Here is a 55,660-nt window from a genome sequence, read left to right on the forward strand (position 1 = left end):
TTTTTCTTTCTTTCTTTCTTTAAAGATTTATTTATTTATTTCATGTATGCGAGTACACTGTCGCTGTCTTCAGACACACCAGAAGAGGGCATCAGATCCCATTACAAATGGGTGTGAGCCACCATGTGGTTGCTGGGAATTGAACTCAGGACCTCTGGAAGAGCAGCCAGTGCTCTTAACCACTGAGCCATCTCTCCAGCCCCCAGACTGTCCTTGAACTCTCTATGTAGCCAAGAATAGCATTGAACCCCTAGCCCTCCTGCCTGTCTCCAAGTGCTGAGATTACAGGAGTGTGCCACCATTTCCAGTCTGTCATGCGGGGCAGAGTATCAGACAGAGGCCGGGCTTTGTGCAGTAGACAAGCACTCTTCCAACTGCGCTGCATCCCGCAGCCCAGCCTGTGCTGTCCTTGAAGGGACAGCTTTGATTCCTTTGCTTTTTCTTTTCTGACACAAAGTCTCACCATGTTGTCTAGATATATCTAGCCCAGGATCCTCCTGCCCCAGCCTTCTAATGCTGGGATCATGGTGTACCAGTATGCCTTGCCCTTAAAATTAGCATATATTATTTATACATAGTAATTTATTTCATTTTGATATTTTTATACATGTCTATAATGTATTTTGTTCAACACCCCCCTTGTCACCTTTTCTTGGTCTCCCCATTAATCCCCTTCCTCTTCTGAGCTGGCCCGCACCTCTACTTCCTGTAGTGGGAGTTTGTCTACTGGAGCATGACACATCCTGATCGAAGGCAGATTTTGCCAGCCATGTTTTCACATCATGGTTGCTCTCTCTGTGTAGGTCCCCAAGGGGCTGGGGCCTGGCCGGCCATGTTCTGCAGGCAGAGAGGTGGACCCCTGCCGGGCAGCAGGCTACCGTGCCAGACGTGAGGCCAATGCCCGGTGCGGGATCCTGAAGTCTTCACCATTCAGTCGCTGCCATGCTGTGGTGCCACCAGAACCCTTCTTTGCCGCCTGTGTGTATGACCTGTGTGCTTGTGGGCCAGGCTCCTCAGCTGACGCCTGTCTCTGTGATGCCCTTGAAGCCTACGCTAGCCACTGTCGCCAGGCTGGGGTGACTCCTGTCTGGAGGGGCCCTACACTCTGTGGTAAGGGGGTGATACCACATTGATGGAGGGCATTGTGGGGAAAGGAGGGGCAGCCCAATAGACTCAAGTCTGGACAGAGAGGGCACAGGGAAGCTGTAAAGTATGGAGTAACAGCTAGAAGGGTGTGGGGGACCTCTGTGACATTGCATTCCTCTCTGCCTACAGTGGTGGGCTGCCCTGTGGAACGTGGCTTTGTGTTTGATGAGTGTGGACCGCCTTGTCCCCGTACCTGTTTCAACCAGCACATACCCCTAGGGGAGCTGGCAGCCCACTGCGTGAGGCCCTGTGTTCCAGGCTGCCAGTGTCCTGCAGGCCTGGTGGAGCATGAAGGCCATTGCATCTCACCTGAGGCCTGCCCACCAGTCCTGCTTACTGGAGGCTAGCCAGCTCACACGCTGTCCACTCCCAGTCAGGAGCAGCCTCTGGGTCCACCCTGAGTTAAGAACACCCTCATCGGTTGGGGATTTAGCTCAGTGGTAGACCGCTTGCCAAGCAAGAACAAGGCCCTGGGTTCAGCCCCCAGCCCCAAAAAAAAAAAAAAAAAAAAAAAAGAACACCCTCATCCAGGACTTATCTGGCCAGAAGTTATCCCTTGGTAAGCAGCAACCTCCAGGCCACAGCTGCTGAGTCTGCTGGGCTCAGGCAATGGGGTCCTAGGTCTGCTCTCCAACCGTCCACAGTGTCAAAACACAAGAATAAACTACACTTGCCCATGACTTCCTCGTGTGTGTACTTCTTCCTGGCACTCATGTCGGTGGCTGGGCTGCTGAGAATTTGGGGCTCAGTGGTCAGAGACTCCTTAATCCATCCTTATGTCTGTATCCCTGGGCTGCCCCAACTGGCCACTTCCTGGTGCTGCCTCAGACTTTGAAATGGAGAGGATAACCCAGGTGCCTTGGTCTCTGCCCTGTGCTCAGTCTGTGTGGTAGGCGTGGCCTGCGACTCTTACCTGAGACCCTTTGTGGATCTGTATGGGACCTTGCAGAGGCTGAAGAGTCACTGAGAAGAAGTATAAATCATGCCCAGCCTTCTTCTTTCTTTCTTCTGGGTTTGTTGACCTGAATGCTTCCATATCTTCTTGGTTACTCTAAGAACTGGTGATGGCACAGGACTGCACGCCTAAACAGAGGCAAGAGAAGTCCAGCTCATGTGCGGCATTTGTACATATGCACCAGTACCCTTAGAGACACATGTGCATACACATCTGTGTACGTTCACAGCCATAGCAGCAGACAGTCATACAGACGACATACCAAGATGTCATTGTGGGGAAAGATTTTTGGAATAGAAAAGGCCCAGATTTTGAGTTTTCTTTGCCATACATGAGCTATGTGGCCTCAAGAGTTTTAGGAATCTTGTTGGGCAGTGGTGGCACACGCCTTTAATCCCAGTACTCCGGAAGCAGAGGCAGGAGGATCTTTGTGTTCAAGGCCAGTCTGGTCTACAGATTGAGTTCCAGGACAGCCCAGAGAAACCCTGTCTTGAAAAACAAACAAACAAACAAACAAACAAACAAACAAACAAACGAAAAAAGTTTTAGAAATCTTGGTTCTAAGATCAGGGGACTCTGTTGTCAATAATGATCCTAATGTAAGGTAAATGAGGGCCTAATTGCCCCAGGAGAGACGCCCCTAAGCCCTTCATGATTTACTTAGGCAACAGAGTATTGAATTGAATTGGAGGCCACCCCCCCTCCCTTTCCAGCTCAGCCTTCTTTCAAAGAGAGAGGCCATTTTCATTTGGGGGCCAGAGAAGAAGGTCTGCACCGCCCTCTCCTGCTGGGGTGCCAGGTACAAGCAGGCAGGCCAAGCTGCTCAGGACCAGAGGGAATGGGCCGTGAAGAGTCCAGGGTGTCTTAGCTAGCTCTCCATTGCCTTGATTTATAAATGAAAAGGTTTGAAATGAATTGACTCTCAGTCCTGGAGGCTTCCACCCGAGATTGGCTTGCCGTGTTGCTTCAGGCCTTTGGTGAGGCAATGGATGGCACCGGTGGGGATTTCTGGCTGGAGCAAACTTCTTACATTATGAGCCAGGAGACAGAGTCAGGACCACACAGTCTACTTTGACTGTGACCTAGGGGTCTGTCTGTCTCTGTCTCTATCTCTGTCTCTCTCTCTTTCTTGTTTTTGTTTTTGTTTTTTTTTTTTAAGATTTATTTTTTTTTTATTATATGTCAGTACACTGTAACTGTCTTCAGACACACCAGAAGAGGGCATCAGATCCCATTACAGATGGTTGTGAGCCACCATGTGGTTGCTGGGAATTGAACTCAGGACCTCTGGAAGAGCAGCCAGTGCTCTTAACCACTGAGCCATCTCTCCACCCCTCTTTCTTGTTTTTGTTTTAGGGTGTTTGTTTTGTGTATTTTCTGTGTAACTCTGGCTTTCCTGGAATTCTGTAGACCAGACTGGCCTCAAAAACACAGAGATCCACCTGCTTCCCAAATGCTGGGGTTAAAGGCATGGGCCACCATCACCCGGAGAACTAAGGATTACTGGAATACTTCATTCCTTAAAAGATTATGGCATTTCCCAATAGTGTCAGCCTGGGGACCAGGCCTGGGTTTGGGGGGAATAGTTGACATTTCAGCTGTAGAGACTTCCATCTGTTTTGGTTCTTTTCCTTACTACGGTCTGCATATGTACACGAGCAGCAACAGCATACATGCATGTGTACATGAGTGCAGGAACAGCGGGCATCCTGCATAGAAGGGGAACAGGTAGGACGACCCTGAACGATGTTCAGCAGGTGGGCAGAGACTGTACCACTGCTGGACTCCCACTATTTGCTCCCTCTCGCTGCTTACACCCACCTCATACCGATTGTCCCTGGACCATGACTTTCCAGAGTGTGTTTGCCATGTCCCTCCAAGTGAGGGGAACATTGCCGTGAATCAGAAACTCCCTCACGTGCAAATGAGGACGGTCCCAGCGCCTACCACGTGGAGCTGTGAGGAGGAATCCCATGCAGAGAGAGGGTGTGCAGGGGGCAGACACATGTCATGCTGCCAGGAGCTGCCGCTGTCACCACGACCCATGCAAAGCATACTTGCATGGTGACCATTTAACACAGCTGGAAAACTCTCGTAAGCCTGGATGTATTCATGTGATGGTCAGTTCTAATGCTCAACTTGACACATCTGGGAATCATCTGGGAAGAGCATCTCAGTGAGGCTTGATCAGGGTGCCCTGTGCCATGTCTGTGAGGTACTATCTTGATTGCTTTAATCGGTGTGGGAAGACACAGCAGACCATAGACTGCACTGCTCCCTCAGACTCTATGAAGGTAGAGAAAACTGGGTACTAAGAGCATGTATTTCTTTTCTTTGCTCTTGGCTTCAGAGGTGATAATGACTGTTGTCTTAAGCTCCTGCCACCATGACCTCCCCACACTGATTGCTGTAACCTGGAATTGGGAGCTAAACCAAACATTTTCCCCCCTAAATTGGTCTTTTACAAAAAAGATGTGTGTTTGTGTGTGTGTGTGTGTGTGTGTCTGTTTCTGTATCTGTGTCTGTGTGTCTCTCTGTGTGTGTGTCTGTATCTGTGTGTCTGTATCTGTGTCTGTATCTGTGTCTGTGTCTCTGTGTGTGTGTGTGTGTCTGTGTCTGTATCTGTGTCTGTGTGTCTGTGTTTGTCTCTGTCTCTGTCTCTCTCTCTGTCTCTCTGTCTGTCTGTCTGTCTGTCTGTCTGTCTCTCTCTCTCTCTGTGTGTGTGTGTGTCTGTGTCTGTATCTGTGTGTGTGTCTCTGTGTGTGTGTGTCTCTGTGTGTGTGTGTGTGTGTCTGTGTCTATGTCTGTGTCTGTGTGTGTGTCTCTGTGTGTGTATATGTGTGTGTGTGTGTCTGCCTGCATACATGTAAGGGCCTGATGAGTGTGTCTGATGCCCACAGAGATTGGAGAGGATGCAGGATCCCTTGAGATTGGTTTTACAGATGGATGTGAGCTTCCATGTGGATGCTGGGGACCTGACCTGTTTCCTCTGAAAAGACAGCAATGGTAGCTGTTGAGTCACCTCCACAGGACCCACTACATTGCTTTTGTCAGGCCATTCTACCACAGCGACATTAATAAAACCATGACGATGCCCATGCAAGACAAATACTCATTAGGGTCATAAACAGGAACATACACCGAGATCGCTGGTATCCGGCTCTGCCTTCCTCCTCTAGTCCACGAAACCTGTCTCAGAGCAACCCTAGTGTCTCGGGAGGCTCATGCACAGCCCTGCTCAGGTGTCAGGGCCCTGCATTATTGAGATCAGAGCCTTTGTCCCCCTGTCCCCTGTCCTCTACCTCCCTTGAGGCCTCTGTAGCAGATGCAGATATTGAGGAAGGAGGGGACATCTGACCTGTTCTCTTCTCCATGGCACAGCCAAGCACTCCTGGGCACCCAAGACTCCCCTGCAGCCACAAGCAAGCCTTGACCCTGTACCAACTTCTCTTCCAGCGCCCTGCAGATCTAGACCAGCTCCAAGATGCCTTACAGCAGGTAAGGAAATCCAAGTGCTGCTTCCAGGGCAGCGGACAGGGCCTGACTCCACTCTTGATCCCCACTCCAGGTTCATGAGGGCTGGGACTGTCCCCCAGGGCTGGAGCTACCTATGATCCTGCTGGAGATGGAGGGGAGCCAGCGGGCCCAGGAGAAGGTAGGGGCTGGCACAGAGGGAAGCAGATGCAGAAGGTAGAGTGGATCTCTCATGTTCTCATTTCCCATCCTCCTGCAGCTTCTCTGGGACTTGGAGCTGCTGGCTGGGGTAGGGCTAGGCCTCTTCTGGCCCCCCTTGGCCAGGTTCTGCAGCCAGAGGGACCAGACTCAGTATGCATGGAGCCAGTGCAGCCAGTCCTTGGGCAGGAGTGTGGATGGAGACTTTGAGCAGCTGGTGAGTGGGCCAAGTAGAGAGAGGTTCGAGGTGACACTGAGGGAGTCCTAGAGTGAGAAGTGGAAGGTGCATGGGCCTTAAGGACTTACCGGTTCAAATTTCTGTTTCCTGTGAACTCTATACTTCTGATTGCCCAGATATAAATGTGGGTGATGATAGATCCTTCTAGATTTTTTTTCAAAGGCTTTTGAGAGAACCACTGTACTCACTGGAACAAAAGGGCTTCTACTATACCCAGCAAACACCATGTTTTCCTAACTTAAAGACTGAACAGTTGACAACTAGCTGGTGAAATGAAATGGGGGTCATATGCAAGTCTTCCCATGTGGCTACCCAGAGGGAAGAATGCCACCTGGCAGATTCAGGAGGGCAAAGGCACTGGTGCCCAGCATAGCCCTGAGCCAGAGATTCAGAGAGGCCTTCGCCATGGACTCCCCTCAAGCTGGACTATCCTTTGGAGAGGTTACTGAAAAAAGCAGAGCTGAGGGCACCTCTGTCCTGTCACTGAGATCAGGACATGTGCTTCTCAGGCTGAGGTATCCTTGGTAGAAACAAAGGTAGGATAGTAGTTAGTACTGTCAGCCTTGAGGAAGAGGTGCCACAGAGGGCATGAATGCCGGGAGGCAGGAAACATGGGGGTCGGCTGGGAGTTTCCTTCCTCACTGGGGCAATGTTACCATGTGGGTCTGAGCTCACTTGATCCTTGCAGAGTTCCAAGCTGTGCCCTTCACCCCAGGCTGGGGAAGCCCACAGTGAGAGCCATCAGCTCCTAAAAGGGTGAGTCTTGTTCCCCAGGGATTCTACATTCTCAATACTGCCTCACAGTGACAGAGAACATACTTCCCATCATAGTCCCCCAGTGTCCCTCCTCCTGCCTCCAATTCCCGGATCTGCTGGGTACCAAGTTAGGGGTGGCTTCCTGGATTCAGAGTTAGGCAGTCTGGGGGGACTGGGGAGACTAGTGGAACTGGCTAGGCTAACTCCCCACTGCGGCTGCTAAACTCCTGCAGGAGGCTGGCTACAGATTCTTCATCCACCTCAGATCTGGATGAAGCCGGGAGTGATGGAGCTCCAAGGCTGGAGGGCCCCATTATACCTGTCAAAGGTGCACCTACTACACCAACAGGAGAGGGGCAAGAAGCCAGTGGAGCAGGGGGTCCTGGAGTCGGTAAGCCAGACGAGACCGGGAGGCAGGGACACCTTCATCCCAGGTCATTCTTCATCTCATAGCTTTTCATTGGGCATCAGAGTCAGCCGGCAGCAAATAGGCTTTTAAATACATCCGTGTTTATTTATTTTTATTTTTTGAGACAGGGTCTTTCTGTATAGGTCATCTTTTTTTTTTTTCTTCTTCTTTTTTTCGGAGCTAGGACCTGAACCCAGGACCTTGCGCTTGCCAGGAAAGCGCTCTACCACTGAGCTAAATCCCCAACCCCTGTATAGGTCATCTTAACCTTGCTGTATAGACCAGCCTGGTCTTGAACTCACAATCCTCCTGCCTCAGCCTCATGAGTACTAGGATTACAGGTGTACCACTATGCTCAACGGAAGTAGGTTTTGTTGCTAATTTCCCTATTGGCATCAGTATGTCCAGTGGGATTCTGGACTGAATTTGATAGGAGCAGCAGGAAGAACCAGCAGGGATATCTGTCCCAGAGAAGCTGCAAGATACCCAAGGATGAAGAACAGAATAGCAATCATAGACTATCCGTTTGCCACCCTTAGGTTAAGCACAGGGGCTATCCAGGCACACTGGAGGGCTGGATCTAGTCTCTAAGATCACAACCTTGTGAGAGGATTAAGACTTGAAGTAAGCTTTGGTGGGAAGGATGCTCTGGCCTTCCCTCCCCCCACCTCCTGCCTGCTGTGAAGGGAATTGATTCTCAAATTGTGTTAAACAATGCACTTATCAAAGCTATATACTTCCAATTGTTTTATCACTTGAATGAAAGAGTGCTAATTGTCCCTTTTTTGATTGGCAGAATTTTTACAAGTATATTGGGTACAAATTACACTTAATTACCTGGCTTGGAGTAGGGGTATTACTCACTAATAAAGACCACAGTTCAGCAGGAAGAAGGAAGAGATTGTTTTCCCACTTTTTGATAATGATTTCGAAAGTCTGAGAATTTTATACAACTCCTTTGTTCAAAAAGCCCCTTGGAAGATGCATGTATTTCCGTAGAAAACAAACCCCTGTGGTTACCGGTGAGAGTATTCCGCCTCTTTTCCCTGCAAGAGAAAGACGTGACACTCTGCAAAGGAGCTCGATTTAGGAGCTATGAAACACCGCAGGCCCTTCAGCCAGCTCTGACTGAAGGATGTGTGTACGTACGACGGAGCAGAGCGGCTCTCCCTTACACAGCTGCAGGGAGCAGCGGCAGCGATCCCGCTTTTAGATTTCTTTTGTTAATTGTGAAGACTTGGCAGTTTTCAAGCCAGGCTCTGGCTTAAATTTTCATCATGAACTTCTTTGGAGTTTGTCGTCAGAAACAAACAGCTTGGTAGGACTTTCTTTCATAACAGAGAGAAAGTAGGGCCCATGCAGGGGGATTCTTCTGTGGTCCTGAACCACCGTACCAGATAAAGTGTGGGGGTGGGGTGGAGTGGGGGGTGTCGATATGCCATAGGATCTCAGCAAATGGGCCCTTCCTGTGCTGTGCTTGGGGGAGGAAGTGTGCGGGTTCCTTAGAGAGGTCTCTTCGGGCTAAGAAGTCGGGGTTGGCCATTGCAGACACAAGTGACACACAGCATGCAGCACATGGTACGCAGCGCATGCTAAGGTGGTGGGAACGAAGGTGCAGGAATTGGGATAACTTGAAACACAAGCACCTCAGGCCTCCTCCTTTAGGGCCCACCAGGCATCCTCATTTTTATTGTTTTGTTTTGTTGGTTTTTTTGGGTTTTTGTTTTGTTTTGTTTTGTTTTGTTTTGTTTTTTGAGACAGGGCTTCTCTGTGTAGCCCTGGCAAGCCTGGAACTCACTCTGTAGACCAGGCTGTCCGAAAACTCACAGAGATCTGCCCGCCTCTGTGCTGGAAGTAAAGGTGTGCGCCACCACTGCTCCGTTTCAAGCATCTTTCCCCTAATTTGGGTGTAACGTGTGTACGATGCCGATGTGTAGACATCGGTCATTGTCTTTTCACCCCCAGGTTGCTTACAGCCCACCAGCAACAGTAGCTTCAAGGAGCCGGGAAACTCAGAACTTAAGGTGAAAGGGTCAAAGGATCATGGGCAAGGTCCCTTCAAAGGGGCATCAGGGGTGGCGTCTGCCTGGGAGAGGCAGTGATATGATATGGAACCCACTCGGGAAGAGCGGTCCCATCACAGGGCTCCCTCACAAAGTTTTTGGGCCCAAAATGTTTTTCCTTCCTAGGACCCAGGCAAGATGGAAGAGAGGAGTCAAGAAGAACCAAACATTCAGAGTTCCTGTGGACAGACACTTGGAAGCACAGTGGAGGGAAAGCTGGGCCAGGAAGCTGGCCTGGCTTCCCTGAAGTTGTCAGCTCTCCAAGACGCCTCCAAGGAGCTAGGCTCTGGCCTGAGCCAGGAGAGAGCACAACCTCAGACACCGCTCACTCCTCAGGATCACCCAGAGAAGACAACACAGGGTCAATGTGGGCAGTCACCTCAGGGTTATAAAGGAGAGTCAGTTCAGGGACAAGACAAAGGGGTTCCTCAGAGTCAATGTGAAAGGAAGCAAGCTCAACAGGGCCAGGAATTAAAAATCCCTCGGTTTGGGGAAGGCACTAATTCAGTAGTATGGGGGGAAGTTCAGGGAAAAACCACAGTATGGCGCCAGGAAGAGGGCAACCCTCAGGGCCGTTCCAGCGACTTCTGCAAGTTCCCAGAAAAGCAGATCCCTCAGCCCGTGGAAAAGAGGATAGCAGGTCCCCAGGGTAGTAGCACCCAGCTGACAGAGGCAGCAGCCACCCAGGAAGAGGAGTGGGCTCCTCTCCCTGCGGTGCCTTCCAACCCGCCACAGCTCCAAAGCCCAGAAGGCAGGATACTTGCCACCCAGGCTGAGGAGCGCCAGCCAAGGCTTCCCAGTGCTCACAGGGAGCAGAGAGGCCTTAGGAACCCCAAACCCTCCAAGGTCGCGTGGTCCGCGCCCCGGAGCAGAGAGGAGGTGCTGGCCAGCCCAGGGCAGGAGGTTCTGCAGCGACTGCTGGAGCTGAACGGCGCGGCCAGGCTGCGGCGGCGCAGGGACCGGGAGCAGCAGCGGCTCCGGGTGCGTCCCAGGGCCCCGCCTGCCAGAAGTGGTGGTGGAGGGGCGGGAGGGTTGCCCAGGCGGGGCCCGGCTGAGTTCTGCCTCCCCAGGTCTTGGAACGACTCCGCATCTTTGCCAACCACCATCGCCGGGTTCACCCGCTGGGGCTCCCTCCCAGAGTGACTCAGATGTCACCACAGGTAAAGCGAGATGGGGTGGGAAGGGGGGAGGCGGCATGGCCACCACGGCTGTGTCCCCTGAGGGGATGAGGAGGACCGCAGACAGCTGCTTCTAGAAGAGCTCAGCGGGAGAGGGGCGGGTGCGGGGCGGGTGCCGGGCGGCCCCTTCTTGGCCACACCTGCCCGCTCAGAGCTCACGCCACCTAGGAGGATGTAGCAGGACGGCAGCGCGTCTTGCGGGAACTGCTAGAACAAGTGCATCGAGGCAGGACTTTGCAGCTGCGGGCACTCGGGGTCAGGTAAGGGGCAGACAGGGAATGGTAGTTGCCCCTTTACCCTGACATTTGACTGACAAGCCACTGTCTTCCTAGGAACACCCAGAACTTCCAGGAACTACTGTCTCCTGGCACGAAGGAGCCTTCTCCTGGAGAATAGCTTCCATCCTACCCAGCCTGCCCCCTCCCTTGCTGGTCTCCATGGAGATATGAAGCTGATGGTTAAGGAAAAGGCTAAAGGGTGACCTTAAGGAAGGCTCACAGGCTGGAGAGATGGCTCAGCGGTTAAGAGCCCCGACTGCTCTTCCAGAGGTCCTGAGTTCAATTCCCAGCAACCACAGTGGTGGCTCACAACCATCTGTAATGGGATCCGATGTCCTCTTCTGGTGTACTTATATATAATAAATGAATAAATCTTAAAAAAAAAAAAAAGGCTCAGAGGGAAGAATTAGGGCCAGGGAGAACAGAAATAGACAAGCATATGCGCACGCACACACACACACACACACACACACACAGAGTAATGAAGCTCCACCAGGAATCCTCTTATTTCTTCTTTTGGTTCCTAAGTCACTGCCAGGCCCAAGCTCAGAGGGCCAGATCTCGGGGATCCAGGAATGCAAAGGCACCATTCTTACGGAAGAATGACTCAATTCGGCACATCTTGCAGGAAACCATTTCTTGCTTTGCTGGAGGACCTGGGAAAAGATGTCAGATACTAGGAATGGGTTTCTGAGGAGGAGGTCTCAGAGCACAGGACTCTCCCACATAGCCCTAGGACTCTGCCTGTGTCATATCTACCTTGCATAAATAAATTAAAAGGACTTTTTTGAGAAGTGGGGACTACAGGATAATACGTTTGGGTGCTGGGTCACTGGACTCAGCTGTCTGCCATGATCATTCGGTTCTAAGATGTTCCACCAGGCCCTTTGGCATTTAGAAGATGGACCACTGCACTCTCTCTTCAGGGCCACCATGTTTGTCACAGGGACAAACTCTGAAGATAGGAGACTCTCCTCCTTCCTCTACCTCACTTCCTCTTGCTTCCGTTGGGAAGCCGGCTCCGCTTACTTTCATCTCAGAGGAAAATGAGGGCACTGTGTTGCTCCCAACCACCCACCTTTTCTGCACATGCTCAGGCAGTGGGACACACTCCCTAGAACTTCTGACTCGTAGGTAGTGAGTAAATGGATACTTTGAGCCCAGATTGACCCAATGACACATTCAGCCTTGTTATTTTTCCCCACACTTTCGAAAAAACACTGGGCTTCTCTGGCTTGGGTCCTAGCTGATGACCTAACCTTCAGCCTCAAAGAGAAAAACAGGTACTCGCCTTCCTGCTGGTGCCACCCCTACCCTCTGGCCCACCTTCCCACTTTCAGGGAAAATTCCATTCTTAGCTCCGACCTAACTCCTGAAGGCCATGCTTCTACACACACAGTGGCCTCAGTGACATCGTGAACCTACTATGGCCATCACAGACCTGTTGTCTTCTAATCTTTTTTTTTTTTTTTTTTTGGTTTTTTTTTTTTGAGCTGGTGATCGGACCCAGGGCCTTGCCCTTCCTTGGCAAGCGCCCTACCACTGAGCTAAATCCCAACCCCTGTTGTCTTCTAATCTTACAAGCAAATCCGTGGGTTGTCATTGCTTGTCCTCCCTGTCACGTTTAAACCAAGAAGTTCCTCCGAGTCTTGTCCAAAACATCCTTGATTTCAGTTCCAATCCTAATCACGTCTTGCCAGATAACACAAATGCCTAATTCGCCAGCCTCAAAGCTTCAGTCTCTAATCCATTCTCACTCGCCTGCTTGAATCTTCACTAGCTTCCTCTCAAATTAGGGTAGAACCCTTCCCATACCATTTAGCCCTCAGCCTTAAAAGCCTGAGACAGGCCTTTGCTGACAATGCCCCTGCCTCCCTGACCACCACCACTCCTTCATTTCACAGAGCTTGTCTCTACCAGGTCTATCTCCTTCCCCACAACCTGGCCTTCCCCTAGAATGTCTCCCCTCCAGCACAGGGCAGGAGGAGCTCCATGTTTGTGAGAGGACTCATGTATGGGAGGTTGGGGCTCACCCAGCTGCCAGCCATATGTGAAGTTGGTGGTGATGGGGAACAGGTAACGCGTCTCTGGCAGGTCCAGTTTTCGGGTGTTGAGATACTGGTAGCGCCCCTGCAAGTCATGGGAGATGCCTTCATACAGCAGGGCTTTGGTGTCAGGTGGAACTGGGTACATTTCTGACAGAAAAAGAGGTTCTGGAGTAGGGCTGGGGGCTTTAGACGGGGCTGTTTTGGAGACAGGTGGTAGTGAGACTGGGACCTTAGGCAGCATGGTAGGCAGTTTGAAGGGCAGACGGGATGCAGCCTTAGCCTTCTGCTTGGCCTTCACCAGAGTCCCGTACTTGCGCTGCCATTCATAACGCAACATCATCTCTTTGAGATACTCTTCCTTCCAGAAGTTTTGGCGCACCGTGTCCATGTTAAGCTGCCTCGACATGGTGGCAAAGGAATGAGCAGTATCAGGGTTTAGCTAGTACTGAGTGGGCATAGCAAGTGGACAGTGGGCAGCTGCCCTGGGATGGTCACCAGGCAACCAAGCCTAACCTCACACAGGGCCAGTGTGGTGGTTTGAATATGCTTGGCCCAGGGAGTGGCACTATTAGGAGGTATGGCCTTGTTTGAGTGGGAGATGTGTCACTGTGGGTAGGCTTTGTGACTTTCCTCCTAGCTACATAAGAGACAGTCTGCCCCTGGCTTCCTTTGGACAAAGAGGTAGAACTTGCACTTCCTCCTGTGCCATGCCTGCCCAGACGCTGCCATGCTCCTGCCTGGATGATAATGGACTGAACCTCTGAACCTGTAAGCCAGGTCCAATTAAATGTCCTTATAAGAGTTGCCTTGGTCACGGTGTCTGTTCACAGCAATGGAACCCTAAGTAAGACAGTCAGGATTCTGCCTGCCATTGCCTTCAGCAGAGTCCCATGTCACCCTTTCTGAGGAAGCCTAGAAGGGCTCATTAACTAAACATCTTGATTCCCCAGGTACCATCATGATACCCTGTAGGCCCCAGGCTCTATCTAGATCAGTGGTTCTCAACCTTTCCAACACTGAGACCCTTTAATGTAGTTCCTCATGTTGTGGTGAACCCCAACCATAAAATTATTGCTGTTGCTACTTTATGACTGTACTTTTCCTCCTCATCAACTAAATATCTGAGTTCTCTGATGGTCTTAGGGGACCCCCACAGGTTGAGAATGCTGATCTAGAATGACATCCAATGCAACTGCTTCTGTCCCTTAGATGGGGCCCCTCCCAGCACCATGAAGACTGAGGAGAAGCAGCAAAGGTAGAGAGACTGGGATCGAACTTTGTCCTCCATCCCGGAAGCCAGTCTCTGACCCAGGTGGCCCGTTCTTGAATTACACCCCGCCCCCCAATTCTCCTTTACCTTGCTCTTGGTAGCATCTCCATATCTGCAAGTCTAATGTCCCCCAACACTGCAAGCCTCACGTACCCATACCAGCACCCACTCGGAGAGAATATTCCTTTAATGTTAACAATGATACTGCTCAACGGCATAGGTAGTGGAGAGATGGTTGGCCTTTCTTTCCCTACCCAGCCTGGACCTGAACATCAGAACCCCAACAGCTTACGAACCACTCAGTGAAGAGGAAGGGAGGGGCTGGAAACCAAGGCTTGAAACTTAAATAGGGGGTGGCAAACTGGGAGAGGCCTGGAAGCGAGAGGAGGGTTAAGGGCTGAGCAGCCCTAGCGCAGGTCTTCAGCAGTGAACATGCCCTTGGCCCTGCGCAGGATGGAGTCTTTGGCTGCGTCGTAGGGATGCTCCTTGGACGGGATCTCCAGGACGGCTGGAATGGACCTCTGGTGGGCATCGAGGGCGTGCCGAACCATCTCTGCGATGTACTGGTTGATGAGAATGATGCCAATGTCATCCCTGTTTAGAAACTGCCTGTTGGGGGAGAAGAGCAGGGAATGACAGTGACTGCATGCATAAGGCCTTCAACCTTATCTCTCCTTGGATGAACCAATTGCACTCAGGAGCTCAGAACCACATTGATCAGGGTTGGAGTCCACACATTTGCTCATGGAGGGAACTGGTAATGAAGACCAGGATCCATGTCAGTATGTTCTATATGCTGCCTCCGTGGAAGAGAGGCAGAGGCGAGGAAAATGGGTATGAGCACCTTTGTATCTGTGTAAGAGTCTAGAAACACAAAAAAACCTTAACAAAACGAAACCAAGAGAAAGAAATAAAGGAGGAAGAAAAGGAAGGAAGGAAGGAAGGAAGGAAGGAAGGAAGGAAGGAAGGACAAAAAAGAAAAAAGACCAAGACCAGCCTAGTCCGCAGAGGTAATTCCAGGAGAGCTGGGACTACACAAACCTTGTCTCATAAAACAAAACAACAACAAAACCTTTTTCTTATTATTGATAGTGGTTGAAAGCAAGAAAAATGCAAGGATGGAGTAGTAGAGTGATTCCTTAATGTATACCTTTTGATTTTTACTGAATGTTTAGGAGCTAGGGTCGAGGAGACCACTGAAGGCCTAAAGTTCTATGCTGATTAAGGGGATGGACCAGGAGGACATCTGCTATGAGCCAAAGGCAAGATGGAAAGAGGAAACTCAGCAATGAACGAATCACTATTTCCAGACAGTCATTCTGGCCTTCCTCTCATGTGATCACCTCCACACACAGACATGCATGCCCCTTCAACCATGTATTTACTCATTAAAAATAATTTACTGGGCACCAACTTTGTGCCAAGCATGGAACAGATTTGGTTTTAGGATTCCTTCCTGTTGGAAACATGGTAAATTCTTAGAAGTAAGATTTGTCCTCCAGTGACAACGGAGGTCACGTTACTGGTTCCTTAGAGATCAGTCTCCCAGGTCACAGCCTGCCACATTCCAGGCTGTGGGAACTAGTCTCAGCCGGCATCCCTGGACTCTGCTATTGAGGGAAAACAGGTGAGGGCAGTTTATTCCTGAGATTTGCATAGTAGTTCTAGAAGAGGAGTGAGAGAAAAAAATAGGGAGTTGGCACCCACAATTCTAGTCAACAGGGCACTTTTTGGCTTAAAAGCAATGCCTGCACCCACTTTTTGAAACTATGACCCAGGGCATGAAGTGAGGAGTTGAAGTAAAAGGTCTTTGTGGAAGGTCATACTTCCCAGAGGTTTTGCCCATTGTCAAAAGACAAATGGAAACCCCAAGGCAGACTGCAAGGAACTGTATACACAGAGTAGGTAATAGCTTAAGAAAGGCACAGGTAAAGGTGTGAGCTATGCAAGCCTGGTTATTTGAGTTCTATCCTCAAAGCCCATGGAAAGAAAACCGACTCCACAAAGTTGTCTTCTGACCTCCATGTGTGCACGCCTACCCACGGACACAAACACAAACTCCATAATTAAAGAGTTGACCTGGGTTCTGCCTCTTATGGCTGGTGTGTCTTCGGGTCTAACCTTCGCCCTTTATTTTTTCACTAGTAAGTGGGAATGACCACTACCTTACAGGACAATTGTGAGCCTCTAAAATAAATGAAGCGTGCACACACACACACACACACACACACACACACACACACACACACACACACACGCCCACTGCCCGGACCTACATTGGAGGTGGTTTGTTTAGGACACAGTCGAAAAGACTGTAAGGTCCAGAGAATGCGCTACAGGTGAGCGTCAGCGACCCCGGAAGTGGGCTGAGCGTGCCGGTCAGCACTGGTCAGAGGCTCCAGGAGTCCAATTACAGCCGGGGCAGATAACAAGCTCCACTCTCTTCTAAACTGACACACAGTCATGTGATGGGGAGCTCATGGACCTGCCGTAGGCCGGGCCCCACTGGACCCCAGAAGGGAACTTAGACGGCGGAGGCACCTGCTCCTGGAGAGACGACTTCCGGGACCATCCCGATCCTCATCGACCCCTGACACCCAGGTGAACAGGCCACCAATTCTCCCCGTGCAAGCGGAAGAGCCCATTTAGGCCTCACAGGCTACCGTACCTGAAAGTGTCTTCGATTTCATTGATGGTGGTATCCTTCTCCACTACCAGGAAATTAGGGTGGCGGTTCTTGTTAAGCTCCCCTATGCCGCCCAACAGGAAACCAGTCACCGTGTCCTCGTCTCCAATCACTGCGATTAGTTTACCCCTGCCCGCCATCCTGTCTGCCCCGCAGAGCGCTCCCCAAACAGCAGTGATGCCCCGCCCCCGCAGCGGCCCCTCCCTTCAGACATGCGCAGTCCCCCGCCTCCCGGGCACGCGCATTAGCAGGAACTCGGATCAATCCGCTTACTCCTGCGCCACAGAGACCGGAACCACAGAACTACATCTCCCAGAAGGCTGAGCGTCAAAGGCCACTTGCCACTTGCTAGCATTCTGTCCTATACATACATACATACATACATACATACATACATACATACATACATACATACATACATACATACATACATACATACATACATACATACATACATATATATACATATATACATATATACATACACACACATATATATATATATATGGTTATATTTGTGGTTTTGGAGGCGAGTGCAGGATGGCGGTGGAGCGAGCCCAAATTTGTGAGGTCATAGTATACCCTATGGGAGTCTCCTTGGGGTTTATCTGGTCAACCCAGTGCTTTTTTTTTTAATTTATTTTATTATTACTTTTTAAAGAGAGGTCTCACTATTTGCCTCCCAAGTATTAGGATATAAGGCCTGTGCCTGCCACCAAGACAAACTCCCTCCCCCCTTTTCTTGGTTTTATTTTGTAGTTTGTTTTTTTTTGAAATCTTCTATATGTTGCCTTTGCTGGCCTGGAACTCAGAATATAGACCAGGTTGGCCTTGAACTTGCAGCAAGTGATCCTACTGCCTCATCCTCCCGAATGCTGCACCAGTATTTCCTGCCCCTTCATTCGTTTGTTCAAACTCTTGCCTCCATCCAGGTTTACAGACATGAGCTACCGCAAGAAAGGATATTTCCTAGCTGGAAGGTCAAGTTCTGAATCTGAATGATGTACACATGCACGTTAACTATGATGTGGCTAACGATTACTGAATCTATATTTAATTACTAAGGAAATGGGGAGATTAATGACACTGTGCAGTGCTGTAGAGAGCCAAGCAAGGCCTCATGTTAGTTGCTAAATTTGAGAACACATAAAAACAACCCCAGCATTTAGGGGATTTGAAGCAAGAGGATGGCCACAAGCTCAAGGCCAGCTTAGAATATCGTCTTAGTTACAGGTAAGAGGGGCACCAGCACGTTTGAAGAGATGCCATGACCAGGGTAACTCTTACAAAGGTTACCTTTAATTGGGACTGGCTTACAGTTCAGAGGTTTAATCTATAATGGCAGGAAGCATGGCAGCATGCAGGCAGACATGGTCCTGGAGGAGCCGAGAGGTCTATGTCTTGATTTGAAGGCAGCCAGAAGGAGGCTGTCTTCTGCAGGCAGTCAGGACAAGGGTCTGGATCACACTGGCCAGACTTGAGCATATAATGAGACCTCAAAACCCCACCTTCACAGTGACATACTTCCTCTAACAAGACTACACCTCTTCCAATAAGGCCACACTTTCGAATAGTGCCCCTTCCCATGGGCCAAACATATTCAGACCACCACAACTATATATTAAGATTATTCTTGAGCTAACATGGTGGCTCAGAGAGTAATGGCACTTCCCACACAGCTAATGTCCTGAGTTAAATCTCTAGAACCTACATGGTGGAAGGAGAGAAGCAAGTTCTGTAAGCTGTCCTCTGATCTCTTTGCATTTGTTTTATGAAACACACACACACACACACACACACACACACACACACACACACGAGAGAGAGAGAGAGAGAGAGAGAGAGAGAGAGAGAGAGAGAGAGAGAGAGAGACTAAATAACTAAATGCAAACAATTGTTTGTTTTTTTTTTCTTTTTTTTTTTCGGAGCTGGGGACCAACCTAGGGCCTTGCGTTTGCTAGGCAAGCCTACCACTGAGCCAAATCCCCAACCACAAACAATTGTTTTTAAAAACTCATCTCTAAAAGATAAAAAAAAAAAACAGGCTGCAGTGGTTCAATCTTTTAATCCAAGCACTCAGCAGACAGAGGCAGAGGCAGGCAGAGTTTAAAGCCAGCCTGGTCCACAGAGCTAGTTTCAGTATAGCCAGGATACATAGAGACCCTTTCTCAAAACACACACACACACACACACACACACACACACACACACACACACACACACACACACACACACACACACACACACACACACACACACACACACACACACCACCACCCACACCACCACACCACCACTACCACCACCACCAAAAGCAACAACCAAGCAAACAATCAAAATGAAAGAATCTAGAAGTTTTCCTGAGGACTATAGGGTGCTATCACCAGGTTCATCCATTAGAGCTATCCGGGAGCTACATTGTGTGCAGAGGCACAGCTGGAGGAGAGAAGCAAACAGAGTGGTGGCTACAATGCAGGTCTGACAATAGGGAACGTGGCTAGATGGAGGTGAGAGAGTCTTAGAGCCACAGAACACAAAACTGGTTTTGAGGTTGGATGTGTTTGGGCAGCAAGCAAAGAGACCTGTCATCTAGCCGGTGTATTGGTTGGAAGAAGAGTAACATTTCTGACGGTGGTGGTGGTGGTGGTGGTGGAGGTGGTGGAGGTGGTGGTGGTGGTGGTGGTGGTGGTGGTGGTGGTGGTGGTGGTGGTGGTGGTGGTGGTGGTGGTGGTGGTGGTGGTGGTGCAGACTTGAATCCCAGTGCTCTGGAGGCATAGACAAGGGGATCTCTGGTTCAAGGCCAGCCTGCTCTACAGAGCTAATTCCAGAACAGCCAAGGCTACACAGAGAGATCCTGTCTTGAAAAAGACAAAACAAAAAAGTAACATTCCTTAGGGTGTAAACTCTGAAATGACTAGGTTGGAGGGGAAAGGGTCATTGTTTTTCCAACACAGACAGACAGACAGACAGAGTGGGGGAGGGGGCCCATGGGTGAGGAGTGCTTGACGTATCCACACGGTCTAGTATAGTGGTTGTGTGTACGTCTGGCAGTGCATTTGGATTGTCAACTTGACTGAATTGAGAACACTGGTCCTAGGGGGCTGATGAGACATACCTTTGGTCTCCTAACAAACACAGCGAATGTGGTTGGTCCCATCACATAGGATGGGGCCCAAGACTGAGTAAAAAGGCTAAAAATGTCAAATGTGATCTCAGTGTCCTCTGAACTGCCCAGATGTGTTTTCTGTGCCCTGATCCTCCCAACTCCGTGTAAGCAGCCTTGAACTCCTACCAACCTAGTCAAGAGCTTCTTGTTGCTGTGTCTTTCCACCATGATAGACAGACACCCTCCATCCCTTCAGGTGTGTTTCCTGTCAGGTATTTTGTCACCTATGTGGCCTGATCGGCCTGAGATTTGGGGTACACTTCAGTCTCACTTTCTGCTTTGCTGTTCCAAGGTTTCATTTTAGACTTAGCACTAAGTTCTCAGGGCTGGGTCACAGAACTCTTAAAGGATTGAGAGGAGGCCCACGGTTGCTCCACCATGGCTGGGTGAGAGTAGCTGAGCCCACTGTGAGTACGTCAAGCCTCAGGGAGGGCGGCAGACCAGCTCGGTTAAGGAGGGATAGGTAGAGTAAGGCAGGTGGAAGGCCGTGGGTGGGAGCATTGGCTCCACACCTGGCACAAAGCCCTGGACGAGCACAAATGGTCAGATGCTTAAGAGGACAAGTCCACCTTTAATGGGCTGGACGAGCGTTTGGAACTGAAGCACGCCCAACGCGTTTCCGCTCCTTGGTTCAACCACCATTCGTCAAATGGGACCAAGATGAGGAACTAGGGATGAAGGATTAATAGAACATGAGTTCTGCTCTCAGGAACGCCCTGCAGGGATAAGGGGAAAGTGAGACACACCCGTGGGAAGAGCAGAGATGCAAGAAAGAAAGGTTCCAGAGGTGCCTTGGGGGAGTGAGGAGAGGAGAGTACTTCTTGTCACCTACAGTGTGACAGGGGCAGGAGACACAGTTCTACACTGTCATCTGCAGCAGTCTGAAAGATTCTTTTCTGAGACTCTCTTAAGGAAAGCTGAGACTTTTTTCTTTTTCTTTTTCTTTTTTTTTTTTTTTTTGGGAGCCGGGGGTCGAACCCAGGGCTTTGCGTTTGTTTGGCAAGCGCTTTACCACTGAGCTAAACCCCCAACCCTGAGACTTTTTTTTTATTTCATTGCAGAAAAGAATTTTGGGAGGGGCCAGTACAAAGCTGGGTTCAGATATATTAGAGACTCGTATAGGTTTAGCAGGGTGGTTACCCGAGAGGTGCTTGGGGAAAGGATTGGATGCATTCAAGCATGGGCGTGGCTTCTCAAGAGAGAATGAAGTGTCTCGAGCATAGCCATAAGTATTATTTTGGTGACTTCTGTAGCCACATCTCAGAGGGTTACTAAGGAGATTAAATGAGATCATAGGGTGGTTCCCCATGTGCCCTGGATACACTTCACAGCTGATAAGTAAAACCCTAAATCTCAAGGGGAGCTTGAGGCCACCACAATGTTTTTATGGTCAACACGGCTTAGTCTTTGTTACTATTTTAACATTTTTGGTTGAAATATCTCTGCATAAAAGGAGTATTGTCTCTATGTTGGCAATCCTCACAGAAAATGTTAGCTGTGCTGGAATCCTTGAGCCTCAGACGTCAGGCAGACTCTAAGATAAGGAGGCTTCCCTCTTCTCCTCCCTGTGTCCCGTGAGTCTTTCTATTCTGTCCCATTCTTAGGACAGGAAGGGAAAGAGGAAGCCTAAGGAGAGCATGAGGAAGCAGACAGGGCACTGAATGAAGTTCGAGGGCTGGGGTCACATTGTCTTGGGTCTCGGTGGCATCACTATGGAGTGCCAAGGGATGGGTCTATAGTGATGGGACCCACCTAATGAAGGGAGCTTTTGCCCTGCTTCTTGACTTGTTCACATATCACCCATGCCTGTATTAGAGCTTCGGGGTTGGGGGGCTTAGGCTGGTCGTGGAGGCCATGCATACCTAGCCACAGATCTGGGCAATTACCACAGGCAGAAGTGTGCCCCAGGGAAGTGTGGAAGTTGGTGGTCGTGACTCAGGAAAGGTCAGAGAGGTTCAGGAAAGAGAGAGGGGAACATGGGAAGGCAAGAGTGTTCTAAGGAGAGGCCAGAACTGCAGCCTAGGCACCCAGAAAACCATGGAGGGTGTTGAGGCAGACAGTAAACGAGGACTGGGTGCACTGGCCAATCACATGTGGGGAGATAGGTATCTGAGTTCAGGGTTGCATGGAGAAAACCATCTCCTGCAATAGGACTGGAGCCACAAGGGTCCTGGCTCGAAACCAGAGGGGCATGAGGCCATTAATGGGACCCTTCTTAGCTGCATGGGACATGGAGGGAAGAGATTAGATTAGAAGTTGCTATGACATCCAGGAGACCTTGGTCAAGACTTGAAATGAGGGGGTAGTTGGCCCAGGTCTGAGAGAGAGTTTGGAGTGAGGTTCAGGATTCTCATTTGGTTTCTGGTAAAGAACATTACTGCCTAAGTCAGAGGTCACTGTGTGTGTGTGTGTGTGTGTGTGTGTGTGTGTGTGTGTGTGTGTGTGTGTGTGTTTTGAAAGGGGTCTCTCTACATAGCTCTGGCTGTCCTGGAACTCACTATGTAGACAAGGTTGGCATCAAACTCCTGAATGCTGGGATTAAAGGTATGCATGCGGCCTTGTAGTCACAGTTCCAAGAACCTAATTTGAAGAATATCCTTCAGGTTGGGCTAAATGTAAGTGGCTTTCTGGCCACCCTTAAGGGTGTCTGCTCCCATTGGCCATCTACCAAGCTTCTAGCTCATGGAAGACTACTACTTCACTAGGTCTACTTTTAGCCAATGTTTCAGAACTCCTGTCTCCCCTAGGCCCTTGCCCTCAGCCAAGGATCACGTCATCTCACCCGTGTGGCCCTGTACTCTGGATCAGGAGGTAACAATGGACAAACACACACACCATGCACTCTCCCTCTCCTTACATATATATATCACATAAAGAACAGTCAGCCTTCGCAACAGCTATGCTTTATTTGGTGTTTTCCACATGTGCAAAAGTTTCCCAGAGAGCTGGGCCCCACAATGTGTAAAAAAGACCCCCAATGGGGCAGAGCTGTGTAACCATAAAAAAAAAATAGTAAGAGAAATCAGTTTCCCAGGAGGCCTGGCTTAGGCAGAGCATGTCACTCAGGGCCAGTCCGAATGCGGTGTGCTGTTTGTTCTGGAACTGCTTTCTTCTGATTGTTCTTTCTTTTCCAAGCCCCTTACTCTAGGGCTGTGGCCACCAGACGGCCTGACAGAGTCCTCAGGCATGGTGGTTTGTGAGGATGACTTCTTTCACACACAGATACCCCAACTCAGTGCTTGCCCACTGGCATCAGCCCCACTATGATCCCCAGGGCTTCCCCCCAACCCGTTTAACCCCTTATATCACAGTCTCGGCCCCCAGCTTCACCAAGTCTTCCCTTCGACACCTTTGAGGGACACTGAAACAAAACAGATAAAGGCCCGGCCCCCCACCCACCAAGTGGCACAGTGGGGTGCGGGGGATTGTATCACCCCGTCACACCTAAGGCAGGTGTTTTAGTGTCTGATTCTGTGAGTGTGGATAGGGATGTGGCACATCTGTGTGGGTATGACTTTGGCAGGAAGTGGGGGCCTGGGCTGAGGGAGGCGCTTCTGAGATTCAGGGCACATTGACCTTGAAGGGGCTTCCAGGGACACTTTCATCACCCCACTTGACAATGAGGATGTAGTCTCCTTTCTCCTTGACAGTGTAGGTGACGTTGTAGACCCGGTTCCCCATGTGCTTCACATATACCTCTTCGCAGGGGGTCTTGGGCCCGTGCACACCCACCATCATCATGTTGGTACCTGGAGAGGGAGGCAGAGAGGAGTGCCTCACACCAGGGCCACAAGCAGCCCACACCCCCGGCCCTGGACACCTTCCTGCTTCTTCCCCTCCTCCCCCAGACGAGCCTCTCGGATGGAACATGCCTGCTTTGCTGCAGTCCACGGTGAAGGAGTTCTTCTGACCCACAAAGGCCTGGGACAGGCCGGGGCCCCTTGTCACCACCTTGCTGGCATCTGAGGAGAACTTGGGGATGGAACTGTAGCTGGCGCCGCGGCTCGAGGAGGACTTTGTCACAGTCTCCACCAGAACTGTGGATGTTTCGTGAAGGCTGTGGCCTCCAGACAACCGGGGACCTGAAGGGTAGAGTAGGTGGCCATGGGCCTAGTCAGAGGACTTCCTGCTCTTTTCTAGGACACTGACAGTCCTCTGAGATGGGCACTGGGCAACACTGTGTGCGCTAGGCTCCCTGCTGTCCTCAGCTGCAGTTTTTGAAGAACACTACCTGTCCCCTACAGGCAGCATCTGACCAGCTCCAATCCCTGCTTACGCCTGGGTCATAGCCACTTCTGGTTCTGCCTCTCACCCTTCCAGGCTTCCTCTTGGAAGTCAAGTTAACTGACAGGGTGAGAGTATGACTTTAAAACGGAAGAAAATGGGGATATAGCTCAGTGGTAGAGCACCTCCCTAGCATGAATAAGGCTCTGGGTTCAAACCCCAGCACTGAAAAAAAAAAGATTTTCTTTTCTTTTTTGGTTTTCAAGACAGGGTTTCTCTGTGTAGTCCAGGCTGTCCTGGAACTCACTCTGTAGGGCAGGCTGGTCTCAAACTCACAGATCCACCTGCCTTTGCTTCTCCAGTGCTGGGATAAAAGGCAAGCACTTGGCAATGTATTTTTAAAGATTCATAGAATCTTTACAGAATGGGCCACGGCCTAGCCACGCCCACATCCATCATGGCAGCCAACCACGCCCATGTCCATCATGGCAATCAGCCACGCCCACATCCATCATGGCAGCCGGCCACGCCCACACCCATCATGGCAGCCGGTCACGCCCACCTCTGCCTGTAGTAGTAACTAGACCATAACTGAAAGCAGACTACAATCAAATGGGAATGGCCACCGGAGCCAGCCATGCTGGGCTGGGCTATGTGGACCTTCTCCAGCCAGGGCACTCACCTGTGACCTTTGCTTTGAAGGGACTGCCCACAATGTGCTGAGGGCCGCCATACTTGATGGCAATGAGGTAGTTGCCAGGAGCCATGGGCGTGTAAGTGACTACATGGCCCTCAGGACACTCCCGACAGTCCAGCTGCACCTTGGAAGGCCCATCGATGGTGACAGACAAGGCCCCCGAGCCTGCATTCTGGGTGTTAACAATGAACTCTGACGATACACCTGGAGGACAGAGGGAGCGAGCTGAAGATAAGGAAGAACGCGGCCCAGGGTAGGGCCCTGGGTTCCTTGGGAAACACCAGGTTAGTACCAACAAGCTCCCAACCTACCAAGGCGTGCCTGATCCCCCCAAATCCAACCCTGCTCCCCTCAGTTCAGATGCTTACCCGTAGTGCCTCCTTCAAGCCCAGGCCCATAAGCTGACACCAAGCCTGGGTCCCCAGCTTGGCTCTGCTCCCCAACGCGGATCTTGAAGGGGCTTCCAGGGATGTGGGCACCGTTGAACTTGACATCAATTGAGTGGACACCGTTCTCATGGGGGATGAAGCGGATGGTATGCTTATCTGTGAAGCAGAAGGTTGGTGAGTGAGCCTCCATGTTTCTTCACCCCTTTGCCAGAGATCCAGGTCTGACAGGAGATGGCAGGGACAGGGCCAGCTCACCACTGTCCAGTTCAGAGACATAGCACTCCTCCACAGCTCCTGAGGGTGTGTGTACCCGGGCATCGATCACGCCACGTGCTCCATTAAGCTGCACCGCGAAAGATGCTGGCTGGTTCACCTTAAGCCCTGTCTCCTGCAAAGACCACAGAGCACAGTCAGAGTCCTGGGAAGCTGAGGCTAGACCAGTCCTCTCTGCAGCTCAATGCTGCTCTTACTGTACAGCCAGTCCAATGCTCCCACCTCTCCAGCCCGGTCGCTGCCTGCCAGCCCAGATTGCAGGGAAGAGCCGAGATGGCAACGGCTGCTCTGCCATTCTCTGCATCCGCCTGTAGGCACCCTCCTAGCCATGCTGGGTACCACAGTGGGTGAGCAGTGGTGTACCCCTGCCTCAGCTGAGGAAGCAGAAGCCAGACATCGAGGAGTGCAGGCCTAGTAGAGCTTAACAGCGCTGTGTGGGCTGCAGGCCCAGACGAGCTTGGATGTGGCAGGCTGAGTGTAGATTGCCCCAAGAAGGGAGTGACCAAGGGGGAGCACTGGAGAGAGCAGCAGAAGGGCTCGGGGATATGAGGATGGAAGCCTGGGCTAGAGTGGAGGGCTCGCTGTTGGCTGATAGGACTGCACTGAGGGTCAGCTAAAAGAATGGGGCGAGGGGCTGGAGAGATGGCTCAGTGGTTAAGGGCACTGATTGCTCTTCCAGAGGTCCTGAGTTCAATTCCCAGCAACCACACGATGGTTAACAACCATCTGTAATGGGATCCGATGCCCTTTTCTGGTGTGTCTGAAGAGAGTGACAGTGTACTCATATATAATAAATAAATCTAAAACAATGAATGTGGGGGTAGCATTCTCTGTCCTCTCCTCATGCTCTTTGACAGTGTTTCCAGTTGCCAGCGTGGCCTGCTGAAAGCCTGCATGGTGTACATCCCCACATGGCAGAAGGAGAGGGGACCTTTCTAGATGTCACACCAGGAAGAAGTACAGCCCGGTGCAGCGGTAGGAGGGTATAGCCCAGTCTACATGTGCTTGCTCTGGAGTCCTCTGCAAACTCGATGACGTTTATTTGGTGTTGATTTTATGCGCTTATTCACTGGGATTCACTGGGATGTGGACATGCTCCCCGAAAGGGCCCTGACCCACACTGCGTGTAGTGGGAGAAGGGACTGCAGCCAACTCATCCACCAAGCTGTCACTGGCCATGTGGGCCTGCCCTCCTAGACCCCTGCCTATCTCCCAGGCCCAAGTTCCCAACCGTGGCACAGACCTGGAGGCTGGTGACGGTGAGGCGGCGAGCATCATCTGAGAGGGAGGCCACAGGCACCACAAAGGGGCTGTCTGGGATGTGCTCATCATTGAACTTGATGGAGACCTCATAGTCGCCTGGGGAAGGAAGCTAGTCAGCACCCTTTCCATGATAAGGGCGGAAGGAACCCCCAGCCCAGCCTCAGGGCTCAGCTCTGAGTGGGTGAAGGAACTTGGGGTGCAAAGGGAGTAGTAACTGGTGGGGGGAGTCCCAAAGCCCATTGGTCAGCAAGTAGAAACCCTCTCCCCACTCGAGTGTGAGCATTTACCTGGCTCCTGGACAACATAGGAGACACCACAAGAACCATCTTTGCGGTCTTCGAATGCGATCTCTGCTTTGCTGGGACCTTCCACAGCAATGGACAGGCCCCCAGCTCCAGCTTCTCGGGTCCAGATGCTAAACTCAGCTGGACGGCAATAGGGTAGGGGTGGCGTCTTAGTGCTGTTGCCCCTCTCATTGGCTGCCCTGGCCCCCAGCTCCCCCTGGCTTCAGCCCCTTACCTGGCACACCAGCTACACCTCGCTCCAGCCCTGTGCCTCCAGCCCGCACCTTGTGGGCACCACCTTCACCTAGCGGACCCACGGTGAACTGAAAAGGGCTTCCAGGCACATGTTGGCCCCGGTACTTGACAGCGACTGTGTGGGGGCCCATCTCCTGGGGCACAAAGCGCACACTGTATGCGCTGTCTTCTCCCTCAACGATCTCTGCGGCTTCTGTCTTGCCAGATGGACTGGTCACCTGGGCTGTCATGTCCTGAGAGCTGGCCTCACCTGAGGGGTTGGAGTGATGTCAGGCCAACAAGAGGCTGTATCTGTTCTCTGTGGTCCCCTCCCTCCTCGGTGAACCCCATTCTCTGCTCAGACCTGTCCTGGCCATCTAGGCCAAGGTGGCCAGGGATGAGGCCATTCTGTCTCACAGAACAGGAGGCCCCAGCCTCCCTATGAGGGCCCCGGTTCCCAGTGCTCTCTGCTCACCTTCCTGCTGTCGGGTGATGCTTCCAAAGGAGCCCAGGCGTTCCCGGCCGAGAAAATCGCCGAAAACAGCAGGGAAAGGGTCTCCACCGACCTGGGTGGACTCCTCCACCCGGACTTCACGCTTGGTCTCCCCACCCCGAGTCTTGCTGATCTCTGTCCGCTCCGTGCGGGTGTACGTGTGACTGCTACGCGTGAAGGTGCGAGTCAGGCGCTCCTGGGCGGACACCATCTGAAACCAGTTTCCTATAGAAAGCCGGGTGGTGGGAGGTGAGGAGGGAGGCAGCAGGACAGAGGCCCCAGGGTAGGCTCAAGGCGGCAAGGGCATCCCATGGCCGCCCCTGCTCCGCCCTGGCTCCTCTCGCCTTTGCAGCATCTACCTGGGATCTTGAGGTTGAGGTCACAGGTGCTCCCAATGGTGGCGATGGAAGGCGCCTGTCTGCGCCGGGTGATGCTCTCCTTCATGCGTCCCTCACCAGTCACCTTCACGGTGAAGGGACTTCCTGTGAGTGAGAGAGAAAAAAGACTCAGGTTCACAGGTCACCTGCCTGGTCACCGGATTTGTCCCCCACTGAGTCCCTGCCCAGAGCCTCACCAGGCACGTGTTTGTCAGCAAACTTAATGTTGATGATGTAGGTGCCGGGTTCAGTTGGACAGTAGGTGACTTTGCAGGTACCGTCTTCCATATCCTCACAGTTAATGTCCACCTTGCTAGGACCTTCGATGCTCAGCCCCAGGCCTCCGTAGCCTAAGGGATGTGAGAAAGATGTCTCCCCTGAGCCCATGATACCTGCACCCACACCGCTCTCCTGTCCCGTGCAGAAGGCTCTGCCTAGGACAGACGTCAAATGAGTGTAGGGACCGCTAAGGAAAATGGCACCATGAGATGTGGAGAGGTGATCCAGTGTTTGTCATCAAGGCCTACTAAAGAGGCCTTCGGGAAAATTCCATACCTTGGACCTCTTGGATTCCAGTGAGTGGAGACTAACAAGCTCAGGACAGCTGAGCTTTCTCTCAGCTGTGACAGAGCTGACTGACGGGGGACATTCGCTTCCCCCCAGTGGGCTCTAGACTGAATCCCAACAGATCCAAGAAGCTCAGGGTAGGAGGGGGTGGCCAGAGGGGGAGGTCATGGGCAGGAAAGGGACAAGAACCTGTGGAGTGCTAACGACATGGGGGTTCTGGGTCAAGAAGTACCTGCATTGCGAGTGTCCACAATGAACTCTGCCACTTGGAAGGTCTGTCCCTCGGAAAGGCCCTTGCCCCAGACTCGAACTTTGCTGGCATCGCCGATCTCCGAAGGCCCCACCAAAATCTTAAAGGGGCTGTTGGTGACGTGCTTGCCACTCTTGCGTACGCTCACCACATGCTCACCGACCTCCTTGGGGGTAAAGGAGATCCCTGTGGAGAGGGGACAGTAAGCAGAACATCCCCGAGGCCTCCCTGACCCAGGTACACCCAGGAGTCACTGCGCTCACCAATGTGCCTGTTGGGCAAGCGCTTCAGCAGGCACGGCTCCTCATTGCCTGAAGGAGCACGGATACTGGCTGTCAGCTGGCTGAGGTCACCCTCTGTGATCTTCAGTGACACATCAGTGGAGGTGCCCACATTAAGCTGGGACGTTCTCATTGAGTCGTCACCTGGGAGACAGTTGGGACAGATCAGGATGTCGGCTCCAGACAGACTCTAGCATCCCCGGTCTGCATTCACCTTAACTACTAACAGCCTCAGAGGGACCCAGCATCCCTGTGCACTGTGCCTGTCTCAGTCCTGGGAAGGCTAAGTCTGTCCTTGAACCTTTATGTATTTAGTCCTGGGTCACATGGACCAGATGCTCTCTCTATGGCTCTGATCACAGTGCTAATTTGTCTCTGGGTTTTCTCAAAACAGTGTCAATATTTCAAGAGTAACTTGAAAACTGAAATAATAAAATATTTTTTCTTTTTTGTTTGTTTGTTGTTTTTGGTATTTGGAGACATGGTCTTTCTATGTAGGCTTGGCTGACCTAGAGCTCTCTGTGTAGACTAGGCTGGCCTTGAGCTGACATAGATGATCACGTTTTTCAAAGCATGGACTGGTGGGATGTTCCTTGCCTGTTGTGGAGAACAGCATCCTTACATTTACTTCAGATGTTCTCCTCCCCTCAGCAGCCTCTGTCCAAATGTCCTGGGTGAGCTGACTTGAGTGTGTGTGGGGCAGGGTGCCCGTGCCTGAATGTCCGTCTCACCTGTGATCTTGGCTGTGAAGGGGCTCCCTGGGATATGCTTGTCGTCAAAGCGCACAATGATGCTGTAGTCTCCAGGTGCTGTGGGTAGGTAGGACACGGTACAGGTGCCATCTTTGTTGTCCTTGCAGGTGATCTCCGCCTTGGATGGGCCCTCCACAGCCAGTGACAGCCCCCCTGTAAGCGAAAGTGGCTGAGGTCAGAGTCTATCCCTGTGCCTACAAACCTGGCAAGTCCCCTCACCTCTTTTGGCAGCTCTCCTCACCTTCCCCAGCGTCTTTGGTGACAATTGTGAAGGTGGCAGGCTTGTTGACCATGCCATGGCTCAGACCTGGCCCATAGGCACTGACGTGCCCGCTGTTGATGGCATCCACATAGAACTGCAGAGGGCTCCCTGGGTAGTGACAGGTGGAGCTGGATTAGCATAGGGACAGGGGCTTCCTGCAGCCATGTTGGCCCCCAGCATCTTCAACAGCTTTGGATTTTTGAGCCCCGTGTCTCTGCCACATGGACTTAGAAGCCCATTACCATCAAGAAACACATTTCCCAGAACCTTCTTTGGTGCCTGTACATGGCAGTGCTTACATATGTATTTAAAGGAGGCTGGCAGGACCAACATGGTGTCGGCTCCTCTTACCGTGGTCTCACCCTGCTCCCAACTCACCAGGGATATGGTTGCCATCGTACTTGATTCCCATCTGGTGCAGGCCTTTCTCTGTAGGTGCGTATCTCACTGTGATGGTACCGTCCTTGTTGTCAGTGATGTTGGGACGTGCTGTTTTACCAGAGGGCATCCGGACCTCCCCTGAAAGGCAGACATACTTACATGTAGGTAGGACACTAGTTTCTCCCAACACATGTCCCTGATGTCCCAGGGCCTGTTCTCAAGTGGCTCTGCTTTTCCCAGAGGCCAGACACTGGGAAGCAGCCCATTCAGGAATAGAAGGACTAGGAGACAGAAGGCTTGAACTTGAGTTCTCATTCTGCCCAACTTGTGAGATGCAACCTAATTTGTTTCCCCTCTCTGGGCCCTAGGTCTCATTCCTGCAATGATCTTAGCTGAAAGGCCAGGAAGCGTTCTCAGTTCTCAACAGAGTCTCACGTGTGGCTGCACCCATTACCTGTCAGCTCCCCTTTCTGCACAGTGAATGGGATGACCAAGTTGAAAGGCCTCAGCATGGACTCCAAAGGCTCCACAGGAACCACGGGCTCCTCTGTGGCCTGTAGCAGGTGAGAGGAAAGAGAAGGCTGTAGTCGGTGGAGAAGGCCGGGGAGTGTGGCCTGCCTCATGACTGAAGTCAGAGAGAACGAAGAAAGAACAAGGTTAATAGTGAGACACCAGTGGCAGAAGAGATGCGTCAGCTGCAGGAGAAGGGGTGCCATATTCAGATTTGGGCTCCCTCTGCCCATCCTAATGCCTGCATTCCCCAAGAGACCCAACCATGGCCCAAGCCTGCAGAACAGAAGGAAGAATGAAGAAAGTAGGGAGAAGGATGACGAGGCCTGTCGTGGGAAGCTCTAGTACCCAGTGTGTGGGGCAGGTGCCAGGCCGAAGTGGGGCATATGGCTGGTGCAGCTGCAGCACTTCCGCAGGCTCCTCCACATGAGGCAGCGGGTCACATGCCTGGGGAGTAAGGCACAGGGCGTACAATGTGGGGGGACCTAGATCTCAGAACCAACTCTCAGAATGGCCTAGGACTCAAGTCCTGGGTGGGTATCTCAGGTGTTCTATCCTTGTCCTGCAGGGCCACCCCTGTAGAAACAAGAGCTAAGGACAGTGGCCCAAAGGTCACAAAAGAACACAGTGAGCTCCTTCAGAGAGGGATGATACCTCTCCGGTCAAAGGCGGAGCTGCACCACCTCCCTGCACATTGGAAGGCTACAGGAAATACAAAGGCTCATTCTAGAGTACTCTGGCTCCAGGATCTGTTTATCAGACATGGGGACAAGTTCTCTGACTCCTTGAGGACAGCTCCTAGGATCCCTTGCAGCTACTGAGAGGCATATTTTGAGTCCTTGAGGACAGCTCCTAGGATCCCTTGCAGCTACTAAGAGGCATATTCTCTGATTCCTTGAGGACAGCTCCTAGGATCCCTTGCAGCTACTAAGAGGTATATTCTCTGATTCCTTGAGGACAGCTCCTAGGATCCCTTGCAGCTACTAAGAGATATATTCTCTGATTCCTTGAGGACAGCTCCTAGGATCCCTTGCAGCTACTAAGAGGCATATTCTGCATAACATGCACTATGGCCATGAGCTTACCAGCACATGGAAGGGGCTGTTGGGAATGTGTTCACCCCCAAAGCGGATGGTGATGACATATTTGCCCGGCTCAGGTGCTGTATAGTAGATATCAAAGGTACCATCGTGGTTCTCAACTACATCCACATCGAGCTCTGCCCCGTCAGGTGTGGATACTGTGCAGGTCACCTTCCCCTTGCCTGCTGCCTTGGCATCCACTGTAATCACAGTCTCCTCTCCAATCTGGATTCTGGGACCCAGGCAGGCACCTACCACATGAAAAAGCCAGATCAGGGACTGTGGAGGCCATGTCCAGCTCCCCTTTTCCCAGCTGCTCCCACAGCCTCCAGCCCTTAGTAAAGAGAGAAAAAGGTTACTCACCCAGTCCATGGCCTCCAATGGATACTGGAAATAGAGAAGAAAGTTAGGTCATTAAGGTTCAAGATGAGCTAGAGGTGGTGGGGGCTGGGCTGGGCAAAGAGTATAGACTATTTGCCAACATGGCCCCAGGACTGGGCTGGGAGACTGAATGCACTCTAAGGGGCTGACGAGAAGGGACTCAGAGTTGGTACTCACCTGTAACAAGGCACTTGCTGGCATCCCCTGTAGGCAGGGCGTGGATACGGAAGGGTGAGTAAGGGATCTCATCGCCGCCATACTTGATGGTGATGGTGTACCGACCACTCATGTCTGGCAGGTAGGACACGGTGTATGTGCCATCCCCATTGTCTCGGATGTTGGCCTTCTTGGGTTTACCCTCGGGATCCTAGAGGAGAAGGAGAGGTCAGGCCTACCTATGTCCACAGAGGACATATATGCTGGGCAGGGGACTGTGCCTAGACTCACCAGGATCTGGACTGTGAGAAGCCCCTCCCCAGCATCACGAGCATCAATGGTGAACTCCACGGGCAGACTGGCGGGGATGCCGGAGGCATTGAGGCCAGGGCCACTGGCCCGCACTTTGCTGGCATCGTGGGCCGGAAGCACTTTGATCTTGAAAGGGCTTGAGAAACAGAAGGAGCGGACAGTTGTCAGGGAGTTGGAGCTTGAGATATGTGAGCCTTCCCACATGGGCAGAAGGAGCGACTCTGCAGGGCAGCCCTGAAGGGCTGCTTCCCAGGACATCTTGAGTCTTGGAGAAGGATCACTGAAGGACCCATGGAACATAAATAGTGTTTTCTCCAAAGGAAGATGCTGTTAATTGTTTAAAGAGTCTACACACTTTCTGTGGCTCTTTTCTTTGATGCTTATCTGGTGCTGAAGCTAGTGGGGTGATATTACCTTCTGGGTAGGGAACCTTGGAGTGGGGTAGGATGGGATAGTCCCTGAAGGAGGTTTAAACAAATAAGGGGGGGGGGGCTCTGCCCAAGTCCTGGCCTTGAAGATTAGGCCCTAGGAGAAGCTCTAGCTCAGCATGGATTGCTCAAGGCTGGCCCTCACCTGCGTGGCACCTCCTGGTCAGCATACTTGACAGCTACTGTATAGGGTCCGTCAGTGGCAGGCGTGTAGTGGACAGTGTGGGTACCGTCACCATTGTCACGCACCTCCACAGGCTCAGCCACACCTGGGCAGAGGCAGAGGAGTGTCAACAGGGCCTCCTGGAACCTCACCTCCCTCCCCTCTTTCACTCCAGACATTCCATACCTGTGGGTCCCAGCACTGCCACCTGTAGAGGGGCCCGGCCAGCTTGACTGCAGTCCACTGTGAAGGTCTGAGGTACCCGAGCCCTGACACCAGTCCCTAGCCCTGGTCCTGAACACTTCACCTTCCCAGGGTCCACAACATCCTTCACAGGAACTCGGAATGGGCTTCCTGGGAGAGTGAGAACAGAGATGGTGGAGGTCAGCCTCTCCCCACTCCTTGGCACAGTTTGTCTTCCCGCACTGAGGATCTGTGGAGCAGGCAACCTCCCTGCTGCTGAGAGGCCCACTGAGACAGAGCAACATGAGAAGCAGTTTGGAACTTGCTGAGAAATAAAAAAAGAGAGTAAGCGAATTTGACTGCAGAACGAGGCAGGGCAAACCTCACCTTCTTAGACTCAGCCTGGGAAGAAAGCCCTCCTAAATCTTTAAAATGTTAACAATGGAATTTAAAAAAAAAAAACCAACCACTTATGTCTTTTGACATTGTAGCTGAAATATGAAGAGGACACAGAATTAAATAAGAGGAAGCAGTGTCTTGTTTTAGCAGACCTCTTCCTACAGTAACAGAAGACATGACATACCCTAGCAGTTGGGCTTTGGACAGCAAATCCTGCCAGTGGATCTGTATGAGCAAAGTCTGGTGCAAGGGCCTCTGAGAATGAACTGGAATGTTCTCACATCCACGGCACCTCCTGCCCTGCCTCTTACCCCCTGCAAATCTCCACATCCCTTTCCTCATGACCTCAGCATCCCATCACCCTCTTCCCAGAGCCCATCCCCCACTTTTTGCCCACCTGGGATGGGTTGTCCCCCAAAGGTGATGTTGACATCATAGTCCCCTGGAGTGAAGGGGACGTACTCCACAGTGCAACTGCCATCTTTGTTGTCCTTGCAGGACATCTTAGCTTCTGAGGGGCCCTCGATGGCTAGGCCAAGGCCTCCTGTGCCAGCACCCCTATAAAAGAACACTTCTGTCAGCTGTTCCAGAGCCAATGAGAGGTATGGAAGGGATTGGGGGACAGGGAGGAGAAAAGAGGGCAGGCTGAGTCAAGGTCAAAGCTAGGCAGAGAAAAGGATACCTAGTTTCCACAGTGAAGCGGTTGGACTTGTTGACCAAGCCACCCTCTAGGCCTGGTCCGAAGGCCCGGACTCGGGTGGGGTCACAGCCCTCGGTCACACCCACTCGGAAGGGGCTCTTGGGCACGGCTACTTCATCATACAGTACCTCCACCAAATGCACACCTGGAAACCAGTCACTGAGTCAGTCAAGGAGAGCAGAACCCCCATCCCTGCCCACCCGGGGAATTCTGTGAGCCATCCCCTCTCCCACGAATTCCCTACCCTCTTCGTAGGCCGTGTACTGCACCCGGTAGGTGCCATCCCCGTTGTCTGTCACATAGGTATCTGTCTTAGCACCGGAGGGGTTGAGCACACGAGCTGTCACGTGGTTGCCACCTGTCGCTGTCAGAGATCTTGCATCCACAGTAAATTCGGTGGTCACCTCCCGCAGGACACCTAGATCCAGAGGACCATGCTTGGTCTCCATGCAGCCCCCTCTTCATCCCTCACTCCACAGCTCTCCCTTCAAGCAGAGCCGAGCCACCTCTCTGCACCCTTGCGGGTCTCAGGCCTTCCCTCCTCCTCCGCCCTCCTCACTATCTGGGGCCATCCGGAGCAGGACTGTGTCTTCCATGCCTCTGCCCAGCTTAGTCCTAGTTGAGTCCGGCTCTCTCGCGAGCAGCACATTCATGTAACTACCTCTGATCCCCGACAGCCCCTAAGACAGCTTAGCCACTGTTTCCCTTGTACACGGTCAGCTTTAGTAGGTCCGAGATGTCTTAAATTGACGAGTTCAAAGGTCTCCCCAGAAAAGTGCCCAGGGGCAGATGCTGTTCCTCACAAGAGCAGAGACTGACCTTCACGCCCCCTTTTGGACCCCCTCGGTCCCTTTCTGGTGTGTTGAGCGCCTGAAACCTCCAGCTGCCCATCCCCCAGCTCTCCTCCCTCCTTCCAGGCCTAGCCCCATTACTTGACACTGTGCTGCTCCTCTCTTACCATGTGGTTCCACACCAGGCCCAGAGACCTTGATGCCACTGGTATCAACTGCAGGCTGCACGTGGACACGGGTGGGGAACTTGGGTATGGGGTGGCCGCCATACTTGATGGTGATGGTGTAGGTGCCTGGGAAGGCAGGGCTGTAGGTGATGTGGTAGGTGCCATCCGCGTTGTTGTGGATCAGCACCTCCGCTTTGACACCAGCGTCTGACAGGATCTCGATGGTCAGCTCGGCCTCGCCCGCTTCCGAGCAGTCCACGGTGAAGGTGGCTGCCTCTCCGGCCTTGCCACGCTCCAGGCCCGGCCCACTGGCCCTCACCTTGCTTGGGTCGAACACAGGCTGGATGGTGGCCTTGAAGGGTGAGCCAGGGATGTGGGCTTCAGCGAACAGGATATTGATGGTGTACTCGCCTGGCTCTGTGGGCAGGTAGCTGACTGCACAAGATCCATCACCATTGTCTTGGCACTCGATCTTGGCTTCGCAGGGGCCCTCGACAGTCAGCCCCAGGCCTCCTGTGCCGGCCCCCTTGGTGTCAATGGAGAATGGTGCCGGGGTGCCCACCAGCCCACCCTTGAGACCAGGGCCATACGCGCAGACCTAGGAAGATGAACGAGTTTGTTAGTCCTCGCCTTGGTTTCTCATAAGCTCCCAGCCTTGGCTGCCACCAGCTAAGCACCTTGAGCTGTAGCAGCTACTGCATTGTCTTTACAGCTCCAGGAGAGGACACGGGGACAGAGACGAAGTAACTGAGATTCAAGCTCAGGTCAGATTACAAGGCCACTCTGAGCAACTAAGCTGTCTCTACGGCAGCCCTACAGAGAGGATGGTCCTGGTCCTGGATGTGCCTGCTCCAGGCACATGTGTCCTTCTGGCCTCTGACTAGAATACATCCATCTTTTCTACTACCAGCCCCCAACTCCTGGATCCCACCGGCTTCCATATATTTACCTTGGAGGGGTCAGGGGGCAGGACGCCTTCCACAGCAAAGGGGCTGCCAGGCACTGGGTGACCATCATAGGTGATGTCCACCTTGTAAGGTCCTTCTTCAGGGGGCATGTAGCGGACAGCCTGGGCTTCTGCTCCACCCCCAGGTTCCAGCTTGCAGGGGATAGGCCGTCGAGAGGGTGAGGTCATCCGCACATCTAGTTGGCCCTGACCACCAGCCCCTCTGGTGTTCACCAAGAACGCCTGTTCCTCGCCCACGGCTACCTCTGAGTGGAGGGCAAGGGATATTGTGAGTAGATTCCAGCGGCTCGCCAAGCGCCCCCGAGCCCCAGAGTGGCTCTTCACTTACTGCTGTTCAGGCCTTGGACTTTGACTTTGCTGAGGTCCAGTGGGGGTGCCACATTCACCACGAAGGGACTTTTGGGGACAGGGTCTCCACCGTAGGTCACCGTTACTGCCATGTTGCCCTATTGGGTAAAGGAGAAAGTCAGAATGGCTTACATAAAATCCAGGGACAACTCCTTAGACGCTGCCATTCATTGACCTAGAGCAAGAGTGGACAGGACATAGGAAGTGGCCAAGAGCCCAGATGGGTCTGATGAGGCCGAGGAGGTTACATTCAGGTGCCGTCGGCAGCAGAGGGTAAGGGGGAGGGGATGAGACATACCTGCTGGACAGCAGTGTACTTGACAGTATATGAATAGTCATGGTTGTCGATGATTTCAAAGTCTCGCACAGCCTCGCCCTTGGCTGCCCCAGCGAAGTGCACGTCCAGTTTGGCCTTGCCAGCTCCCTTGGTCAGCACAGTGAAGTGAGTTGGCTTTCCGACTTCCACACCTGGACGCCCCCAAGAGATGCCAGTGAGGGCCTGGGGACCAATCAGCCCCAACCCCAACTCATACCAGCTCCATCCTTGTCCAGACAGCTACCTGTGCGGCTCAGCCCAGGGCCCTCAGCCTTGACCTTGCTAGCATCGTGGGACGGATCCACCTTGATGTGGAAGGGACTGGCAGGGATCTCCTGGATGTGGAAAAGGCTTAGTCAGGTTTCTCAGGGGACATTGTTGAATTAGATGCTCGTCATGTCATCCACCCAGGTTCTCAGTGAGGGTAAAGCACCATTGTGTCGGCCGAGGCACCCACGAAGGACTCACTCCACAGCCTCTGTGTAATTGTGTTCTGCCCCAGAAGCAACTCATTTCCAACTGCCTTCCCAGGCCTTTAGCATGCAAGCCCACGGCTACCAACTATAGCGGAGGGCTACCGTACCTGGTTGGCAAACAGCACCATGATCGTGTAGTGGCCGGCCCCTGGGGGTGTGTACTTGACTGTGAAGGTGTCATTGTCATTCTTGATGATGTCAAAGTCGATGTCAGCTTCCGCGGGCCCCACCACGCCAGGGGCACATTTGATGCCAATGCTCACATCACCTGAGGGGGGGAAGGGCCCCGACTGTGCGTGAGGCCAAGAGCTTCTCCCCTTAGAGGCTCCTAGAACTGTGCCCAGGCAACTGGTCCCAGTGGACCAAGCCCTTCCCGCCCAGAACATGCTCCCGAGGGAGTGGCTCACCTTGCCCAGCTTCACTGCAGTCCACTGTGAAATAGGTGGGTCGTTGGCTTTCAGGCCTGTCTTCTCCACTCCAGGGCCATATACTTTTACCCGTTCAGGGTGGCTGCCTTCTCCTACATTCACCTGTGTGTGGGCAGGGGTTTTATGCTCAGGGAGTAGGCACTGCTCAAGGCTAACCCTTCCCAGCAACTCCCCACCCCAGCCTCAGCTGGACCAGTCTTAGCCTCTTTGTGGGGGCCTTGAGGAAGGGAAATACACAGAGCATCCAGGACAGCCAAAAATCTGTTGCACAGGTAGGGCCCACATTCCTTGGGACTCCTGATAAGTCATTGGAAGACATACCCTGAAGGGGCTCTTGGGCACGTTGACACCTCCCCAAGAGATAATGATGGTATGCTTAATGGGCTTGGTAGGCACGTAGGAGCAGCGGAAGGTGCCATCACCATTGGGGATCACCTTGATGTCGATGGGGCAGCCATCTGCATCCTGTGGGAACCAGTCAAGCAAAGTTCACGGTCAATGTTCAGCAGAGAAGGTCACAGGTCTCTCAGTGCGCCCTCTGCTGGATCGGGCAGACCCTGCACTTCTGTATTCCCAACCAGTATCTACCCAGGCACTCAAGGTCCAGCCACTGATGTCAGACCATGAGCCTAGCGCCACGTGCTCTGGTGGCCAGTACCTGACTCCGGAGCCAAAAGACTTGGCGTGAAGTCACCTATGTGGCTTGCTTCCCAGATTATGTTTAGCTTATGTGTTAGTAGTCAGGGAGAGGCTAAGTCAATGTTCCTAAAATTGATTAACAAGCTTTTTAAAGAACAACTGTCTCCTTGGAGCTTCAAGACCTTAAGGGGTCAGCGGACACTAATTTGTTAAACTGACTCGAAGCCGATGTCATATATGGTGACATCATCTTTCAACTTCAAGTTATTGATTCAGAATGATTTTTTGAAAATGCTTTTAAGATTGTCATCTGTAAGAAAATATGGTTTGAATTTTCCACAGGACTATGACCACGTGAGACTCAATCCTGTCTTTCTGGAATACGACAACCTCCATTCTGGAGGACCCTCTGTGGGGTGGTGGGGCACAGTGGAGTCAGTGGTGTCCCACCTGGGCATAGAGCTTCAAATCTCCCTTGCCAGCAGCACGGGCATCAATGGTGAACTCGGCAGGCCTGTCTACGATGCAGCCAGTGGGCTCCAGACCAGGTCCGAAGGCTTTCACCTATGTTCAGGACAAGAGACGGGGCTGGGTTGGGGACAGGAGGAGGAACAGAGCCCCCGAGACCAGTCCAGCTAGAGTGCGGGAGCTGGGACCCCACCTTGTCTGGGAAGCAGTCTGGTGGGGCTGGCTGAATGTGGGCGATGAAAGGTGAGTCCCGGATGTCTTCATCGTCACAGATGACGTGCACAGCATACTCCCCGGGCTCCGTGGGCCAGTACCGCACGTCACAGGAACCATCACCCCTGTCATCACACTCGATCTTGGCTTGTGAGGGCCCCTCAATAGAGAAGCCTGGGGAGAGGGGGGAAGGGTCGGAGAGCGTAAGGTAGAGCCAGGACTCTCAGGCAGGCCCTCCATGTTTCCCTCTGCTCCCAGCCCAGTTTCTCCTATGTCCCCACTCTGTGCTTATTCCGACAGCCTTCCTTCTGTGTCTCACTGTCTTCCCCAGCTCCTCCTCAGCATCAGTCCTTTGTCACATGCCTCATGTCACCCAGCCACTTACCCAGTGTCCCCACTTCTGTGCCAATGGCTTCCACCACGAAGTCAGCTGACTTGCCCACCTGGCCAGTCTCCAAACCAGGACCCCATGCCCGTACTTTCTGGGCTCCGGCCTCTGGGCTCACCTGGACCTCAAAAGGACTAGGAATAAAGGAAAGAGGAGGCATCCATGTCAGGAAGCAACCCAGCCAGAGGCAAGCCTCTTCTCTTCCTTCAAATCTCCGGGCTCCTCTTCCTTCCCTTGCAGCAAATAGGATGCAGACGGGGTGGAGGCATCATGCTTACCTGCGGGGGATGGCATAGCCACCCCAAGTGATGGTCACCACATACTTCCCAGGTATCACTGGGTAGTACTCGCACTCGAACACACCGTCTCCAGCCTCCCGAACCTTCACTGGCTCCTCTGTGCCCTCTGAGGAAATGAAGGTCAGGTCAAAGGGTCAGGTCAAAGTCTGGGAGTCCCAGGTTCTTTGTCCCTTCTAGGAGTCCTTGGGACCTAAGCCTATCCAGGAAGGTGCTACCAGTGGGCAGAGCTGAAACTTATAGCAGGACCACGTGTGCCTAAGCACAATGGCCTTGTATAGCACTCAAAGACAACTAGCTCCGGTTTTCAGACTGGGAAACTGAGGCAGAGAGGAGAGTCCATGGATCACCATGTCTCTGGAATCTCCAGATGGGGCTGTGTGCCATGGCTGTCATTGCCCTCAGATTGTCAAGATGACTGTCCCATCCCCCAACCCTGGGCCCTGGCACTCACTTGGACCCTTGACTGTGACCTTGAGTTCCCCACTGCCAGCACCCTTGGTGAACACCTTGAAGTCAGCCACCTCCTTCACACGCACCCCTTTGGGCTGCAGGCCTCGCCCAGAGGCTCTGCAGGCGTTGGGATTACAAGCTGGGGAGAGGAAGAGACAAAAGGTTTGGGCACTGAATGGCCTTGGACAAAGGCCAAGCCCCTCATCACTGACCACCTCACTGCGCATGGATCTCCTGAGCCCTCCCAGGCACTGGGCACGGCCTCGTGCAACCCTGCCCCATGCTTTCTGTGTGCAGCCCAGAACTGGGTCTGCTGGGAGCAGTGCTGGGTGCTGGGCAGAGATCTGTCTGCAGACCCAGGTCAGAACTTTTCCTTGGAGCCACTTGAGACAAAGACGTGGCAGATTCTGCTCTGAGTGGGCTAAGAGACAGAGCACTCTTTCTCCATACTTGAGGCTTCCCACTACAGCCCTGGGCCTTCTCAGCACCACCCTAGCTGCCTCGCACATTGTGGCATGCCACAAAACACCCAGCACCGCCATGGAACCGGGGGTGTTCCATGTAGCATCAAGCCTTCCACTGTGCATGGGCAATGCATTGAAACCAGCCTGGTACAACACAGAAATGGCATGGAGCTAACGGGGGCACCACAGAACTGACAGTGACATATAACCCAGGCCGGCCAGAGAACACAGCCAGTGGCACAGAACTCAGACGCTGCCACAGAATCCAGCCCGTGGCTCAGCAGCTGGGGCCAGGCACGGAACGTTGGTAGACGGTGGGACAGAATCGAAAGTTTGTGACGGAGACCACAAGGCGGACAGAGAAACAAAACTGAACCTGCCAGAGAACACATACAATGGCTCGGACGGAACTCCAGCCTGTCACAGAAGGCCACAGAATGGGAGCAATCCACACCGTGTGGGCATGCCACAAGCACAGGTGAGGCCAGTCAGCTATGGCCATGCCTGGCCCCACCTCCATTGGCGAGGTACTAACGTGGCGCCACTCTCTTGGCCTGGTGGACGATGGGTACAGAGGGGGTGGGCGGCAGCAGGGGCACTGAGTACAGGGAGAGAACCAGTTGGGAGTAGGTTCACCAATGGAGGGCCTTGCACACGGGGGGGAGGGGCAGCACGCCAGTGTGCTCCGCCAGTGTAGCCCTGTGACTCCTCTCCCAACCCTTCCAGGTGGCCCATATTCTGGTCTTTCCCTGTGGTCTCTGAACCTCCTCTTACCCAAACCAGCCTCCTTGGGGTGAAGGGCTGATAAAGGAGATCCCTCCAGAACCCCAGCTGCTTCTGCCTGACTGAAGCCCAGTTAGCTACCACCCCCACCTCCAGCCCTGGGGGTTAAGGGCTGCGTTTCCAGTCAATCCTCAGCCCTGAAGTTTGCTGGCAAGCTTTCCAAGTCTGGCTTTGGTGAGGTGGAGCGCCCTTACCTTCTGCCACATGGACGGGGAAGGGACTCCGGGTGATAGGTGCACCGGCAAAGGCCACATGCACGGTGTGTGGCCCTTCCATCACAGGCCTGTATGTGCATCGGAATGTGTTGTCACCTTTGTCCTCCAGGGCCACCTCTACTGTATCTCGCCGTCCCTGTGGGTCCACGATCACCACGGCAACATCACCAGTGCCAGCCCCTGCAAAGGACAAGGCTGTCATTCCCCCACTCTGGACCAGGGTTCCCTCATCCTGGAACGACCCCACCACCACCTAGGATCTGTCTCAGACCCTCAACCATACACTGTCAGAGGCCACCACTCAACCCATCCTGGGTTAACACTTACCAGCAGTATAGATGTCAAAGTAGGTGGGTTTGTTGGCCACATTACCCACAGGTTCCAGACCAGGGCCACGGGCTGATACCTTGTTGGCATCCCCGAGAGCCATGCCCACATTCACCTCAAAGGGACTACGCTCGATGTTTTGGCCAGCGAAGAGCACGGTCACCTGGGGGGAGGGGGAGGGGGGATGTCAAAGGTTAGCTTCCAGGGGAGAGTAGTTCTGAGGGAGTGGAGAGGCACAGTGAGAGGGCATGGCAAGGGGGGGTGGGCCATGAGGGACAGCGGTGAAGGTAACAGTCGTGAGTAGTCAATAGGGCAGGAGGGCCCCTAGGGTTACCTTGTGTAACCCAGCAACCTTGGGCACATAGGAGACTGCGTATGTGCGGTCCTTGTCGTTGTTGGGAACCACTTTGGCCTGTTGGGAAGGAAAAAGATGGTAACCCTTACTGATCCCATAATCCCAGGACTCCTCTGTCCCAAGTGCTCCCTGGTTCCAATCCCCTATTGAACCCTTTCTCTCCAGCACCCCACTCTACCTCCTCAGTGTGCCCCTCGGGGTCCTCGATGTAGACCAGCACCTCGCCCACACCAGCATCTACTGTCTGCACAGTGAAGTGGGCAGGCTGCAGCACGGTGTTGCCCTGGGGCTCAATGCCTGTGGACAGAAGCAGAGCCCAGGTCACTCAAAGGTCCTCTACCTGCCCAGATGCCTCCCTCGGGAAGGCTCTTAGGACTCCACACATACCGGGCCCGTAGGCAATGGCTTTCTTGGGATTCAGCTGCTTAGAGCGGACAGGGGCACCGGGTTTGAGCTTGGCCTTGGGGAACTGGGACAGGTAGGTCATGACAGAGTGCTCATCCACGTTGGGATCCACGATCTCTTCAGGGGCAATCACCTGCCGTCGGAAGAAATGATAGCTGTACACGGTTCTCCCGGTTCCCACCTGCTCCTTGCCAGGTGTACTTACTGCCCCACACCCCCACGCCCCACTCTGCCACCTGCCAGTGTACCTGGGGCACCCCGAGCCAGTCATCGGCTTGCTGCATGGCTTCTCTGGCATTCTGCACAGGCTGGTTGGGGTCCCAGGCTTCCCAGTCAGGGCAGAGACCTAGAGAGATGGTGGAAGAACATAACAGTAAACCATGGAGCTAGCGCAGAGCCAATAATCGGAGCGGCCATGGCTTCACATCCTTTCTGGGCAGATCTAGGACCTTCCTCACGCAGGTTCCCGCTATCCAATCACCGTGCTGAGGCACAGCAGTCATTGCTAGCACTGACAATGAGGCCTTTCTCCACCCCCGATGATGCAGCCTGGCACCAGCCCTACCAGCCGGTATCCTGCTTAACCCAAGACCTCGCAGAGACCCCAAACACCGAACCCCAAGAAAGGACTCCCACATACACATCATGCCAGCTGCCTTAGGGTTGACAGGGGGTGAGGGCCCTGTCTCCCATAACCCCATGATGCATCTTCACAGGTGCCCAGAAGTCCCACCACTCTAAGCTACTCCACACTGGCCTTAGGGATAACTCTCCCTTCTTAACTGCCTGTTGGGGAAACTGAGGCATCAAATAAGGCGGCATCGGAGCAGGGAGGTAGAGTCCTCTGTGGCTATTGAGAGCCTAGCCTCTCCCAGCAGATAGAATGCTGACAGAATTCCAGGTCATCTGGGAAGGGCTGGTGGTAGGGTCAGGGGCAGCTCGGTTCAAGACAGAGAGGGGGGGTGGGGACTGATAACACTAGTGAGGAAGGGGCGGCTCACAGGCTGGAGTCCATGACTGGCTGGGACAGCTGAGCTCACTGCTGGCAGCCATACCAGCTTTGGGCAATGGCTCAGCAGCTGGGAATGCTACCCAGGCTGCACGCCCCGCCTCTCATCCCTGCTCCCCAGTTGACCCCAGGGCGGGGGAGGATTCCCCCAAGGGGCTGAAGTGCCTCTGGCCAACTGCCCCCACTGTGGATGACAGTCAGGAAGGGGTTGGACCTTAGGTGGGGCTCTGGCTTGTGCTGTTCAGTCCTCTAAGGGCTGTCATCTGTTCAGGTCTAACCAGGCTGGCCCAGAAGGGCAGGCCAGGGCCACCTGTCACTGGACAACACAATGACACCGTCCTGGCTCTCAACCCTTTCTCAAAACCACCCCAGGGGTTGTACAGAGAGTTGTTTCTGTATTACTAGGGTTTTCTTGCTGTAAGTCCCACCTATTTCCTTTCTTTCCGTGAGAGTAAAAGAATGGTGTCCAAGTGACAAAACAAGCCCCCAGCTCTGGGGTCACTTCTGGAGTGTGTTTTCGGACACATCACTACCCATCTCTGGACTTTTAGGCCTGCCTGGAAAATGCTTGGCTGGAAACCTTTTCTTGCTTCTGCTGAATCTAGCCTAGCAACCAGGAGCAGCTCGGTCCTAGCCGCGATTTCTGGAAGAGGATCAAACCCCCCAGCAATCCCAATCCATTAGGCCCTGGGGCGGGCATCAAGACAAGTAGAGCCTCACTCAGTGTCTCCAGATTCTCTCCCAGTCTCCCTCAGGGCTGAGGGCTCTGCAGCGTGTCCACTGGCCTACTCACCAGGGGCACAGTTGTCCACCAGGGCACCCAGAGCCTTGCCGTCCTGCCAGTCCCTGTTAAAGTTGGTAATGGGCAGCTGGGGCACTTTGTTCTGGATCCAGCCGAGCAGTCGCTGCTTGGGCGTCTGTTTGCGGGCATCCTCATCGTCTTCATCCTCCCACATGGGCATAGAGATGGAGTAGTGAAGGATCAGCGTCCAGATCAGGCCCAGGATTAGCTTCAGGTTCCCATCCACGATGGCCTTGCTGTCTGCAGAGAGAGGGGAACAAGCCCGCTCAGAAGGGCACCTCGAGGTGGCACCCTCTCTCGCCCACACTGCCCCTGGAGCAGCTGTTTGAACCATAGGGTGGTGAGGGTCCCTCTCTCTCTGGGACCTACCTTCTTCTCTGCCTAACCAATTCTTTCACTAATTCCCATGGACCTCGCTGGACGCTGGAAGCGAGTGTCCTTCTGTAATGCAGACCTCTGAGGGCCAGACACTGGTTCTGTTTTGAGTCAGGGTCATGTGCAGCCTGAACTGTGTCTCTGAATTCCTGATCCTCTGGCCTCTGCTTCCCGAGTCCTGACATTATAGATATGAGCACTATACCCGTTTGAATAGCACTGGGGTCAAACTCAGAGCCTCCTGTGTGCCGGGTAAGCGCTCTACCAACGAAGCCACATCCAGGGCTTCTTGTTTTGTTTTAGCTGTTTTATTGACCCAAGGCTGGGCGTATTAGAGGAGGCAATCTGATGAGCTTGGACAATAGGGCGTACCTACAAAACTATCGCCACGAAATAAAAATTGATAAGTATAGCCCTAACCCCTCAGATCTTCTCATATACACCCATCTGTAATCCTCTCCCCTGCCTGTCACGCCATGTCCTTCCCAGGCAAAATCATCTGCTTCCCAGATGATCTGCATTTTGTAGTTTTCTATAAGAGAGACTCAATTGATAAATTTTTCTTTTCTTTTAGCTTCCTCCACCACTCTTGATCTTGAGTGTGTGTGTGTGTGTGTGTGTGTGTGTGTGTGTGCGCATGTGTGCGTGTGTGTGCCCAAGAGTGAACCAGACATCGATCGATGTCAGGTATCTTTCTTAATCACTGTCCAACTTACTGTTTTTAGACAAAGTCTCTCACTGAACTTACCCATTTGGCCAGACTTGCTGGCCAGGCATCCCTGGGCATTTCCTATCTCCACCTCCCAGTATTGGGCCTTTGGGTACACCAGCTTTTTACATGGGTGTCTGGGATTGGATCTCAGGTCCTCAGATTAGCATGGAAAGTACTTTACCGACTTAGCCATCTCCCCTGGGTTTTCTGTTTCTATGGTGGGGCTCAAACTTCACAGTCTCTATTGGTAAAAGGAGATGCCTATTTTGAACGCTTAAGCTAAAATTGGGTAGGGCTGGATCAATCTTGCCTACATTCGGCCCTGAAAGCTAAAAGGCTTTCTGAAACACACAGGGTCTGGGAGGAGAGAAGTTGTACACAGTACTTGTTCAGATAAAGCTTGGAAGTCACGTTGCCTGATGCTGAGGGTCAATGACGTCTCCCAGGAGGGAGGGGAAACACCACACATGTGGACTCAATTCTCAGGGATACTTTGGACCACAAGTGGTAGACTATAGGTTTTGGAATCCAGCTTATTTGTATAGTGTAATGGAGGTCTGAAATCTATCAGCTTCCCCGAGCCCTGCTTTTAGGAGGCTAGAAGGTGACGAGGCTCTGTGTTGTTTACTGATGTTTCCTGAGAGACAGAGATGGAGAGATTGGAGGCACCCTATTACGCATTGTTTTCTGTTCTCCTTCCCTCAGATCTGAGGGCCTGGGGAGCTTCTGTCATCCTCCGCTCCACCCCCACCTGCCCCCAGGACAGAGGAATCCATGTCTCCCGGGCCTCCCAGCACTGATTCATCCTTCCTTCCCCAGCAGCCCTGCAGCCCGCCCCTTTCCCCTGGCTTCCCTGCTGCACAATGGTTTGGCAGCTCGCAGATTCCATGACACACCACCTCCCAGTGCTTGCTGTTGGTGCTTTCTCTCTCTCAGACACGGGCTCACCGCACTTTCACACAGTCTGGACCCCCGGGGAACCCTCAGCCTCTCCTACAGGCTGCCCAAGCCCAGGCCAGGCTCACAGACTACTTCAAAAACTGGAGCCAGACCCCAGGGAGGGAGACCTTGAAGCTGCAGTGTTGGGAGGGGATGGAGCTGGGGGTAGGGGGGTTGTTATTCATAGTTGCTGGAGAGAGAGGTTTCTCCCTAGCAACTGGCCCTGGGCCAAAAAGCAAGTGGTCCCCAGCTTGGAACAGAAGGGGGTTGGGTAGTAGGCCCAGAACTACACCCTGGAAGCTATGACCTTTCTCTCCTTCCACCCTCTTAGGAGGCCAGGCAGGGGAGAGGGTGGTGGAGCTCAACTCAACCCAGGCTTCTTCGCCCACAGCATCCCACCAAGAGTCTGCTTCTCTGCTGGCCTGAGGATCACTCCAAGGGGTAGGAGGGACCATACAGCTAGCTTGTGACCCCCACGCCTTGCCTAGAATAGAGGGGAGGAGACAGGGCTGGCCAAGGGAGGGGCTGGGACAGCTGCTGTCCCCTCCAGTCCCTCCCTCAGCTATTGGCTCTAAGAGAAGGAATAGCAACCAGAGAACAGCTGTGGGACAGAGCTGCCTCATAGGCCTCTTTGTTTGGAGGGGCTGAGAGGGTGTGTGGGGGGAGGAGGGTTGCACCCAGTGTTGGGGGGTAAGAGGGGTTACTGAGCTCCCTCAACCCAAGCCAGGCCTACAGCCGTTCCCAGGTAAACTTCTCAGCTGTCAGCAACCTCCAGGCCCCAACTTTCCTTCAAATGAGAAGTGGGGAGTCTCTGAGTACCTGACCCTCAGGTGCCCAGATGTTCATTCAGTCCTGAGACAGTATCTGGTGGGAGACCCCTTCCCACTTCTACTTCAGATGGGGAGCCAGAGTAAGTCGGATGATCCCTCCTTGGTACACTCCGTTTCCATCGCTTAGGGATCTCTGGCTGGCTTGTACCCCTTCCCTCCAGCCCCAGCCCCAACACCAGCTCAGTTGCTGAATTGCTGACAGCTTATCTCATCAGCACAGGGAGAGTCACTTGGCCCAAACCGGGTACAATTCCCCTTCCTCTCAGCGGGAACCTTAGAGCTTCCCTCCCGCCCCTAAACCAGCATTGGCTTCTTCCCCCCTCTACTCTGAGCCGGCCCCTTTGCAGCAGAGCCAAGGGGGCTGGAGCCAGGCACCATCATGGGGGGAGGGGAGAGGTGCACGGGGGAAGGATGAGGCCTGGAGAGGGGCCCACCGCCCCCGCAGCCAGCAGGGAAGAGAGGCTGAGCCATTTCCTATAATGTCTTACAGAGACTGCAGACTTTTCCCTGGAGACCCCACCTGGGGCAGTCAGTACTGCCTTTCAGATCCCAGTGTGAAGGGAAGTGTAGGTGGGAAGCAGCCCCAGGGCTGGCTTATCTTGAGCCCCTCACTCAGCTGTGCACACACCCAACACTCCTAATTTTTAGCTCCACCACGTACACTAGGGCCCCCTCCCCCACCCCTTGTCCTCAGGCTTGCCCTTCTGGAAAGCTCAGAGACATCTGCTGTGTCACGGAGTCAGGGCTATTTCCAGGCCAGGGCAGGAGGGTGGAGTGTGGGGGGGAGGTGGCGGGGGAGGTAGTACCGGGGCATGAAGAGGTAAGGCCCAGGGAGAAGGCTGAACCGGGCAAAGGGCCCCAGACGGATCTCAGCTGCTAATTCCGGAGGTTTGGAAATGGCCTTGAGGGAGACTAGGGAGAGGACAGACATCTAGTTGAATAGTGAACTCTCTGGGGGCAGCCTGTAGTGGTAGACAACACCTGGCACCATACACAGTTCCCTTCCAGGGCCTTGGGGTGCATCCTTCCAGGGGGGTCCTTCCAGTATATCCTAGAAAGGCTCTAAGAGTAGACCCAAGGTGCGAACTGGAAACCTTGGTCCTATCAGGCAGGGCTGTGAGGAGTGAGGCAGCTTCTTGCCTCTCAAAACCCACCCTGGGCTTCTGGACTCCTAGGGCTAGTGTGTCGCCCCACCCCCACTCATAACTGACACACCTTCCAAATCTGGTTACACTCAATGACTTCCTCTCTTCCTCAGTCTTCCCCTCCCTCTAGGGCAGCTTGACCCCTTAGCTGTAGCCAATCCCGGGCCAGGGTTGGAACAGGGCATGGACAGGCAGGAGTCCCCCTCCCAGGCGACTGAAGCTACCAGGGCAATCAGGGGTTAAAGCTCCTAGGACGTTGCTCAGCGCCTTTTTAGGTTTCTGAGGCAGGGCTCTGTTTGCCCTAGTCCGGCCAGATCCCCAGATGGGGAGCACATGCCTGCCAACCGCTTCGGTGAAGCTTCGGGCCACTAGTCTTCCTGGCCTCAGGGCCCTTGAGAACCCTGAGATAGTTGGGACCTGTCTTAAGTTTGCTTTTGCCCAGCGGCGAAGGGGATGGGAAGCCATTTGCTTTCATGTGGGTGGCAGGATACGCCCCCAACGAATTAACACTGGCCACCAGCCCTGTCCTCGCAAGCATGTGCAAGCAAGGGTTGCCCGATGGAAGGAAAAAGAAGGGACATTGAGCAGGTTGGTAGGCGTGTGTGTAGAGAGGCTGAAGCTAATATGTTCGAAAAACTTCAGAAGGGGACTTCTCAGGGGTGCCACCTGTCCCTAGAGGATTATCTGGGCTCCAGCCTGTACTGGTGAAGGAGAAATCAGTACAGGGTCCTCTCCTGGCAAGGGAACCGCCTTCTGCTCTGGCTCTCAGTACCCGCACCTATATGCCCTGTCCCTACCCCCGCTGTGACCGTCCCCTGTGGCCCGTACTGACCGATGGACACGAGCTTGATGTGTTCGCGCTCCAGGAACTCCAGGGCCACAGACACATTTTCCAGCTTCATCTGGCGGAAGTTGGGGCGCGGGTGGAACTTGCGGTACATGCGCTTCTGGCTGAGCACTTCGAGCAGCGCGATGAGGCGCAGCCCGTCGCTGAGGTCTCGCTGCAGGTCGGTCAGCCGCTTGCCCACACACTTGAGATGCTCGTTGCACCACCGCGTGAATGTGTTTTGCTGGATCTTCTTCCACGGCGCGTCCTCCGCTAGGTCCTTCTCGGTGGACGGCATCTCGTCCGCCTCGTCAAGCAGGCCGAGGCCGGAGGCGTCGGAGTAGTTGCTGTTGTTCATCATGGTGGCGCGGCGCGGGGCCGGGGACGTACGGCCTGGGGGTCGGGCTGTGGGTGCTGTCGGGGCGCTGTCGGGGCGGGACGGCGGGACACTGAGCTCTCGGAGACTTCTCTAGCGCTCTGAGTGGCGGGCTCGCGGGCCTCCTGGGCTGAGCTGCTGGGCTGTCCGGCTAGGGCTCTCTCTCCCTCTCGGGGCGGAGCGGTGCTCGGGAAGTGCGGGCCTGGCCAGGGCAGGGGGTTTAAGAAGCCCCCGGGCTGCCGGCCCCCCCGCCGCGCCCGCAGCCCCGGGGTCCACGTCAGAGCGCCGGCCTCCCAGGAATGCCGCCCGGCCCGCCGGGTGGGGGCCGCGCTGAGCCCCACGGCCCCGCCTCCGCCCGCCCCTCCTCCACGCAGTCCGCAGCAGGAGCGGGATGGGGTGGGGGCGCTGGCCCAGCTCTTCCCCACGCACACTGTACACCCCAAATCTAGTCTCAGCCATTTAGGGATGAAGTACACTCCTTTCACACCCAGATTGGGTTAAAGAAATTAATGGGGAAACTGAGGCCGAGGTTAGGGCTAAACAAACTGATCTGGTGTTGACAGAATTTTCTGGAGTTGGTGACAAGGTTGTTGACACATCTAGGACTCCTGGCTTCTAGCCTAGTTGTATTGTCCACCTGTGAAGAAGAACTCAGAAAGGAAATTGTGTGTGTGTGTGTGTGTGTGTGAGAGAGAGAGAGAGAGAGAGAGAGAGAGAGAGAGAGAGAGAGAGAGAGAGAGAGAGAGCGCGAGCAGGACACTGACCAGGAGAGACTGAATTCAAGGGAGCGCTCCCAATTTTGCCACTTTACAATAAAAAACATGCTTAAACCCTTATTTGGAATCCAAACCCAGGGCCACAGGGAAACCAAGGCTCCTGACCCCTGACTCAGTGTCTCTGTCACTAGCCCATTTAGACTCAATAGCTCAGAATGAAGCTGAGCTCAGGAAAAGGGTACCCAATGAGTCACTTTGTCACTCTGTGTGCCCCCCATCTGACTCAACCAAGTTGGCAAGGTGACACAGAAAGGCTGCCCAGGTATTACCAGGGAGACCCCTGGGCAATGTGCCCACATGAGCCACAGGGCAGATCCTCCCAGGGAAAGTAGAAGTGTCCAAATAGCAGGAAGAGCCCTGGTAGAGCAGCCAGGGGAAATGTGACTGGGGCAAGTGGGCAGGGCCAGGGGCAAAGTGGGCAGGAAGGGAGGCAGGCTAGGAGCCTAGACAGGATTGGGCTGAGGGTAAGCCCTCTAAGGGTGAGAGGCACGGGGAATGTTGACCACAGAGAAACTGAGGCAATCCTAGCAACCTGTCACACACAAGGGAAAGAGGTACAAAATGTGTTTACATAGTAAGGGGAGCAGATTGTGGACTTGTTCAGGTTGTGTGTCCTCTGCCTTCTCATCCTTCGAAATTAAGTAAGTTTAGCTTTGAAGGAAGACAGTCCTTAATTCAAACCATGTGCTAGCTGAGGCTTGGGTAAATCATTTTACCTTATTTCTCTCCTCCCAGTCATGATGAAAGGAAGGGGACAATAGGCCATCTTTGGGGGCTCTTTCCCTAAGGGCAGCTGAAAGCAGTGCCCTCTATGGACTTTAAAAGGAGTTTAGGGAGGTGGAGCTTATGGTGAAGTTTCCACTGGCCATGTCTTTTTCCTTCTCACCTAAGGAGAAGGTCTGGCTCTCAGGAGGGAGGGGGAGGACAGAAAGGGCCAGAGAGAGAAAGGGGACCTGTAGTGCATGGTTGTGTAGCAGGGGTGTCTCTAGAGGCCCTGACAGTGACAGGAGAGGTATAAATAGCCAGGCCCCTGCAGCTCATGTTCTGTTGGCTGCCTGTGACGAGGTGCTCAGGAATTCCACTCTCCTGTTGGCAACCCCTCCTCGGCTCCCAAACTGTCACTCTTCCCAAGCCACCTTCATCCCACAGCCAAAACTCCTGTCAGGCACCAGCACTCTCTATTCGAAAAACTCAGTTCCCCTGTGGAGGGGTGCCGAGCTCTGGACGCAGAGCTGGATCACACAAGCAAAGTCGTGTGTGTGTGTGTGTGTGTGTGTGTGTGTGTGTGTGTGTGTGTGTGTGTGTGTGTGTGTGAAGGCAGACTTTTGACAGCCAACTGAGGAGGCTCTGCAATGTTGTCTTTGTTGAAGAAAACAAAATACAGATCTGAAAAAGAATAGATTACTCTCTGAGCTAGCAGAGGGGAGAAAGGAGGTCAGGTAGAGTACCAGTCCCTGTGGCTCTCAGAGGAGATCTATGGAGGGGAGAGAGACCTCCCAAGGATACGTTTCCTAGCAGTCTTTTCCACTCATTCTCTCAGTCCCGGAGATCTGTGAGATGGGTGTGAGATGGTGCAGGCTCCACGGGCCAGCAGAGCAGGGTACAGAGTGCCAATGGATGATTCCCGGCACCCTCCTCCCCGAAACCTGAGCCTGTTGCTCTCCAGGATAAATCGGGGCCTGACTCAGGCCCCAGCAGCCTGTCACAGTCAGCCTACCCAGGCACAGGCTGGTGACTCAGCCCTCAATATAGCCCATGAGCCCAGGCCTCAGCCTCAGTCATGCAGGCGGAACAGACCGTGCACAATGCTGTCCCAGGGCCTGCCAAGGGAGGCCCCCACCCTGAGAAGAGCTAGTATGTTCCACAGACCAGGCAGAGGTCCCAGGAGGGGCTTTACAGGTGGTTTCATCAGCTGAGTGAGCGTGAGAAGTGTTGGCTGGGCCACAGGCTGTTTATAGCCCCCTGAGTATCTGTTGACCTATCTCAAAAGACCAAGTTGCCTGGCTTGCCTCTCACCTGGGTCTGCCTCTTCCATCAAGGGACACTGCTTATCAGCCACCAAGCATAGCCATTTATAACAAGTTGAAGCCACAGGAGTTTGGGTTTTGGACCCAGGGACATTCCCACAATCACCTGTGATGGTTCCAGGACTCCAGAGCAGGGATTCTGACAGGCAGTGATACTGTGGCCTGGTTTGGATATGAGGCAGGGTGGCAGAGGGGAGAGATGCACGGGCTGACTCCCAGTCTTTCCACTTCAAGATCTGTAACCTTCAGTAGGCTACACAACTCTTTATAGTGTCTATTTCCTCATTTGTAAAATGATGTTAATAGCATCCCCAAAGAATGCATAGAAATTCCTTCAGCACAGCAGCATGTTCATAGTCCAGATCTTCTCACCTGTCCATCCATCCTAATACTTAACCTACCAGAACCAGTGGTACTGTGCTCTTTATTTTTTTTCCTTTTCTTTTTTTTTTTTTTTTTTTTTTTGTTTTTTTTTTTCTGAGCTGGGGGCCGAACCCAGGGCCTTGTGCTTGCTAGGCAAGTGCTTTACCACTGAGCTAAATCCCCAACCCCATGTACTGTGCTCTTTAAAGACATCTATCTGTCTTGTCCCCAACAGCAGCTGGTACTTGGCAGAAGCTGCAGGTGTTCGTCTGCATGAGGACTTCAAGCAAGCCCGGCCTGTAGGCAGTGGGCAGAAAGCAAGCAGCTATGCCTGCCTGACAGATTATAGGTTTGAAGACACACTTCTCTAGACTTTATCAGTGCTTTCCTCTGTTCTTCTTAAAAGCTAAGTCAGGTGAATGTTTCTTCATATTTTGCAAAAAGGGACCTGTTTCATGTGCTCTGGGAACACAGGGTCACAAGACCTGAAAGCACCAAGACCAAGCCAAATGAAGAAAGTGATTTTTAAGTGTGTGTGTGTGTGTGTGTGTGTGAGAGAGTGTGTGTGAGAGAGAGAGAGAGAGAGAGAGAGAGAGAGAGAGAGAGAGAGAAATGGGGTGACTATGGAGGCCAGAAGAGGGAGAAGTGGAGTTATAGGTGGTTGTGAGTTGCCCAAAGTGGGGGCTAGGAACTGAGCAGGAAACTGCGCCTCCCTCCATCCCTGGGTTAAGGTTCTAAAGTGAGGAGAGGACAGGTATTCTAAAGGGAACAACTGTTGTTTGTGAGGAAAGGCAAGCCACATTCTGTCATTCAGGCTTTGGGCCCAGGTCTATTGACTAGATGGACTGACTACCAGAACCTACCTTCTCCTAATTCCAAATGATACTGCTGGTCCTCCAAGTCGTCTGAGCTTCGACCTACTGTTGCTGCAGCACACGTGGCCCACACAGAGTAAAACCAAGTTGCAAAGAAGACTCTCAAAGGAGTGGGGCTTCCAAGAAGACTCAGATGAGGTGCGCTGCAGAGAAGATCTGAGAGCAGCCAAGCTGCCTAAAAGACGTTTGGACCAATTGAGCCACCTGTGAAAGACACTCTCCAGCCCGCTGTGCTGCCTGCAGGCTGTGCAGTATGCTCCAGGTTGCCAACGTTGTAAGCTGTCATGCATGCTGGGGTGGGCTTTGATGATGCAGCTCTCTTTTAGTCATTTCTGCTCCTGTACATAGCCCCAATTAAAGCCATTGGTTCACCAAATTTGATTGGTGGTATTCGTTCTGTCATGGGTTCCCTATCTGGCCTGTGTGTTGTGAGTAGGTGTGAGTGTTGAGTCTTCCCAGGAAAAGTCTGTCACACAACAGAAGCACAGAGAGGGGTTTCAAGGGCCATTCTGTTCACTGTAGAAAACAGTTGAGGGGTCTTATGTGTGGAAAAATACTCTTGAGAACAACCAATCATAGAGGAAGAACTTCACTGGAGTGAAAGTAATTAGGAAGCTGTATAAATGATCCTAACCATGCTGTTATCTCCTTAAAGACACTTTCTCACTCTACTGTCCATTAGGCTCCAGGAGAAAGAGAGAAAGATCGTACATCACATTGGCATATCTGCTCTCTGGTTCACTGGTAGTTTGGCCAATGAGATGCCATTGGGATACAGGCTGATGGGAGGAAAGGGTACTAAACTTCTCATATCATCATAGATCTGGTATATCATCATAGACATGCCAGGGTTCCAGCTTTTAAAAAGTATTGTGTGTCAGGTGAGTGAAGGACACACATCATGGTGCACATGTGGAGGCGAGAGAACAACTTTCAAGAATTCTCATTCCACTGTGGATTCAGAGAATTAACCTTAGGTCATTTGGCTTGTTCCGTATTCTAGTTAGCTTCAGCTGTCAACTTGACATGGCCTAAAACCACCTGATGAAGTTTCAACAGAGGATTGCCACCATAGGGTCAGAGTTGCCTATCACCCATGTGAGGAGGTATTGTCTTGATTGATGATTGATGTGGGAGGGTTCAGCCCACTGTGGGTGGTACTATGCCTAGGCAGTTGGGTCTGGTGTACATAAGAAAGAT

The 55,660-nt window shown here is 52.9% G+C and overlaps 4 protein-coding genes across 5 annotated transcripts in view; 1 reads left to right on the plus strand and 3 right to left on the minus strand.

Moving 5' to 3' along the window:
- Positions 1-10,887, plus strand: part of Kcp (kielin cysteine rich BMP regulator) — a 36,198-nt gene extending 25,311 nt beyond the window's left edge. The window contains exons 37-47 of one of the 2 annotated variants that reach the window (XM_032906833.1): positions 804-1,110; positions 5,483-5,599; positions 5,698-5,756; positions 5,835-5,990; positions 6,700-6,767; positions 7,001-7,158; positions 9,142-9,200; positions 9,366-10,220; positions 10,310-10,399; positions 10,586-10,677; positions 10,750-10,887. In XM_032906833.1, coding sequence (XP_032762724.1) covers positions 804-1,110; positions 5,483-5,599; positions 5,698-5,756; positions 5,835-5,990; positions 6,700-6,767; positions 7,001-7,158; positions 9,142-9,200; positions 9,366-10,220; positions 10,310-10,399; positions 10,586-10,677; positions 10,750-10,813 — 2,025 coding nt within the window. In that variant the 3' untranslated portion in view covers positions 10,814-10,887. Of the gene's footprint in view, positions 1-803; positions 1,111-1,275; positions 1,827-5,482; positions 5,600-5,697; positions 5,757-5,834; positions 5,991-6,699; positions 6,768-7,000; positions 7,159-9,141; positions 9,201-9,365; positions 10,221-10,309; positions 10,400-10,585; positions 10,678-10,749 lie in introns of those variants that run through there. The other variant, XM_032906834.1, reaches the window with a different exon arrangement.
- A 279-nt stretch (positions 10,888-11,166) lies between these two features.
- Atp6v1fnb (ATP6V1F neighbor) lies at positions 11,167-14,069 on the minus strand. Its single transcript, XM_032906835.1, has 2 exons — positions 12,729-14,069; positions 11,167-11,351 (listed from the first exon to the last, which is right to left on the minus strand). Exons 1-2 carry the CDS (start codon positions 13,147-13,149, stop codon positions 11,242-11,244), a joined length of 531 nt encoding a protein of 176 aa, XP_032762726.1. The 5' UTR covers positions 13,150-14,069; the 3' UTR covers positions 11,167-11,241.
- A 113-nt stretch (positions 14,070-14,182) lies between these two features.
- On the minus strand, positions 14,183-16,897 carry Atp6v1f (ATPase H+ transporting V1 subunit F). Its single transcript, XM_032906836.1, has 2 exons — positions 16,682-16,897; positions 14,183-14,622 (listed from the first exon to the last, which is right to left on the minus strand). Exons 1-2 carry the CDS (start codon positions 16,837-16,839, stop codon positions 14,421-14,423), a joined length of 360 nt encoding a protein of 119 aa, XP_032762727.1. The 5' UTR covers positions 16,840-16,897; the 3' UTR covers positions 14,183-14,420.
- A 5,855-nt stretch (positions 16,898-22,752) lies between these two features.
- On the minus strand, positions 22,753-50,404 carry Flnc (filamin C). The gene is given in 49 exon segments (XM_032906837.1): positions 22,753-23,614; positions 23,738-23,947; positions 24,772-24,990; positions 25,155-25,331; positions 25,431-25,563; positions 26,692-26,807; positions 26,999-27,136; positions 27,231-27,500; positions 27,705-27,947; positions 28,082-28,204; positions 28,297-28,449; positions 28,899-29,102; positions 29,180-29,341; positions 29,929-30,102; positions 30,191-30,319; positions 30,590-30,730; positions 31,047-31,146; positions 31,451-31,549; positions 32,188-32,435; positions 32,548-32,571; positions 32,743-32,932; positions 33,013-33,169; positions 33,607-33,730; positions 33,811-33,978; positions 34,604-34,764; positions 34,889-35,051; positions 35,151-35,324; positions 35,865-36,462; positions 36,814-37,076; positions 37,160-37,277; positions 37,478-37,647; positions 37,740-37,830; positions 38,079-38,239; positions 38,379-38,420; positions 38,423-38,501; positions 38,721-38,864; positions 39,489-39,602; positions 39,700-39,893; positions 40,105-40,241; positions 40,386-40,512; positions 40,858-40,995; positions 42,298-42,498; positions 42,646-42,808; positions 42,980-43,057; positions 43,179-43,297; positions 43,388-43,538; positions 43,654-43,751; positions 45,208-45,456; positions 50,050-50,404. Coding segments are annotated over 49 exon segments (8,178 nt in total). The 3' UTR covers positions 22,753-23,426.
- Between the last annotated feature and the right edge of the window lie 5,256 nt (positions 50,405-55,660).

The sequence above is a fragment of the Rattus rattus genome, chromosome 6, assembly GCF_011064425.1.
Source record: "Rattus rattus isolate New Zealand chromosome 6, Rrattus_CSIRO_v1, whole genome shotgun sequence".
In the NCBI taxonomy this organism is placed as follows: domain Eukaryota; kingdom Metazoa; phylum Chordata; class Mammalia; order Rodentia; family Muridae; genus Rattus; species Rattus rattus.

Coding starts and splice junctions, on each gene's coding strand:
- Atp6v1fnb (XM_032906835.1), bottom strand. CDS start 13,149: ATGTCGAGGCAGCTTAACATGGACACGGTGCGCCAAAACTTCTGGAAG. Junction 11,352..12,728: donor CACATATGGCTGGCAGCTGG/GTGAGCCCCAAC, acceptor ATCTTTTCCCAG/GTCCTCCAGCAAAGCAAGAA.
- Atp6v1f (XM_032906836.1), bottom strand. CDS start 16,839: ATGGCGGGCAGGGGTAAACTAATCGCAGTGATTGGAGACGAGGACACG. Junction 14,623..16,681: donor GAAATCGAAGACACTTTCAG/GTACGGTAGCCT, acceptor CTCCCCCAACAG/GCAGTTTCTAAACAGGGATG.